The 64,668-nt window shown below is 44.3% G+C and overlaps 1 protein-coding gene across 1 annotated transcript; it reads left to right on the top strand.

Moving 5' to 3' along the window:
• Positions 1-27,037: 27,037 nt before the first annotated feature.
• LOC141219381 (uncharacterized) lies at positions 27,038-57,478 on the top strand. Its single transcript, XM_073666104.1, has 7 exons — positions 27,038-27,098; positions 51,917-52,066; positions 52,192-52,371; positions 52,455-52,578; positions 52,656-52,753; positions 52,949-53,039; positions 55,780-57,478. The coding sequence occupies exons 2-7, from the start codon at positions 51,989-51,991 to the stop codon at positions 57,396-57,398; spliced, it is 2,190 nt and encodes a 729-aa protein (XP_073522205.1). The 5' UTR covers positions 27,038-27,098; positions 51,917-51,988; the 3' UTR covers positions 57,399-57,478.
• Positions 57,479-64,668: the final 7,190 nt, after the last annotated feature.

The following is a 64,668-nucleotide window of genomic DNA, read 5'->3' as shown; positions in this document are numbered from 1 at the left end:
GACATTGCATTACACCAGGAGCTCGTCATTTAACAAATGCACGTAAACAAGCAGTACAGGCATTCACCGTCCCCATTAATGTTGCAGCCCTCAGAACTTTTCTTGGACTTGTTTCCTATTGCAGACAGTGGATTCATGCCGTCTCTGTTTTAATGCAGCCCCTCTATGACTGTCTTACTCCAACACCTTTTGTACTAACATCAGAGGCAATAGACTGTTTTTATTCTCTCAAAAAACGTATTTTGGCCGCTCCAGCTTTGGGTACCCCTAATTATGAGCTCCCATTTACTCTGTACCTTCATGAGCAAGCTGGACATGCAGCAGGAGTTTTAACTCAAACACACGGTGATAATCAGAGACCTGTTGCCTACTTTAGTGGCAGATTAGATGCGGTAGCCAGAGGTGCACCATCCTGTGTACGTGCTCTGCATGCTGTTGGACTATTACTCCATAAATCCGCAGACATTGTTCTAGATCATCCGCTCACCGTGCTAACACCTCATGATGTCTACACTATATTGAATCAAGTGCAACCCGCTCACCTCTCAGCAGCACGTCATCTCAGGTTACAATGTGCACTGTTAATGCCTCCCAATGTTTCTTTACAGAGGTGTACTACCCTGAATCCAGCAACTTTGTTACCTCTCTCGGATCTAAAGGAGGAGTCAGGTACTGTGCTTTTTAAGGAAGATCCAAGAGAGGAAGTTCCTCATGACTGTGTACAAATGATGGCACAAGAAACGGCAGGTTTACCTACTGTATTTGAACATGAATTACAAAATGCAGATTTTGAATTTTTTGTAGATGGATCCCGTCACCAGGACGATTCAGGTACTTTCCATACTGGATATGCAGTTGTCTCCCTCAATGCAGTAATCAAGGCAGAACCAATGCTCCCACACCAGTCGGCTCAAGAAGCTGAACTTAGGGCCCTAACCGAGGCCTGTAAACTAGCGGAAGGTAGTATTGTTAACATTTACACAGATTCTAGGTACGCATTCGGTATATCGCATGATTTTGGTCCAATATGGAAGTCAAGAGGTTTCCTGACGGCAGCAGGACACCCCATTAAGAATGCTGATGCGGTCCAGCAGTTAATTGATGCGCTACAACTACCCAAACAAGTAGCTGTCATAAAGGTAAGAGCACATACCAGACGCACCGACCAGGTAAGCAGAGGTAACGCAATGGCAGATGCAGCGGCAAAAACAGCAGCCTGTAAGCCGCAACAAGGGTCAACAGTACGTCAGTTAAGTGCCCCTAAAAACCCCTTTGTGTCGGAGGACATCTTATCCCAAATGCAGGCTCAGGCTCAAAAGGAGGAGGTTGATAAGTGGTTAAAGGAAGGAGCATGCCTGAATGAAGCAAATGGGGTATGGGGGAAAGGGACACGACGATGCCTTCCAAGGGCACTGTACCCAGCAGCTGCCCAGATACTACATGGGCCGACACACCAATCTAAAACGGGTGTGATGAGTGTGATGCAGAAACATTGGGTGGCACCAGGATTCTCCACCTGTATTGAAAACCTGGTACAAGGGTGCATGATATGTGCTACACATAATCAGGGTAGAGTAGTTAAAACACCACCCAAACACCCCCCCCGGCCCCTCTATCCATTCCAGAGACTGCAAATTGATTATATTCAGCTGCCAAAGTCAGGATCATGGGAATATGTGTTGGTCTGTATTGATTTGTTCTCAGGATGGCCAGAGGCTTTCCCGATTGCCAAAGCCACGGCTGCGGCAACCGCAAAGAAACTGCTTGCGGAGGTGGTCTGCAGGTATGGGGTACCAGAGGTAATTGAGAGTGACAGAGGTATACACTTCACAGGTGAAATAATGAATGAAGTCATGTCAGCTCTAGGAATTCAACAAGCATTCCACACCCCATATCACCCACAAAGTAGTGGAAAAGTGGAAAGACTGAATGGGACATTGAAATTAAAAATTCAGAAAGCCATGGCTGAGACAGGAAAACCATGGCCGGACTGTTTACCGCTTGCTCTGTTTTCAGTAAGATACACGCCTAATAAAAAGACTGGACTCTCTCCATATGAGATATTGTTTGGCAACGTACCCAGCCTAGGGTGTTTCTATCCGCAAGCATTAGAAATGAACAACCATGTGCTAAGTTCCTATGTAAGGGCTTTACACAAAAAGATTAAGCAAGTACATGATAATGTCTTCAGTTCTCTTCCAGATCCAGATCAAGACTCTAGCAGCCATACGCTGCAACCTGGAGACTGGGTGGTTATAAAAAGACACGTGAGGAAAAGCCTAGATCCACGGTTTGACGGACCCTTTCAAGTTCTGCTGACCACAAGTACAGCCGTTAAGCTAGAGGGAAAAGAGACCTGGATCCATGCGTCCCATTGCAAAAAGATACTAGGAGAACCAGCGGACAAAGAATGAAGACATTGTTTATACTTACCTGCATCCTTACAACCACAGGTGCATGGACTAGGTTGAGCGCCACAGATGGAGATGACAATAGATTCATTAGACACTATCTTGCTCTAATCGATGGACTAAAGGAGCAAAACCAGACCATTGCTAATTGTTGGATATGTACACATGCCCCTGTGACATCCACTATCATACCCTTTCTCGCTGTTCCAGTCTCATGGGAAAAGATAAACTTTTGGGTGAACTGTTCAGATACTTGGGCCAATAATTCCACACAGAGATTTTCCTTTCTAAATCCCGCAAATTGGTTTAAAGGTATCGGTGGGTGGTTGGCTGGTATAGTACAAGCTATTTTACAGGTTTTGCTAATGTGTCTTGCGGTTTATTTGGTTTTTAAGCTTTTTCTAATGTGTATTCAGCGTTGTACTAAAAGAAAACATAGAGATTCGTATTGATAACTGAAGGAACAAAAGGATGGAATGTTATAGCAGAAGATGGAGTCCCTCAAGTTTAAAGGCCCCATCTATGCTATATAAGTCTGACAGTTATTTTAGGTAAAAACAACAGCAAGCTGAAATGTTCCTTCTTGTATCAATAGCGTGTCCTTGCTAAGAAGATAAAGTGTACTCCCTGGCCAGATATTTCATCTTGTAGCAATAATGTGTTCTTGCAAGAAGATAAAATGGCCTTGCTAACCAGATAAGTCTAATTAAATATTTTAAAGCATACAGAAACTAGCTTTTTTCGCTTGTTCAGCTAAACTGTATAATCGAACCATATATGGCAAATCCATTTCCTGCCTTCAGGGTGTATATTAGCCCTGTGTTTTGTAATAAAGTTTAGAGTATGTTTAGACACAAACATCCTGTCCTGTGTCTTCTTCTCTCCGATATCGTAATCCAAAGGATAGAAGACCAAGAATGCAGTGACGACAGTGGCGAAGAGGATTCTGGATTTGTGGCTCCTTAAAAGTTATGTGTCATTCAGACACAAAGGGGGGCATGTTGGAGGCCAACAGGTACAATATATATATATCATAGGAATGACTGAACTCTGTATTGAATTTGAGTGCTGGATATTTCCAGGACTCTATCAAGAGATACTAGGTACAAGGTTGTGAACCTGCTAGGCGAGAAGGCCGGTGTTCTTTGTGTGATGTCCTTTGTTTTAGTGATAAAGTAAAGGTTGCATCTACATATGGAATGCGTATAGGCCCTCCAGCCTCTTGGATGATACAGGTACACACACCTTCTGTGGTGAACTTGAATACAGATCCTGTTTGTCACCTAGTGTAATCTACATATGTACACTGCCCCTCTGGACTTGAATTGCATACCATTGCTCCTGAGGTATACATCCTGTCTCCAGCCTATGGATATGTATATTGGTGCACAATGCTTTTGATGAACATCTTGGAGCCAGCCCAAATGGAGTTGAACCTGTCCTACACAAGGACTTTCTTCCAGAAGTACAAGAGTGCCATCTGCAGGAAGGTGTTGACCAATGCAGCCAATGACAATGCTCATACTACCCTGAAGATGATTGGATATTTGCCACAGAAGATACCGGAGAAGAAGGGCGGAGTCGGGGGTTGTATGTGGGTGTGGATGTGAAATTTTTAGTATAAATGAAGTAGAGTCAAGACTATCTCTCTCTCTCTGCCATGAAGGATCATTGCTAAGTATACTTATAATTGTATTTGTATTTTCTCTAATTAGAGGACATTGAAGAAAGGTTCTATTGTGAAATTGTTGATTGAATTGCCTTATTATTATCTTATTTTTCTTGCTATTAAACATTTGTATTATTTTCCCAAACTTGAGTTATTGATTATATAGGAAAGGTTCAGGACAGGATATAGAACGGGAAATCACAACCTACAATCCTTGTATATATTTTTACTAAACACTGCCTCCATTTTGGATTAAATATAAAATTTATTAGTTCTGTTTGTTTTGTCCTGTAATCATTCCCTTCACCGAAGCCATATATGCTACCAAAATACAGTCGTCCGGCCAGGCCTGCATTATATTTCAAACTCGGCCGGTGGTGGCAGAGAATAATAATAATTGGGCTATCGTGAAGCTGATAGTGACCGTACGGAGGGCGTAAACACGTATTCCATGTTTTGGAACCCAGAGGTGTGACGTCATGCTCACTGGTCACTCGCCAATACCCACGTAGCGAGCAGTCTGGATTGCGTGCTCGCGATTCTGGACGAAATACTGACAGCGTGACGGCAACGGCGAAATATTGCGTGATCTCCCCAGTGTCGTCGATGTGGAGTTCCTGACAAATTGGTGGCAAGCGGTGGGATATAACAGAACATCAGTGGCTGGATTGAGCAATCATTCCTGTCACTAAAAACTTGCACGATTCTTGCGAGAATTCTGTGCAAAGATTTAAGAAATCAGACTCAGTGTTTTAATATTTTTTATCTGGGACATTACTATATGTCGCATGCACATCGGACTGCGTTATACCAACTACAGTCACTCCGCAATACCGTCATAAAACCAGCTGACAAGGGAGGGAACATCGTTCTGTGGCCTCATCAAAAGTACGAGAGAGAGGCGTTGCGTCAACTCAAAGATGAAGACACTTACTCTAAATTATCCTATAATCCGACAGCCTCCTTCTCTGCTGTCCTTTAGGGAATCTTGACACGTGCCTGTGAGCGGGGTACGATAGATAAAGGGACTGTTGAGGCTTTAACCGTATGTTTTCCTAAGACAGCAACATTCTATCTGCTTCCAAAGATCCACAAGGATACCGTCAACCCACCGGGACGTCCGATCGTGTCCGGAGGAGGGGGTGTGCGCGTGCGTGGCGGTGCTCCGTTCCCTTGTGCCCGGGCCCGGCTGTCTCAATGCTGCCAGTGCGCTCCTGCGATGTGTCATTGATGCATTCGCCGACGCGCGTGCGGTGGGCATGACGGCCGGGACTCGCGCGGCGGGGGGGCGGGACTCCGGACCCACGCGCCGCTAATCCCCCAATAGGTGGTTAGTATTGTGGTCACATGCTCATGTAGGGGAGCACATTAGGAATGTCCTTGTGGCACTCTAGCACACGCGTACCTTGAAGAAGGCAGACAAAACGCACGTCTGTTCAACCACCACCTGCACACCAGGGATCCTTCTGGATCAGAGGGCTTTACATTTTGAACCATTTAGGTGAGTGGCAGCGCTGGGAGTAGTAGAATAAGGAACGGAATCTTCCATTTGCCCTGGTCCATTTGGACCTTTCCAACTTCAGGAAATTCTCCTGCCAGTGATGCTGCATCAGTAACAACCTCACTGATTTATAATTATTGCCACACATCTCTGAAACCTCAGGTTGTGTGTCCCTGGTCGGCTAGAACAGGGTTCCCCAACTCCAGTCCTCAAGGCCCACCAACAGGTCATGTTTTCAGGATTTCCTTAGTATTGCACAGGTGATGGAATTATTGCCTGTGCTGATGATGGAATTATCACCTGTGCAATACTAAGGAAATCCTGAAAACATGACCTGTTGGTGGGCCTTGAGGACTGGAGTTGGGGAACCCTGGGCTAGAAACCCTGCATTTTACACTGTGTGCCAAATTATTAGGAAAGTTGTATTTTAGAGGATTATTTTTATTATTGATCAACAACTATGTTCTCAATCAACCCAAAAGACTCATAAATATCCAAGCTTAATATTTTTGGAAGTTGGAATGTTTTTTTTTTTAGATTTGGCTATCTTAGGAGGATATCTGTTTGTGCAGGTAACTATTACTGTGCAGAATTATTAGGGAACTTAATAAATACCAAATATAATCCCATCTCACTTGTTTATTTTCACCAGGTAAACCAATATCAGTGCACAAAATTTAGAAATAAACATTTCTGACATGCAAAAACAAAAATCCAAAAAATTAGTGATCAATATAGCCATCTTTATATGATGACACTCAGCAGCCTCCATCCATAGATTCTGCCAGTTGCTTGATCTGTTTTCGATCAACATTGTGTGCAGCAGCCACCACAGCCTCCCAGACACTGTTCTGAGAGGTGTACTGTTTTCCCTCCCTGTACATCTCACATTTTATGATGGACCACAGGTTCTCTATGGGGTTCAGATCAGGTGAACAAGGGGGCCGTCATTATTTTTTCTTCTTTTAGACCTTTACTGGCCAGCCACGCCGTGGAGTAGTCGGATGCATGTGATGGAGCAATGTCCTGCATGAAAATCATGTTTTTCTTGAACGATACCGACTTCTTCCTGTACCACTGCTTGAAGAAGTTGTCTTCCAGAAACTAGCAGTAGGTCTGGGAGTTGAGCTTCACTCCATCCTCAACCCGAAAAGTTCCCACAAGTTCACCTTTGATGATACCAGCCCATACCAGTACTCCACTGGAGTGGAGCTCTCTGCCCTTTACTGATCCAGCCTCTGGCCCATCCATCTGGCCCATCAAGAGTCACTCTCATTTCATCAGTCCATAAAACCTTTGAAAGATCAGTCTTAAGATATTTCTTGGCCCATTCTTCACATTTTATCTTATGTTTCTTGTTCAAAAGTGGTCGTTTTTCAGCCTTCCTTACAGTGGCCATGTCCCTGAGTATCGCACACCTTGTGCTTTTTGATACTCCAGTAACGTTGCAGCTCTGAAATATGGCAAAACTGGTGGTGAATGGCATCTTGGCCGTTTCACGCTTGATTTTCCTCAATTCATGGGCAGTTATTTTGCGCCTTTTTCGTCCAACACGCTTCTTGCGACCCTGTTGGCTATTTGCCATGAAACGCTTGATTGTTCTGTGATCACGTTTCAAAAGTTTGGAAATTTCAAGACTGCTGCATCCCTCTGCAGACATCTCACAATTTTGGACTTTTCAGAGCCCGTCAAATCTCTCTTCTGACCCATTTTGCCAAAGGAAAGGAAGTTGCCTAATAATTAAGAACACATCATATAGGGTGTTGATGTCATTAGTCAACACCGCTCCTCATTACAGAGATGCACATCACCAGATTTACTTAATTGCTAGTTGGCTCTCAAGCCTCTGCAGCTTGGAGTAGGACAACATGTATAAAAAATATGTGATCGAAATACTAATTTGCCTAATAATTCGGCACACAGTGTATAGCTCCCATCCTATTTATATGAAGTTATTGGTATATTTTATCATGTAATTTGTATTTAATAAAATGATGCTTTTACTGCCGCAATACTCATTTGTTCTCCTCTTTTCTTCTACATTACTATATGTGTAGCTGTTGCATCCCCTTCCCTTCTCTTGTTTTTCTGTCCTATCTTTTATTTGGCAACAATGGCTACACATGGAGAGCCCTGGTATCACCAGCAGTCCAAGGACGTTTTTACTGCCCTCTGTGAGCTGAGACAGATTGACCCCACAGGCAAACCAGGCACCAAATGATTACTGAACTGTTGCAAGGTGCTGCAGAGCCTGACCAACAGCAGAGCCCTGGTGATGGGGCGGCCAGCCAAGGCCCCTGCTGCAGGAGTCCCACCTGTGACTGCCAGCCATACCCGCAGCCAGGGTAGTGTGGACCCGCACCTGCAGATGGCCCTGGAGCCGCTCGCCGCAGACAATCATAATGGACTGCTGCAGCTCATCCTGAAGTTTCCAGGAGCGAGCATATCAACAGGCAAAAACTGACCGAGAAACTGACCGACAAAACCAGCTGGAGCTAGCCCGAATCCAACTGCAGACATCCTCCACACAGACCTGTGAATCCAAGAGTGCTAACTGTTTTAAACCCCGTCCTGAGCATTTCCCTGTGATGGAAATGGATGGGGACTTGGACACATTTCTGCGAGGCTTTGAAAAGGCCTGCAGACAGTATCAGTTGCTAAAGGACCAGTGGGCAAGGTACTTAACTCCAGGGCTCAGTGAAAAGCCCTGGAGGTGTTTGCTTCTCTCCCTCGAGAACAAGATGGAGACTACGAGGCCGTCAAGCAGGCCCTGATAAAAAAAGTACCAGCTGACTCCAGAGGTTTACCAAAAAAAGTTCAGAGCCCTCCAACGTGGACAACATGATAGCTACAGTGACATGATAGACGGGCTCAGAATCAACTTTGAGTAGTGGATCCAAGGACTGTCAGTCACCACCTTCGAGGACCTGAAGGATCTGATGGTGAAAGACCAGTTTCTTCATCTTTGCCCACTGGAAATGCAATAGTTTATGTTTGACCGGGAGCCGAAGGAAGCCACCAAAGCAGCCCAGATCGCGGATGTCTATGAGGCCAACCGCACTCCAGAGGTGCGGAAGTCAGCCGCCGCCAGTGGGAAAGGGGGTAAATCTACTGTACAACTATCCCCAGTGTTCCAGCCAACCGGCCCTCAGCGGGTTCTGCCCCATCTTCCAGCACCTGGACTGCATTTAACTCCCGTAAGTGCTATACTTGTGATCAAATGGGTCACATCAGTCTTGTCTGCCTGGAGAGGCAGAAAATGGACATCACACCTGAGGCCCCAGGGTCTACTGCAGCTATTCTTTTTGTGGGTGGGGTGGTTGGCAGGGCCCGGGAGAACTTACAACCTATTACTGTGGGCAGCACCATTACTGTTGGCCTTAAGGACACTGGCGCAGAATGTATCCTCATCCGCCCTGAGTTCGTGTTACCCGAAGAATTCATTCCTGGGAAGACCCTGACTGTCACCAGGTTTGGGGGTGTTCGCCATCCCATACTGATGGCCCGAGTTTTCCTGGACTGGGGTGCGGGGAGGGGTGTAAGGGAAGTAGGGGTGTTGGAGAATCTCCCCACTAATGTGCTATTGGGAACTGATCTGGGACGGTTGGTTGCCCGATGCATTCCTGGCAACTTTCCCAGATCTGATCTGTCATGTAATGCAACTGTCAAAAATGTCAATGTGATGTATAATAAAAATGTGTGTTGTGGTAAATGGGAACTCAGCCACCCCACCCCGCGGAGTGATGCGGCTGAGGATCCCCTAAAGTGAGCCAGCATAAGTGCTATGGGCAATGGGAGCAGGCACGGACACCAGGAAGCAAGTTGTCCCGTGCAGGTGACCAGTGTCACGCCAGATAGTGGGATGGTCAATGGTAGCTGCCCCATGACTAGCACGGCTCCAGAAGTGATGATAAAGGATGGGGAGAAACACGGGAATCATAGGGAAAGTGGTTCTGTGCCACTGACCAGTGTCACGACGGACTGTGACATGGCCGGTCGTAGCTGTTCCGTAGCTAGCCTGACCTCCCAGGTAGCCATGAGGGGTGGAAGGTTAGGCCCCACAACCAGGAAAGGTAAAAGGAAGGTGTGTCCCCCATCTGTTAGGAGTATGGGAGGAAGGCACCCATAGCCTGTCAGGTGTGGGGAAAACGTATCCCAAACCTGTCAGGGTGGTCAAATCAGCTGGAAGGGTGGGCTGGGAGATGGGCTTAAGGGGTGACCTGTAAGTCAGCCCCCGCGCCACCTCAAGGAGGGGGAGATGTCAGGGAGATATTGATGTCAGGAAAATATTCTTCCATATTTCCCTGACATGGATATTGACCATTTCTCCCTTTTGTCCGTACCAAGGTGCCTCCATAAAAATCTCAGCACAAAACCCCAATTAACACAGTCATGAGTAAGGCCTTAAACCAACTGCTGTCAGCCAAGAAGTGTTAGAAGCTACTTAGAATGCGAGCCTCTTGTCCCTGGATGATGCAGGGGGTGATTAAAACGCAGGATTGCCATAATTTGCGTGTAACTGGGAAAGCTTGTTTCCCGAGCTTCAAACAGAAATCTATAAACACTTCAACTCCGAAACTAAATATGAAATATTGTAAATTTCATACGTCCGACAATAACGGGACCTATATTTTTAGTGGCAGGGACAGCCGAGGAACATATACATAGTTTTTCATTGCTGTAAGCAAGAACAGGAAGCTGTAGCGCAAAAACACCAGAATAGCAGACTGCACCTATGCGATGTATGGTCTCTAAATGCAGGTAAAATCATAACAGAAAAAATGGTGTCGTTTGCAAGCTTCTGCTATCAACGAGCAATAAGTTATTGCAGAAGTTAGCGTTTTTAATTCAAATGTGCAGGCTGGAGACCAGCCCACATGATGTCACCGCAAGGGCCGTGTGGACAGATCTTCCCTTAGGTATAAGAGAACCCATGGAAAATACAGGAACATTCATTGCCAGGGGGTATAAGGATTATAAGCAACGGGTCGCATTCGATAACGCTCAAATCAAACTGAGGAGCCCCTCCTCCACCTATAATGAATCGTCTCAGTGATCGTATATTAAGTTATCTTCTTTTATCCTGTTTATTTTATGTAACTGCTTATGTATTTTAATCTCTCCTTTGTAGCATCCTTGTATATATTTTTCCTAAACACTGCCTTCATTTTGGATTAAATATAAAATATAATAGTTCTGTTTCTTTTGTCCTGTAATCGTTCCCTTCCCCCAAGCCATATACGCTACCAAAACTCAGGCGTCCGGCCAGGCCTGCATTATATTTCAAACTCGGCCGGTGGTGGCAGAGAATAATAATAATTGGGCTATCGTGAAGCTGACAATGACCGTACCGAGGGCGTAAACACATATTCCATGCTTTGGAACCCAGAGGTGTGACGCCATACGCTCACTGGTCGCTTGCCGATATCCACATAGTGAATAATCTGGATCATGTGCTCGCGATTCTGGACGAAATACTGACAGGGTGACGGCAACGGCAAGATATTGTGTGATCTCCCTGGTGTCGTCACTGTGGAGTTCCTGACACTATTGTAATCAATAAGGGAGACAGGGTGTACTCTTGTCTTGTTCCTCTGTGCAACAAAAATTGTTTAGACTTAGAGCCATTTGCTCCTATTTTGGCCTTTGGGTCCGAATAAAGCAATTGCACCCATTTTATAAATTTGTCACCAAAATCCATCTTCCTTGCATATTAATATAAAGCCTTCTGGGATTGATCACAATAGACTTATTGAGCATAAATCCAGACTGATCGGGATGTATTATTGAGATTACTTTTGAGAGTTTGTTAGCAATAAGTTTGATGTCTAATGTTAAAAGAGAGATGGGTCTATGGGATGCCGGCAAGCTGGGTTCCTTGCCTTGTTTAGGTAATACCGTAATTATGGCTTCCAGCATGGATGTGGGCAATGATCCCCTCTCAAAACATAAATTGTATACCTCCAATAACACTGGTAGTAATACTTCCTTATATCTCTTATATAGTTCCACTGTCCATTCCTGATGCTTTATCGGTGGCCATTGAGCTCAGTGCCCATTCCCATTCTATAGCGATTCATCTAATAAATTCCGAGAGTCTTAAGGAAAGGACCGAGAGCTGAGCTTTATCTAGGAAAGTTTGTTCTTCTGAGGGTTGAACCCGAGAAGTATACAGCTTTGCATAGTATTCCTCCAACACTTTCAGTATGTCCACTGTGGACTGTACCACATTACCCTCCCTAGTCTGCATTCTAGGTATAAAGGTGTAGATCCTCTGGGCGGCTGCTATCACAGATTATACAGGTGCATCTCACTAAATTAGAATATCATCAAAAAGTTAATTTATTTCAGTTCTTCAATACAAAAAGTGAAACTCCTATATTATATAGAGGCATTACAAACAGAGTGATCTATTATATAGAGTCATTACACAGAGGGATCTATTATATAGAGTCATTACACAGAGGGATCTATTATATAGAGTCATTACAGACAGAGGGATCTATTATATACAGTCATTACACACAGAGAGATCTATTATATAGAGTCATTACACACAGAGGGATCTAGTATATAGAGTCATTACACACGGAGGGATCTATTTCAAGTGTTTATTTCTGTTAATGTTGATGATTATGGCTTACAGCCAATGAAAACACAAAAGTCAATATCTCAGTAAATTACAATAATTAACATACGTGACCTGCTTTATCCCCCTCTTCACAATATTGTACCTTATGAAACCGCTTCTTCCTTCCTGCAGCGGCAATGTTCCCTGATTCAGCAGGTCCTGAGCTGCTTTCAGCCTGTTTTGCGCAGCCGGCGTTGGATCTGTAATCATCGCATTCTCTGCATCTCCCAATTCCTGAAACACCAGTGGATCCTGCTGCTTAGTCCGGGATTCAGCTGCTGAGATTTCTGTTATATATATTCCTCTAAGGTCGGCCTTCATTGCTTCCCATACATAGAAAATAGAAGTTGTATTTTAAATAATCACAAGATATTAAATTTTCCCCTCAAAGGCTATAACTTGCATCCAAAAGGGGTTTAATTTCCCTGTGGGTCAGGGACGTGGCATGGCCGGACATGTGAGCGGACGTGCGGCAGAAGAACTCCGGGCATAAGTAGTGGATGGAGTCATCCAAGACGGTGTTGGTGCTTCTTCAGCAGGTACAAGAGCAGGAAAGTCGGTGGCTGCAGGCGCAGCACTTAGGCTCTAGCTGGCTTTGCTAGAGTTCCAGGCACAGGAGTTTGCATCGGCAGTGAGGCACATATACAAATTACTGAGGTATCTAACCACATCTCTGCGCTCTCAGAGGAATTTAATAATAATGCTGAAAATAGCTGAAATTTCCTGCGCCCTTCAGCCTCAGTCAGAACTCACTACTTTCCATAACACAAATCAGCACATAACTGAGCCTACGATAACGGATGTATTTATGGCTGTAACACAGTATGGATCTGCGCTATCTTCACTCAGCAGCCAGATGGGGGAGATCAAAGAGGAACTTTCTTATATGAGGCAAGGGCTACAAAAAGTTAATGACCGCACCACAGCAGCAGAATTTGTGATCTGGTGGATAAACGTCCTCAAATTATCTGGGACAGCCAGAGACATGATCAACAGATTTTGGCCCTATTATCTAAGACAGGTGATTTGGACAGATTCAATCGAAATTACATAAGAGTGATCAGTGTCCCTGAAAAAACTGAGAGCAATAACCCCACTGAGTATATTGAGAAATGACTGCGCTGATTGGAACTGAGTATCTGTCTCCGCTCTGCTGTGGAGACGGCGCATAGAGTGCCATCCTGGCCACTGCCACCAGGGGCTCTTCCACGTCCTGTTTTAATGAAGCTGCTGCATTATAAACACAGAGAGGCCATCGTTAAAGCTGCCCAAAATAAAGGAGACATTTCCATCAATGGGAAAAGAATTTCCTTTTCTCTGGATTATTCCATTGAAGTTTCAAAACGCAGGCCACAGTTTCTAGCTGTAAAACGCCGATTGTGTAGTTTGCACACACCATACTCCATGCTTTACCCTGCGAAACTTAGGGTGGCGACTCTGGGAGAGACCTTTTTCTTTGAACATCGGAAATATACACTCTACTGGATTAACCGAAATGAGCAGAGGATCCGTCAAAGTCAGCAACGTTGAACTTGAATAACTTAAGATTTGTGCCATCAGTAACTACCTGATTGACTGTTGGGGTCATATCCTTTATTATCTAACCCACCGCCCAGTGGACACACTTATCCTGTACTACATCCTACTACTGCAAGCCCCCCAGAAATGTTTACCTTTCTTATTTTAGGTTGTTTGCTTGCTCCCCCAGCTTACATGGATGCATTTATGTTTATTTGTTTGAGTGAGTTTTTAGGGTTTCTGTTCCTATAATAAGCCACTCGGTTCTGCAACTAACAGTAGTCATATTGATTAAGTGGAAATATTTCAAAGCTGGTTTGAAAAGGGAAGCTGAGGGCGTGATACTCTATCAATCACTGGTATTTTACATCTCCCACAGGGTTAGATATAATAAATGTGATTTTCCACACATATACAGCATCATAAAGTTACTGCTGTAACATATAGTCTCCAGTGAGACCTGCTATGGACTGTTACCACAAGGACAGATTGCTAAATATGACAAAACCAAAGAATCAACCCAAAACAACGATCAAAGAAGTCCTTAAGATGAATCTTATGTAAAAATATAATCTTCATTGAAAAATAGAAAAATGATTCAAACAGTAACATGGCAATATAAGAACGAATAGCACGAAAGCAATGTGCAACAGTAGACCAGACATGCAATCCACCCAGAACACAGCAATAAAGGTAAAGTCATATATACCAAGACACACATTTACAATATTAATCACTCCTATGATCCGAACCACTGCATAGTACTGCCTGCTAACATAGTGTATTTAGGCATTAACTGATATTCATATATTAAACAGTGTCCCCAATTATCTTCAATAAGGAAATCTTAAAGAGGTGCTGCTGACCGAGTGGGCGCACGCCTGCCCCAACGCACGTTTCGGCGAACCTTCGTCAGGGGCCAGTGCTACAATATCCACTCAGTCTATTTAAATATGTGGCCATCAATCAGCTTCCGGTCAGCAGCACCTCCTTAAGATCTCCTTATTATTATTATTATTATTAATTTATATAGCGCCATTGATTCCATGGTGCTGTACATAAGGGGTTACATACAAAATACAAATATCACTTTCAGTAAAACAATACAGTAAACACTGATAGACTGGTACAGAGGGAAGAGGACCCTGCTCTTACGGGCTTACATTCTACAGGAATGGGGAGGAGACAGAAGGTTGGGGGGGTTGCAGTAGCTCCGGTGTTGAGAAGGCAGTGTGGTCATTGCAGGTTGTAAGCTTTCTTGAAGAGATGGGTTTTCAGGTTCCGTCTGAAGGATCCAGATGTGGTGGATAATCGGACATGTTGAGGCACAGAATTCCAGAGGATGGGGGATACTCGGGAGAAATCTTGGAGGCGATTGCGTGAGGAACGGATAAGTGTGGAGGAGAGAAGGAAGTCTTGCGAGGACCAGAGGTTACGTGAGGGAATATATTGCGAGATTAGTTCAGATATGTACGGAGGAGAGAGGTTATGGATGGCTTTGTAGGTCAGTGTTAGCAGTTTGAACTGGATACGCTGGGGGAATGGGAGCCAGTGAAGGGATTTGCAAAGCGGGGTAGCAGAGGAGTAGCGAGGCGAGAGATGAACAAGTAGTGCAGCAGAGTTGAGGATGGACTGGAGGGGTGCGAGAGTGTTAGCAGGTAGGCCACAGAGGAGGATGTTGCAATAGTCGAGGCAGGAGATGATGAGGGCATGCACAAGCAGTTTAGTAGAGTTGGGGTTGAGGAAAGGACGGATTCTGGAAATATTTTTGAGCTGGAGTTCAGGAGGTGGCGAGAGCTTGGATGTGGGGTTTGAAGGACAGGGCAGAGTCAAGGGTTACTCCGAGGCAGTGGATTGTCGGTACAGCGGAAAGAGTGATGTAATTTATTGTGATAGAAAGATCAGGTGGGGAAAATACGTGAGATGGGGGAAAGATGATGAGTTCAGTTTTGTCCACATTGAGCTTGAGGAAGCTGGAGGAGAAGAAGGAGGATATGGCTGATAGACATGCTGGGATTCTAGACAGCAGAGAGGTGACGTCTGGGCCAAAGAGGTAGATCTGGGTGTCATCAGCGTACAGATGGTACTGGAAGCCATAGGATTTTACGAGCTGTCCCAGGCCAAGGGTATAGATTGAGAAGAGTAGGGGTCCTAGGACAGAGCCTTGAGGGACTCCAACAGAGAGGGGGCGGGGTGAGGAGGTAGTGTGGGAGTGAGAGATGCTAAATGTGCGGTTAGAAAGATATGAGGAGATCCAGGATAGGGCAAGGTCTTTGACGCCAAAGGAAGAGAGGATCTGTAGTAGGAGGCAATGGTCAACTGTATCAAAAGCAGAGGACAGGTCAAGAAGAAGGAGTACAGAGAATTGTCTGTTAGCCTTGGCTGTAAGTAGGTCATTTGTGATTTTGGTAAGGGCAGTTTCGGTGGAATGGTGGGGGCGGAAGCCGGATTGTCGGTTGTCGAAGAGAGAGTTAGATGAAAAGTGGGAGGAAAGTTCAGCGTGAACATGTTGCTCAAGGAGTTTGGAGGCAAATGGGAACAGCGATATGGGGCGATAGCTGGACAGGGCGGATGGGTCGAGGGATGGCTTTTTGAGGATGGGCGTGATTGTGGCATGTTTGAAGGCAGCAAGGAAAGTACCCGAGGATAGTGATAGGTTGAAGAGATGGGTTAGGGATGGGACGAGTGTGGGGGTGAGGTTGGGGAGGAGGTCGGATGGGATGGGGTCGAGTGCAGAAGTGGTGAGGTGTGATTTGGAGAGAAGGCGAGTAAGGTCTCTTTCCGTGATGTTGGGAAAGGTTGAAGGTAATTGGGGACACTGCTTAATATATAGTATGAATATCAGTTAATGCTGAAATACACTATGTTAACAGGCTGTACTATGCAGTGGTTCAGATCATAAGAGTGATTAATATTGTAAATGTGTGTCTTGGTATACAGTACAGACCAAAAGTATGGACACACCTTCTCATTTTAAGATTTTTCAGTATTTTCTTGACTATGGAAATTGTACATTCACACTGAAGGCATCAAAACTATGAATTAACCCATGTGGAATAATATACTTAGCAAAAAAGTGTGAAACAATGTCTTATATTCTAGGTTATTCAAAGTAGCCACCTTTTGCTTTGATGACTGCTTTGCACACTCTTGGCATTCTCTGGATGAGCTTCAAGAGGTAGTCACCGGAAATGGTCTTCCAACAATCTTGAAGGAGTTCCCAGAGATGCTTAGCACTTGTTGGCCCTTTTGCCTTCACTCTGCGATCCAGCTCACCCCAAACCATCTCGATTGGGTTCAGGTCTGGTGACTGTGGAGGCCAGATCATCTGGCGTAGCACCCCATCACTCTCCTTCTTGGTCTCCTCTTAACAGTTGTTGTAGAGATATGTCTGCTGCTAGAACTCTGTGTGGCATTGACCTGGTCTCTAATCTGAGCTGCTGTTAACCTGCGATTTCTGAGGCTGGTGACTCGGATAAACTTATCCTCAGAAGCAGAGGTGACTCTTGGTCTTCCTTTCCTGGGGCGGTCATCATGTGAGCCAGTTTCTTTGTAGCTCTTGATGGTTTTTGCAACTGCACTTGGGAACACTTTCAAAGTTTTCCCAATTTTTCGGACTGACTGACCTTCATTTCTTAAAGTAATGATGGCCACTCATTTTTCTTTACTTAGAATTTATATTATGACAAGAAAAAAGCATCTAACAGTCTATTCAGTAGGACTATCAGCTGTGTATCCACCAGACTTCTGCACAACACAACTGATGGTCCCAACCCCATTTATAAGGCAAGAAATCCCACTTATTAAACCTGACAGGGCACACCTGTGAAGTGAAAACCATTTCTGGTGACTACCTCTTGAAGCTCATCAAGAGAATGCCAAGAGTGTGCAAAACAGTCATCAAAGCAAAAGGTGGCTACTTTGAAGAACCTAGAATATAAGACATATTTTCTGTTGTTTCACACTTTTTTGTTAAGTATTTAATTCCACATGTGTTAATTCATAGTTTTGATGCCTTCAGTGTAAATGTACAATTTTCATAGTCATGAAAATACAGAAAAATCTTTAAATGAGAAGGTGTGTCCAAACTTTTGGTCTGTACTGTATATGACTTGAAAAAGTTTTTTTTCAGCTCACCTGTCCTTTTTGGATTATCTTGGGATGGCTGCCATGCACAATCAGTAGTAAAAAAAAAATCCAGCACCAAAAGGTTACACTCCAACGCATTCCAAAATCTTCATTAAAAGCATAGACAACCGGCAGTAGAAAAAATGGCAGAAATAGCAGAGGTCCCGCGTTTCAGGGCCAAATATGCCCCTTAGTAATAACCTAGTGTTATACCAGTGAGTCAGGGTTTTATATTGACCATGGATTCAAAAAACCCCGACCCCATCAAATGATTCAGAGTTTTCCACACCCAATCATTAAAAATCTTTTACCAGTACAAAAAATACAAATTTAAAACCAACAATATAATGCTGACATTATACACAGTTAAAAGGTAAGTGAAGAGTATCAATTAAACAAGATTACATCTGTACGCTTATTAAAACCGGTGGGATGGGCGGTCTCCATCATCAGGATCCAGTGGGTTTCTCGGCTAAGCAGTTTCCGTCGCCAGGCTCCGTGCCTTCTGGGCTTACTGACGCTTTCCATTCCAAAAAACTGAAAACCGCTCAAATCACCACCGTGCATTTGGTAAAAATTCTTTGCTATAGATGGTGACAAAAATGGGGTTTTGATTCTTTTGTTTCTTTGGTCTTTTTTTCTGGAATTTTACCATGTCTGTTCTGGGGATTTTTTCCACAGCTTTTTTTGCTTTTTCCAAAGACCAACTCTGACAACCTCTTTCCCTTAAACGTGCACAGATTTCTCCTCTCTCTTTAATATATAGGATTCATGGTCACTGCAGTTTCTTTTAGATCCATATAATTCCCCCCCTGGAATATTAACCCTCACATGTCTGAGATGTGTTACCCATAGTTTCCTTGCGGAAAGTTGTAGTACTTACCTTATTCCTGTCATCCACAGAGATCAATAAGTCCAAAAAACTGACGTTGGTTTTCTTAAAGGTGTGAGTAAAAAAAAGATTACAATTATTATTATTCAGGTAACTCATGAATTTAGAAATATCAGAAACGTCAGCAGACCAAATAATCAAATCATCCATATATCTAGCATAGCTGAGTATACTTGACTGGAATGGGTTGTTATCAGAGAAAATGTTTGCATCCTCCCAACAAGACACAAATTAGCGAAAGATGGAGAGAATTTCGCTCCCATGGACGCGCCTTTACACTGCAAAAACATTTTTTTGTTGCACAGAAAATAATTGTGTCTGAGTAGGAAGTCAAGGGCAATGCCAAGAAAAGAAATCAAATCAGGGCTGTAGGTAGAATACTTTGCCAACATTTCGGAAACAGCTAATATGCCCATACTGTGTGGGATACACGAGTAGAAATTTTTTTTTGCAGTGTAAAGGCAAAATACTCCCAATTCTGCCATTGAGCCCCTGGCAGCGATTATTAGGGAGCATCCAGGTATAATTGAGTTCTGTAGGGGAAATAGAGAAGAGAAGGGTGCTTTCTATGCCGATGACACACGATTGAAATCGAGTCTAGTGATAAATTGGAGCAAATCAGTTATACTTCTGTTAGATAGATAATATAGATGAGAATGCTTCCCATTACACTAACTCAGACCTACAGGTGGTATTAGAGTTTAAGTACTTAGGTTTTAACATAATGGCTAAAATACAGGGTGGATACACCAAAATAAAATAGGAATTGTTGGTGATATCAACTTCCTGTTTGTGGCACATTAGTATATGGGAGGGGGAAAACTTTTCCAGATGGGTGGTGAGTGACCATGGCGGCCATTTTGGATTCACCTTTTTCTTTTTCAATAGGAAGAAGGTCATGTGACACATCAAACTTATTGAGAATTTTATAAGAAAAACAATGGTGTGCTTGGTTTTAATGTAACTTTATTCTTTCATGAGTTATTTACAAGTTTCTCTTTGTTTACAGCCATTGACATGTCGCAGAGGTTAACACGTGAGGAGCGTATAGAAATTGTGTTGATGTTTGGTGAACGCAGTACCCGGGTCATTGCAGCAGATTTCAATGCAAGACACCCTATGAGACCACCCATCTCCCATGTTACAGTTAGCAAATTGCTTGCCAAATTTCGTGATACAGGTTCAGTGTTGGATTTGCCAAAATGTGGACGCAAGAAAACTGTCACTAATGAAGAAACATCAGTGGCTGTCCTAGCTTCATTCAGCAAGAGCCCACAGCGTAGCACTCGCTGCATGTCACTGGAGAATGGCATCAGTCGAACATCCCTTCAGCGGATATTAGCTACTCACAAATGACACCCTTACAAAATCCAGCTGCTGCAGCATCTCAACGAGGATGACCCAGATTGGTGCTCTGAATTTGCAGAATGGGCAAAACAAGAATTGGAACAGGACCCTCAGTTTACACAGAACATTATGTTCAGTGATGAGGCAAACTTTTTTGTGAATGGTGAAGTTAACAAACAAAACCACTGCTATTGGTCTGACACTAACCCACAGTGGATTGATCCCTCCAAGACTGTTGGAACACAAAAATTTATGGTATGGTGTGGTATATGGGGTACAAAGATAGTGGGGCCATTCTTCATCAATGGAAACCTCAATGCCACTGGATATCTGAAATTTCTACATGATGATGTGTTGCCCTCTTTATGAACTGAAGATGGCACGTTCCCTGCGTTTTTCCAACAAGATGGTGCACCACCATATCATGGGTGTCAGGTCCGAGCATTCCTACATGAACAGTTTCCTGGAAAGTGGATTGGTTGTCGTGGGCCAGTTGAATGGCCACCAAGGTCTCCTGATCTGACCCCCTTAGACTTTTATCTTTGGGGTCATCTGAAGGCAATTGTCTATGCTGTGAAGATACGAGATGTGCAGCATCTGAAACAACGGATACTGGAAGCCTGTGCTAGCATTTCTTCTGCGGTGTTGCTATCAGTGTGTCAAGAGTGGGAGAAGAGGGTTGCATTGACAGTCCAACACAATGGGCAGCACTTTGAACACATTTTATAAGTGGTCATAAACTTGTAAATAACTCATGAAAGAATAAAGTTACGTTAAAACCAAGCTCACCATTGTTTTTCTTATGAAATTCTCAATAAGTTTGATGTGTCACATGACCCTCTTCCCATTGAAAAAAATAAAGTTGGATCCAAAATGGCCGACTTCAAAATGGCCACCATGGTCACCACCCAACTGGAAACGTTTTCCCCCTCCCATATACTAATGTGCCACAAACAGGAAGTTGATATCACCAACCATTCCCATTTAATTTAGGTGTATCCCCATAAATGGCCCACCCTGTAGATGATTATGAGAAGCTGAACCTTGACCCAATATTAACAAAGTTTAAAGGTAAATTAGGGGCTTGGTCCAAGTTGCCATTATCGGTTGTGGGCCGTGAAAATCTGATCAAAATGATTTGGATGCTGCAGTTGCTGTATGTTCTACACAACTCCCCAATATGGATAAATCAGAGATATTTCTTTAAAGTTAATCAGGAGTTTAGAAAATGAATATGGGGCAAACAGACTGCGAGAATTAAACTGTAAATACTGCAAAGGAATAAAACAATGGGCGCCCTTGCAGTCCCCAATCCATGGGTTTATTATGTGGCATCTCAACAGGCCAAAAATGGATAGCAGACCACGAACCTGTGACATCAGAATTTATAGACAAAGTTAATTGGATAGTAAATATGGAAAAAGGTATATACCTAAAAAGAGACTCGATATAAGAGATCTATAAATTTGATAAGTTATGGATTGATAGCTCTGGTTTTGGGGTCTAGGGAATTGCAGAGATTCCGCATAGGTCTGTTTTGACTCCACGTTTTATGTGACACCTTAGATTTCCCTAAGAATAAACAAGTATTTTCATATTATTTTCATAAACTATAAAAAGCTCAAATGTTATTGTTAATGTGACCCAGCAAACTGCTATCTACACCTGGAAAAAAATATCCTTATTTTGCAGAACCAAGAAACATAACGATATATATGTGAAATGTTTCTTACTGTTGGGGGGTAGAGGACTGTGTTCCTCTAATCTTTATGTTGATGTTTTTTGGAAAATTTTATAAAAATCAATAAAAAACATTTGATTTTAAAAAATAAGGCTGTTGGCTTCCTAGATCCCTGATATCTTCTAGGATGAATCTACCTTCTCTCCCTTCTCTGCTGCTGAATGTTCTCATATGGTCCCTACAAGACCAGGTCCAGTCTTTCTGGCCAAACTTCACTTTTATGATCGATAACATTAAATGTGCAGTGAGGCCAAGTGTGAATTTCTGTACAATAACAACAGAGTTTCCCTTTATCCTGACTTTTCAATTTATTTTAAAACTGACTAACTTCAAACAGGATTGTAATAAACTAAACAAAAATAACATTACACCTGTGCCATGATATATCTCTAAGCTGTGCGCGGCTGATGGCTGTAATATACATTTATTCCCGCCTGCAGGAGATGTGTTGGCTCCAGCCCTGGTTTCATGGATTCACTCCACGTCATAAATTCCATTATGTTTTCAATCCTAAGGAATTCAGATTACTGCACAATCTCTCCTGAAATGGGGGCACTAATACTTTCTCTACTCTTCTGGTCAGGACTACACTATTATAAAAAGTTCTCTTTGAATGTCTAATATTTCTGATAGACAATATTGTCCCTTACAATAGTTTAGATTGCCAAGAGCCCCCGAGCCCCATACTCCAATTACCCCAGAGAGGTTTCACCACTAGTTACTCATTTTTCTCTGATGAAGACTGTTGAGTTTGATTATTTCAGTAGATGTGTTATGGTCTATAGTCACAGTTTTTCGCTACAGTAGTTGGTGCCCAAAATACTCTAATTTAACCCCTTCCCGCAGCCAGTTTTGTGTTCCTAATCAGGTCCCATTTTTCAAATCTGACGTGTGTCACATTATATGGTGATAACTTTGGAATTCTTCACAAAGGATAATAGGAAACAAATGGATCTTACAAATTATTTTCCAACTTCTCTTGAATCCGACAATACCCTGTATACAGCTGTACACTACTGTCTGGGCACATGGCAGGTTAAGAAGGGAAGGAGCGACATTTAGCTTTTTGAATGCAGATTTTGCTGGGATAGTGTGCAGACACAATGTATTGGGGGCACTGGTCATGGTCACCTGGCAGCTCAAAAGATGGCTACCACAAACAGGCTTGGGACTATCTACTTCATTTTCCAGATCCCAGGGATTGCCTTGCTCATCACCCTTTATCCCTTCTACATGGATCTGTTCTTACACAGAGACCTCTAGGCTTGGGCCACGGTGTTACTTGCTGTTTTGTGGAGTGAGATGGCAAGAATAGTCAGATTAGCACATATTAAGAAAATATTATATACGTTGTGCATCCACAGGAACCAAACAACCTATATATTAAATACACAACAAAATAATTTTCAATTTAATTTTCCCTCATCAAAGCCCAGGTGAAACGCGCGTTGGGAACTGAAATGAAAAGTAAAAGAATATGAATGAAAATAAAAAATATTCAATAGTGCATATAGTGTTTTTACAATTTGTAGGAAGAGAATAGTTTTGTGAAGCTGACTGTCAAAATGTTTATAGATAAAAGACAAGCGTGATGACATTAGTGAATAAGAGTGAGTTAGGTGGGGAGGGGGAGGGAAGTTAAAAAACAAAACAAAGGATATAAAAATGCATGATACAGTGTTGATATTACAGTCCTGTCTCAACCAAACATTATACTTCTTTTCTTTGAAGAACTCCTTCAGCCCAAAAGATGATCCCCCTAAAAAACCTTAAATGGGGTTTAAATCAGAATATAAAAAGAGGAACGAAATATGTCCAACAAAGGTTGGCACTGTCTTATCTTGAGCATAAAATCCATGAAATTAAAAACTCCCACTATCATTTAGTGCTTCCTTGATTTCCTCCAGGGTTTGTGGTTCCACCATGTAAATCATGTCAGAAAAGTGCAGTCAAGAAGCTTCAGACGTTTCTCTGCTGGAAAGGATCGGCTCTCCAAGAGACGGCCCAGTAAAAAACAAACCACGCAACTCTGGGAATCCGTCATCAGCGGAACTCAACAGCAAACCAAGATGAGTGGAAGAAAATACGTATATCTCTTAGTTACTTCAGGAAAAACCAGCCACGTTCTGTAGGTATCAGGAATAACAAAGCTTGAAAAGTAGAAGAAAAATAGATAAGTTAAATCATTTAAAAACATCTAAAATGAGACCCCTGAGTTCTTAATGCTTCCATGTGTTGTTAGAGAAATGCCCCAAACCCTAAATTTTCATTTTCATTTCGAAAAATTTTATTTGTGGTGCTAAGGTACCCCACCTATAGATCCATTTACTTTCTTATTTAGCTAGAAACTTCCCTAAGTCCCCCCTCTAAATCCCAGGGTCACAGCATCAATTCCTTTAATTTTCAATAGATGTGGTAATTTCTTAAAGGGTTTTTTATTTATTTAACTCACTTATATAGCGCCATTAATTTCACAGCGCTTTACAGATATTATCAGTAGTGTTGAGCGAATTTGTTCGGCATTTCAAATTCGTGTTCGGGATTCCGGCTTGTTCGCGCTAAAAAATTAGTTCTGCCCACGAACATCCCTGATTTGCCACGCTGTCACGCAGATCTGTGTGACAGCGTGGCAAATAAGGGATGTTTCTGGGCGGAGCCGATTTTTTGACGCGAACAAGCCGGAACCCCGAACATGAACCCGAATTTCAAATGCCAAACAAATTCACTCAACACTAATTATCAGCACTGTCCCCATTGGGGCTCACAATCTACATTCCCTATCAGTATGTCTTTGGAGTGTGGGAGGAACCCGGAGGAAACCCACGCAAACACGGAGAGAACATACAAACCCCTTGCAGATGTTGTCCTTGGTGGGATTTGAACCCAGGACCCCAGCGCTGCAAGGCGTTTTGCTTCGATTCACGGGGTAGGTAATAAAATCTGTTTTAGTATGGGATCTGTAAAGAGAATATTCCAATGCTTTTTATTATTTCTTTGAAATCGTACCTCTGATTATGAAAATTTGAGACCAATTGTACCTGATCATCTGTAGCAGGTTGTTTATGCAATGCTTTGTACTTATATAGTAGAAGATCCCTGGTTGTGTTTTTGGCTCTTTGATAGCCTTTCCGAATGCTTCTGCGGCTGTATCCTTCCTTTTCTGTAGATAAAGCATCTTCACTCTCGGCTCTTACAAACAAAATGGTGGGAAAACAAAACCCTTTTTTTTTAATCAGTTATTTTTTATTACAGTTTTTTCTAAAAAATGAAATTACAATAAAATGTCTTCAATCCCTTTTTCTCCGTCTCCCAATCCATAATGCTGGGGTAAGATAATCTCTAGAGAGACCCCTGTACAGACTCCACACACACGTCTCCGTAAACACACAGCTCCGCTCCGTACATGTGTGGCTCCGCTCCGTACAACTCGTACACGCGCAGCTCCGCAGGCCTCGTACACGCGCAGCTCTGCCCCGTACACCTCGTACACACACGGCTCCGCTCCGTACACGTCTTACACACGATGCTCCGCTCCGTACACCTCGTACACACGCGGCTCCGCTCCGTACACCTCGTACACACGCGGCTCTGCTCCGTACACCTCGTACACGTGCGGCTCTGCTCCGTACACCTCGTACACGCGCGGCTCTGCTCCGTACACCTCGTACACGCGCAGCTCTACTCCGTACGCCTCGTACACGCGCGGCTCCGCTCCGTACACCTCGTACACGCGCAGCTCTGCTCCGTACACCTCGTACACACACGGCTCCGCTCCGTACACCTCTTACACACGATGCTCCGCTCCATACACCTCGTACACACGCGGCTCTGCTCCGTACACCTCGTACACGTGCGGCTCTGCTCCGTACACCTCGTACACGCGCGGCTCTGCTCCGTACGCCTCGCACACGCGCGGCTCTGCTCCGTACGCCTCGCACACGCGCAGCTCTGCTCCGTACGCCTCGTACACGCGCGGCTCCGCACGCCTCGCACACGCGTGGCTCCGCTCCGTACGCCTCGCACACGCGCGGCTCCGCTCCGTCCGCCTCGCACACGCGCGGCTCCGCACGCCTCGCACACGCGCGGCTACACTCCGTACGCCTCGTACACGCGCGGCTCCGCTCCATACGCCTCGCACACGCGCGGCTCCGCTCCGTACGCCTCGTACACGCGCAGCTCCGCTCCGTACGCCTCGCACACACGCGGCTCCGCTCCGTACACCTCGTACACACGGCTCCGCTCCGTACGCCTCGTACACGCGCGGCTCCGCACGCCTCGTACACACGCGGCTCCGCTCCGTACACCTCGTACACACGCGGCTCCGCACGCCTCGTACACGCGCGGCTCCGCTCCGTACACATCGTACACACGCGGCTCCGCTCCGTACACCTCGTACACACACGGCTCTGCTCCGTACACCTCGTACACACACGGCTCTGCTCCGTACACCTCGTACACACACGGCTCTGCTCCGTACACCTCGTACACACGGCTCTGCTCCGTACACCTCGTACACACGGCTCCGCTCCGTACGCCTCGTACACGCGCGGCTCCGCTCCGTACGCCTCGTACACACGCGGCTCCGCTCCGTACACCTCGTACACACGCGGCTCCGCACGCCTGGTACACGCGCGGTTCCGCTCCGTACACCTCGTACACACGCGGCTCCGCTCCGTACGCCTCGTACACACGCGGCTCCGCTCCGTACGCCTCGTACACACGCGGCTCTGCTCCGTACACCTCGTACACACGCGGCTCCGCTCCGTACACCTCGTACACACACGGCTCTGCTCCGTACACCTCGTACACACACGGCTCTGCTCCGTACACCTCGTACACACGCGGCTCCGCTCCGTACACCTCGTACACACACGGCTCTGCTCCGTACACCTCGTACACACGCGGCTCTGCTCCGTACACCTCGTACATACACGGCTCCGCTCCGTACGCCTCGTACACACGCGGCTCCGCTCCGTACACCTCGTACACACGCGGCTCTGCTCCGTACACCTCGTACACGCGCGGCTCTGCTCCGTACACCTCGTACACACGCGGCTCTGCTACATCCACACTGTAAACCCCTCCTGACCCCACACATAAACTTCAGCTCATCCAGCACCATGACAACCAGCACAGCAGAGTCCTGCATCCACTGAGGCCCCTGATCATGTGACCCCTGACTCCTCCCCTCCTGTGACCTCATCACAGCTCCTGTGCGCACAGAGCAGCCATATATGTGGTGGCGGCTCTGCAGGTGGAGGTATGTGGAGACCCCATTACTGGGCGCAGGGGGCATTAACCCCTTCAGCACTATGGAGACTCTTTTGGGGTCTTGTGTTGCCCCTTTATAAGAATCATAAGGTTTTTGTTCTGTTTCCTGTAATAGATACATTCGACCCAACTATGGAGACAGGAAGGGATGAAACGTATTGTTCTCATAGTACAGGACCCCTTTACTGGCCCCACAGTGTAATGCCCCCCATTATGCCCCTTATGCAGGATGTATGATGCCCCCCCACAGTGTAATGCCCCCATTATATCCCTTATGCAGGATGTATGATGCCCCCACAGTGTAATGCCCCCATTATGCCCCTTACGCAGGATGTATGATGCCCCCACACAGTGTAATGCCCCCATTATGCCCCTTATACAGGATGTATGATGCCCCCACAGTGTAATGTCCCTTATACAGGTTGTATGATGCCCCCCACACAGTGTAATGCCCCCATTATGCCCCTTATGCAGGATGTATGATGCCCCAACACAGTGTAATGCCCCCATTATGCCCCTTATGCAGGATGTATGATGCCCCCCACAGTGTAATGCCCCCATTATGCCCCTTATGCAGGATGTATGATGCCCCACACAGTGTAATGCCCCCATTATGCCCCTTATGCAGGATGTATGATGCCCCCACACAGTGTAATGCCCCCATTATGCCCCTTATGCAGTATGAATGATGCCCCCACACAGTATAATGTTCCCACAGTACCGCCTGAGGTCCTGCAGTTGGAATAAGTCCTGAGGTTTTACAGTTGGAATAATCCTTCTGGAATTGGTTTTCCCTTTGCCTGCTCCCCTACATGTAGACCCTCGAGCATGTATACATGCATGTAGGGGAGCAGGCCTTACTAGATATCGAGGCTTTGTACAGTAATATATCGCATGAGGATGGTATCAGAGGAGTAAGACGTTTATTGAAATAGAGATCAGTAGAGTGTAGCAGACATAATGACTTCATGGAGGATCTTCTAAAATTCATTCTTACTCATAACGTCTTTCTTTTTTGACAGGGAAGTACTTCCATCAGCTCAGGGGTACTGCGATGGGGAGCCTCTGTGCCCCCTAGTATGCTAACCTATTCCTGTGCTGGTGGGAGGAATCCACAATATTCAGGGATAATCATAAGTGGTGGCATCCATATATTGGGGTATGGTATAAATATATTAATGACATTTTTATCATCTGGTCAAGGACGAGTGAACAATTTCTTGAATTTGTCAGAGAACTCAATATCCATAGAGTGGGCATGAGATTTATATCAGAGTTTAATTATTACCAGTTGCCTTTCATTGATGTACCAATCAAGAAAGTACGGGATGGGAGCCAGGGCTGTGGAGTCGGTAAGCCAAACCTTCGACTCCTACTCCTCAATTTCCATGACACCGACTCCTTAACTCAGACTCCCTCGTACACGGCTCATGTTTAAGTGATAAATTTACGGTAGGACACATTTTTCTCAGCTAAAAGTCTAGACCCTTAGATCATGAATAGGACAGACATTTATAGGACATTTCATAACTTTCCCAAATTATTATGAAAAAATATACCTCACAAACTGCATTGAACTACTGTACCCAATTTATTATATATTTTAGGAGTCGGAGTCGGTCCATTTTATACCGACTCCAACTCCGACTCCACCAAAATGGGCACAGCCTCCACGACTCAGACTCCACAGCCTTGGTTTGAACCCTAGGGACACTCATCTACCATAAACTATTAAAGTGGGATAGCCACCACCCCATCCTACTAAAAAGCAATATCCAGTTGAGAAGAAACTGCTTTAATGTCACAGATATTAATATACAGGCAATAGACATAAACACCAGATTCAAGGAAAAAGGTACCCACAGTACATTTTGGATTCCGCACGATTGTTTTCAGAAAAACAGGAGAGACAGACGCTCCTCCATACCTAACCAAGACACCAAGAAAAATATGGGATAACACAAGTAATAGGAACTTGTGACAATCAGAGTGACCATATCTTTAATACCTCAGAAAACACTAGGATGTACTTGTGCCCGACCCAGACCTGAGGGTGCTGTGGGATCTACTCCCACAATAACTTTCAGAAAGGGTTGGTCAATTAGGGACCGTTTAGTGCATAGTTTCTATAAAAACCTGCACCCAAGGGGACATGGCTAGATAGAAGAATCTGTGGTTTCTTTAGTTGTGGAGAAAGTTGTTCATGTAATTGGATGAGACCATGTAAATCTTTCTCGAGTTCCTCTACAAGTGAAACCTTTTTCCAGAGGGATTATTACAACTGTAAAACCTCAGGACTTGTATATATGGCCACATGCACCTACCTCCTAGATTATGTATGCATGACCAAGAGGCAGTCTAGGAGGAGTGTCGGGGGGCATTTGGGCGAAATACGCCATGGTCAGGTGTGTCCGAGGTGACATACAGTCGCCCTACAGTGGTTTGCTGGAGATCTCCACGTTTGGCAATGCAGACAGCTGCCTAGATAGGAGGCTGTGTTTAGGACCCAGCGACTACCTCCCTTTAGTCTGGGTGTATATATACCTGGTGTGTCTAGGTGGGCGTCGCCGGTTATACTCATTTCTACTTGGAACTTGGCTGAAGCAGCATCACGTCCTCTTTGGAGTCTTGAGGCCGTGTGCCCTGTTGGAGTTTCTTCTAAAGCTAAGTTGTAATTCCCCTGTGTTGTCTTCCCCTTTTGTCTTTAGAGTGCTAGCGGAGGTTGACTAGTGCTCATCTTCTTTCACCCCCAGCTATAGCCTTACGCCGGGGATAGTGGGGCGAGGCACGTGATCGGCGACAGCTGCAGAGACTGTATAAGGACGTTAGGGGGAGACAGGGTGATGCTAGTCCAGATTAGGAGGTCACCTCTTCCCCCTTTTCCCTAGTGTCTGGGCTCCCTTTCCCCTGTGTGTTGGACTCACACCTGGCGTGACTCTCTGTGTTGCACTCACACCTGTTGTGACATTATAAACGACCGAGCACGTTTTGGAAAAAAAAAAAAAAAACGACACAAGATTGACACTTTGTTTTTTTTTCTTTGTGTGTTTTTGGGAATGCACCTTTTTTTTCCTTACTCCCTTTAGTATGGGATCAGTTGCAGAGCAGTTCCGCTGTCTGTCTCTGGAGGTGAATGACCTCCGCTCTGAGGTTCTGCGGTTCTGCAGCGGTTACAGGCCGCCAATGTGGGGGTCTCTGCAGGTAGGCCTGTCCAGCCTAAACCCAAGGTTGCCCTCCTGGACAGGTTTTCAGGAGGTAGGGACAAGTTTTTTGTGTTTAAGGAGGCATGCAAATTGTACTTCAAACTTCGTCCCTACTCCTCCGGTAATGAGGAGCAACGGGTTGGTATTGTGATCTCTCTACTGCAGGGCGATCCTCACTCATGGGCATTTTCGTTACCGCAGGTTTTTTGGAGCTCTTACCCTCTGCTATGATGACCCTGACCGAGTCGCCTTGGCTGAGTCTAAGCTACGTCACCTTCAGTAGGGGATTCGGTCAGTGGAAACGTACAGTTCGGAATTCCGTAGATGGGCTACGGATTCCAAATGGAATGACTCAGCCCTTAAAAGTCAATTTTGTGAAAGGCTAACGGAAAGGTTGATAGATGTCTTGGCTGTATATGATACCCCTCAGTCCTTGGAGGCTGCCATGTCTTTGGCCATACGTCTGGATAAGCGCCTTCGGGATAGACGGGTGTGACCTCCTTCTCCGGGGCCTTCTTGTCTGGGTTGTGTACCTTTGCCAAGGGAGTGGTCTGGGTGTGAACCAGTACTGGGGGAGGTGGAGGAACCTATGCAGTTATGGGGTGTCACTACATCATACATCTCCCCAGAGATTCGCAAGAAAAAAGGCGTATGTTTTTTTTGTGGGAAAAAGGGACACTTTGTTGGGACCTGTCCTTCAATTCCTAAACAAAAAGAGACTTGATTAACTCTCGGTAGTCTGGAGTTGGATAAACAAGTGGTGCATTTGTGGCCAAATTGCAGTTCCCGCTTTGTCCTGACTGCAGAGGTTGTGCTAGAGAGCAAAATTTAAAAATTTCTTTGTTTGTTGACAGTGAAGCCAGGATCAGCATGGTTGATGCTGAGTTTGTGAAAACTCATGGTCTTGCTTGCTGTGCTTTAGCTGAACCTATTTCCATCTTTGCCATTGACTCTGCGCCACTATATGCAAAGAAAGCTTTTACTCAGATTATTCATAATGTAAAACTGAGGGCGGGGTCAGTTCATTGTGAAATCATTCCTTGCTTTGTTTTGGAGAATCTCCCTACTCCGATTGTTTTAGGCATCCCTTGGCTTGTTAAACATAATCCATTGGTGGATTGGTAAACCGGGGGAGATTATTGAATGGGGAGATTACTGGCATGACAGCTGTCTGAATGTTTCCATTGCTGCTGTCTCTACGGAGTTTCTGCCTGCTTTTCTGTCTGGTTTTGAGGATGTTTTTTCTGAGAAGGGGTGTCAGGATTTGCCTCCTCATCGTGCTTATGACTGTGCTATTAACCTGACCCCCGGAGCTAAACTCCCAAGTCCAAACTGTATAATTTTTCTGGCCCTGAGAGACAAGCCATGAAGGATTTCATTGCGGAAAGTCTGGAGAAGGGACATATCAGACCCTTATCTTCGCCCGTGGCGGCAGGGTTCTTCTTTGTGAAGAAAAAAGATGGCGGTCTACGTCCTTGTTTAGATTTCCGAGAATTAAATCAAATTACCTTCCGTGATCCATTCCCTCTTCCTCTGATTCCTGATTTGTTCAGCCAGGTTGTGGGAGCTAAGGTATTCTTCAAGTTGGATTTAAGGGGAGCCTACAATCTGGTTAGAATCAGAGAAGGGAACAAATGGAAGACAGCGTTCAATACCCCGGAAGGACATTTCGAGAGTCTGGTTATGCCTTTTGGCTTGACTAATGCACCTGTGGTATTCCAGCATTTCATAAATGATATTTTTCTTGTTTGGTGGGGAGGTTTGTGGTGGTCTATCTGGACAATATTTTGGTTTATTCATCTGATTTTGAGACCCATCGGGGGCATGTTTAGCAGGTTCTCCAAATATTAAGGGATAACAAACTCTATGCCAAACTAGAGAAATGTGTTTTCGCTGTTCAGGAGTTGCAATTTTGGGGGTATTTGTCATCTTCAGGTTTTCGGATGGATCCGGAGAAGATCCATGCAGTCCTTGACTGGGAACGTCCCAAGAACCTGAAGGCCCTACAACGTTTTCTGGGCTTTACTAATGTTTACAGGAAATTCATCCAAAACTATTCTGTTGTAGTGAAACCCCTTACTGACATGACTAAGAAGGGGTCTGATTTTTCCAAATGGTTGGATGCCAGGCTTTTTCTTCCTTAAAGAATCATTTCGCCACTGCACCTATACTCAGTCAACCCGATGTTTCTCAACCCTTTATTGTGGAGGTCCATGCTTCGGATGTCGGGGTTGGGGCTGTGTTGTCTCAGGGTTCGTTCCCTGGTAAATGGCGTCCATGAGCCTTCTTTTCTAAAAAATTGTCTTCAGCTGAGAGAAATTATGACGTGGGTAATAGAGAACTTTTGGTGATCAAATTGGCGTTCGAGGAATGGCGACACTGGTTGAAGGGGGCTGTCCATCCTATTACTGTTATTACTGACCATAAGAACCTGTCATATCTCCAGTCAGCTAAACGTCTCAACCCTAGGCAAGCGAGATGGTCCCTGTTTTTTACTAGGTTCAATTTTGTTGTCACTTTTTGCCCAGGGGTCAAAAACATCAATGCTAATGCTTTGTCCCAGAGCTTCCCTGGTGGTGGTGACCATGAGAACCCTGCCCCGATATTACAGAAAGGGGTAGTCATTTTGGCTCTTTTTCCTGAACTGGAGAGTGAGGTGCTGGAGGCTCAGGCGGACGCCCCTGCCTCCAGAACTTCACGAAAGTTATTTGTACCACCTGATCTGCACCGTAAAGTAATCAAGGAACATCATAACTCTGTGCTTGCTGGGCATCCAGGTGGTAAGACAACCGCGGACCTCCTCTCTCGTCGTTTTTGGTGGCCGGGGTTGCATCGGGATGTAGTTGAACACATAGCTGCTTGTATGATTTGCGCGCGTTCTAAGGTTTCGCACACCCATTCGTCTGGTACTCTTCTTCCGTTACCTATCCCTAGCAGGTCATGGACACACTTGTCCATGGATTTTATTACTGACCTACTGGTTTCTGCTGGCAAAATGGTGGTTTTGGTAGTAGCAGATAGGTTCAGTAAAATGGTTCACTTTATCGCTTTACCTGCATTTCCCAATGCTAAGACACTTGCTCAGGTGTTCATAAATGAGATTGTGAAGCTTCACGGGGTTCCCTCCGATGTGGTGTCTGATTGGGGGATCCAGTTTGTTTCCAAGTTTTGGAAGGCATTCTGTTCTCGACTGGGAGTACTGCTGTCCTTTTCCTCTGCCTTCCACCCTCAGTCGAGTGTTCAGACCGAGACTGTCAATCAAAACTTGGAAACATACCTCAGGTGTTTTGTCTCCGAAAATCGGGCATCCTACTTACCGCTGGAAGAATTTGCCATCACAGTTTTTCGGTGCATATGGTTATCATCCACAGTTTGGTACTTTCAATGGGGGAGGAGCTTCTGGACATCCTGAAGTGGAACGGTTTGCTTCGTCGCTCTCCTTGGTGTGGCAGGGTGTTCTGTGTAATTTGAAGACCATGGGTGACAGGTATAAACGTATGGCTGACAGAAAAAGCTTGCCAGGTCCGGACCTGAATGTGAATGACTTTGTGTGGTTGTCTACCTAAAATATAAGATTGAAAGTTCCTTCTTGGAAGCTGGGACCTAGGTTCATTGGTCCCTACAAAATTACCGCCATCATTAACCCAGCAGCGTTTTGTCTTGAACTTCCTCGAGCCCTTAAGGTTCACAATGTGTTCCACAGGTCCTTACTCAAAAGGTATGTAGAACCTCTTGAGCCCTCACCTCTACCACTGCCCCCAGACCACCGCCCCCAGTAATGGTTGATTGTAATTTGGAGTTCGAGATTTCGAGAATAGTAGATTCTCATCTCCAACGTCGTTCTCTACGATACTTGGTGCACTTAAAAGGCTATGGTCCAGAGGAGAGGACTTGGGTTTCAGCGTCAGAGGTGAACGCTAGGGGGGAGACAGGGTGACGCTAGTCCAGATTAGGAAGTCACCTCTTCCCCCTTTTCCCTAGTGTCATGGCTCCCTTTCTGTGTTGGACTCACACCTGGCGTGACTCTCTGTGTTGTACTCAAACCTGGCATGACATCGGGACACCCCATTAGTGAGACACATGAACAGTGCACATTGAGGTGAAACAAGAGTCATCTCCTTTTGCTTCATTGAGGTGGTTAAACCCAATGTGAGAGGAGGTGATCTCAATAGATGTATCCTCAAAAAGGAAAGTGAGTGGATTTCCAGACTGGATTCACTAGCCCCTAAGGGACTCAATGAGCAAATTTCCTATGCCTGTTTTGTATGAATACAAACCCATTCCGGATTACATTTTTTGATTTTATACTCTACCCATTTCTACTCAGTTCTCTGTGAATGAGGTTCACATATTGTTTTACTTCATCAAGATATCTGAGCTTCTATATCAGAATTATTTCTTATCAGTTATATCCCACTTATACTATTTAGTAACTAACAAGTGTGGTGTTCCTTGTGTACCTCTAATTATGCAATAATATGACCATTTAGTAGTATACTGTGGGCCACCATCCCATATCTTTTCTAGTGATAAAGTAGATCTACATGCCTATTGCATGATGGGAGGATGTGCAATACTTGTTTTTAGTCTCCCATGATACTGATCTCAGAGAGAGGATTTTTCTGTTGGTGGAATGCGATCCAATACCATATGCGCGTCGGCGTGGAGCGCAGACATCTGGGCATGCACATTTGTGGACAATGATCCTATAGGCGCTCCGGCGTGGAATGATAACTACGGGCATGCGCAGTCACAGGTACAAGTGACGCGGTGGCAATCAGTTTATCTGGTGTTTCAGCATAAAGCACGTCACTTCCGGACATGCACACTAGGTGATGGACATTATCGAACCTCTAGCTCATGAGAAGTAGCGTAGGCGCAGTATATTATTGTAGACAGACTCCATTCTGTATATCCTGTGACAATTCACGTCTAGGAATGGGAATGAGCCTCCTAGTCTGGGAGAGGTTTTGGATGAAGTGGGATATTTATACATGGACACCTACCTGGCTATTAGGCACACTATGCTGAACATCATGAATTATCATCCCTGTATCAAGCCTCCTAATGAACCTGTTGGGGAAATGTGTTGAGGCGGATTATTGAAACATTCTCTGACTACCATACCCTTTCCATTATACATTTTGTAGGGGTTTTACTCACTGGAACACAATGGGAGGAAGACAAGAGACATGTTCCTTTAAAATTTCATTTGGGTTTATTATTTCATAAACCCAGAAGCCAAACAGAAAATCAAATAGCCTTTAGATCAGGTAAACAAAGTAAATGTCCTTAGCAGGTCTCTGCTCAGCCAGGCCTGTGTGGCACACAAGCTAGGGTAGCGTCTAGTATCCTGGCTTGGTCTGAAGACAAACATACACAGGAGGCCTTCTACCTCCAAAACACACAGACCATGTGCCAAACAACAGCCTTCATTTTATAGGCTATTAACCACACCCAGAGGTGAGGTATGTGGGTAGCTGGACCCGCCCATTCTCTCCTAGCTACCCGTAATACGGCTCACAGGTGCACCAAACGATCCTCTTAGTGCTTATGTGCCCTAGAGAAACACTCCGGGTTACATCACAGAGACCAGCCATCTCTGTGACACATACCTCCCATCGACTACGCGACCATTAGCTACCTTACATACCTCCCCTCTCTGCCTAAAGCCGTGGGGCTTGGCACATTTTACTACCAGACAGGGGATTCTTTAGAGGGCATCGGCATTACCATGTAGCTTCCCTGCTCTATGTTCTAAATGGAAGTAGAAGTCCTGTAGGGCTAAAAACCAGAGGGTGGCTGTTAGAACCCTCCTGTTAGTTTTTGCTATCTTGTGTTTTGCGGTCACGTGACCAGCTGCCTATATATTCCAGCTCCCTTCTGGCTTTGCTGGACTTCAGTGTTTTTTGCCTGTCTCTCTAGCCAGGTACTTCGGTGCCTATCTATGTCTAGTTTGTTTGGTCCTCTGGGACCTCTAGTACATTTTGTCAGTTTGTCTTTTTGCTCTGCAACAACTTCTGTTAGGAGGTGTCCCATTTTTGTCCCAGTCCTTAGTTCTTTTAGGGACCCCTCCCTTTATTCTATAGGTCTCCCTTCAGACTAGCCGAGGACGAAGGCGAGTCTGTTCACAAGGAACAGGCTGCCCGCTACATCGTAGGGATTCAGCTTAGTCTTACTGTAGGGACAGCTTTTCCCATTCTTTCCTTAGTTTATATTGCAGATCATAACAGTAAGTCCAGCCCAAAAAAACGAAAAGGAAAGAAATTCGGGGATCAATATGGTTTCCGTCCAGGAGTTGTCTCAACGCCTGCAGGGATTGTCTCTGGAGGTGGCCGATCTTCAGCAACATGTGAGTAGCTGTCCTGGAGTGCATTTTGTGGAACCGAAGGTAGGACTGCCTGATATTTTTTATGGTAAACGGCAAGATTTTTTTTTCTTTAAAAATGCTTGTTTATTATATTTTCGTTTGAGACCGAGGTCCTCTGGGAATGAATCACAGCGAATTGGTTTTATTATGTCACTTTTGCGCAAAGAACCACAGGGGTGGGCCTTTTCTCTCCAACCTAATGATCCGTGTTTAAGTTCTGTTGAGGAATTTTTTTCTGCTATGGGGCTATTATATGACGATCCTGATCGAATCTCATCTGCTGAATCAGAACTTAGATGTTTGAATCAGCGGTCAGATGATGTTGAAATTTATTGCACACACGTCAGGAGATGGGCTTCAGAAGTTAAGTGGAATGATTCGGCGCTGAAAAGTTTTTCTTGCTGGTCTAGGTGAAAGCGTTAAGGATTTGCTAATTGCATTCCCTGCACCTGAGACTCTGCAGGAAGTTTTGCAGTTAGCTGTTCGTGTTGACAGGAGAATAAGGTCCAGGGTCAATGATGTAAAAACTCCTGTAACTTCAGGTCCTAGTTTCCAGAAAATCTGCTCTGACAGCGGAGAACCGATGGAGGTTGGGGCGATGTCACTCCGCTCTCAAGAAAGAGATCGGAGATTCGCCGAAGGTTTGTGTCTTTATTGTAAAGCTGATCATTTGATTAAATATTGTGAGCGTCGTTTAAGTAAAGAAAAAAAAAAAGGTCAGTTACGCCCGTATAGCCTGTTTACGCTCTGCAGGAGTGTTCCTTTCTGGGTGTACTACTCTGCAGGGACATTTGATTGAATTTCAGGTATTTGTGGATTGTGGTTCAACACTTAATGTGATTGATAAAGGGTTTTTGGAAAAACTTAAATTGAAATCCAAACCTTTGTCATCTCCTATTTCTGTGGTTGAAATTGATAACACTCCTTTGAAATGTATTACTCACAAGACTGCTGCATGTTCTCTCACTATCAATGGAGATCACAAAGAAATTTTGGACTTGGTTGTTTAAGATAATTTGCCCTCTCCAGTTGTTCTAGGATTGCCTTGGTTAAAACTGCACAATCCTTTGTTGGACTGGTTGGACTGGTCTACTAATGTGATTAAGTCTTGGAGTTCGAAGTGCTATGATAAATGTTGTAATGGTCGCATTGCGGCTGTGGTAAAAGTGGAATTACCTGTACCTATTCAAGATTTTTGGAGGGTTTTTTCGGAGGAGGAGTCGCAAGTTTTACCTCCTCATAGGGATTATGATTGCGCAATTGAGTTTGTTCCAGGTGCTACTCTTCCCAAAAGTCGCTTGTTTAATCTGACTATCCCTGAAAGAAAGGCCTTGGAAGAATACATACAGACTAGCCTGGCTGCTGGTCACATTAGACCTTCTAAGTCGCCTGTGGCAGTTGTATTTTTCTTTGTTAAAAAAAGGACGGGGGTTTACGTCCATGTCTGGATTTTCGTGAAATTAATAAGATTACCGTACGCAATTCCTACCCATTGCCGTTAATTCCTGACTTGTTTAATCAGTTAGTGGGGGCCAAGTGGTTCTCTAAAATTGATCTACGGGGGGCATACAATTTGTTACAAGTGAAGGAGGGTGATGAATGGAAAACTGCCTTTAACACTCCAGTAGGTCATTTTGAGAATCTGGTGATGCCTTTTGGTCTTACCAATGCACCTGCATTTTTTCAGAACCTTATTAATGACATCCTGAGACCTTTGATTGGTAAGAATGTGGTTGTGTATTTGGATGACATTTTGATTTATTCACCAGATCTAGAGTCCCATTAGCAGAGTGTATGTGAAGTTTTGCAGTTATTGAGTGATAATTCACTTTTTGCTAAGCTGGAGAAATGTGAGTTTTTTGGGCTATATGGTCTCCAGCGAGGGATTTGAGATGGACCCTGTGAAGGTTCAGGCTGTGCAGGAATGGCCTAGGCCTATTGGTTTGAAATCTATACAGAGATTTTTGGGTTTTGCCAATTATTACAGGAAATTCATTAAGAATTTTTCTGTAATTGTTAAACCTCTAACAGATCGCACCAGGAAAGGTGTGAATACAGCCCAGTGGACTACTGAGGCCATTGAAGCGTTTGAGTATCTCAGAGAGGTTCAATTCTGCCCCTATCCTTATGCAGCCTGATGAGACCAAGCCTTTGTTGGTCGAGGTCGATGCTTCATTGGTGGGGGTCGGAGCAGTTTTGTCTCGGGAGAACAAGGGTGGAGTACATCCTTGTGCCTTCTTTTCGAAAAAAAATTTGTAAACCGACTGAATTATGATGTTGGAAATTTGGAGTTGCTGGCTATTAAACTCGCGTTTGAACATTGGCATCATTTTTTGGAAGGCGTTAGATTTCCTATTCAGGTTTTCACAGATCATAAGAATTTGATCTATATGGATGCTGCCAAGCGCTTGAATGCCCATCAAGCTAGGTGGGCACTTTTTTTTCCCGGTTTCATTTTTTTGTTACCTATATCCCTGGTACTAAGAATGTTAAAGCCGATGCTTTACCTCGCAGCTTCTCTCCTATGGTCGGTGCAGAGGAGGAGGAGAGCATTTTACAGAAAGGAGTTTTGGTGGCGGCATTGGACTCCGTTTTGGAGAATGGGATTCTGAAAGCTCAAGATGATGCTCAATCTAACACTCCCCATGGGAGGTTGTTTGTGCCCAGAGCCTTTAGGAGAGATTTGTTTGTGGAGTGTCATGAGTCTCAGTTGGCAGGTCATCCAGGAATTTCGGAGACTAAAAGACTTGTCAGTCGCAGTTTTTGGTGGCCTGGATGACAGAAGGAAGTCATCAAGTAAGTGCGTCAATGTACTGTGTGTGCTAGGTCAAAGGCTTCACATACTCCTGCTGCGGGGTTGCTTTGCCCTCTGGAGGTTCCTAGTGCGCCTTGGAAGCATCTCACAATGGATTTTATTACTGATCTTCCGGTGTCCGAGGGTTTTACTGTCATCTGGTGGTCGTGGACCGTTTTAGTAAGATGTGTCATTTGGTTCCATTCATTAAGTTGCCCTGCGCCAAGACACTCGCTAAGGCGTTTGTTAAGGAGATTGTCAAGCTCCATGGCGTTCCCACAGATATTGTTTCTGATAGAGGACGTCAGTTTGTGGTTCGCTTTTGGTGTGCTTTTTGTGACAGGTTGGGAGTCCATTTGTCATTTTCGTCTGGTTATCATCCTGAGTCTAATGAACAGACTGAAAGAAAGAACCAGGATGTAGGACAGTTTTTGCATTGTTTTGTGGCGGACAATCAAGAGGTGTGGTCTGAGTTTCTGCCTCTCGCAGAATTGGCTCTTAACACTCATACATCCTACTCTTCTGGGTGTTCTCCTTTTTTTTGTTACTGGGAGACATCCATCTTTTGGTTCGTTCTCCCAATTGGGGTCGGCGGTGCCGGAGGAGGAGAATTTTTCCAGTGATTTGGAGAGAGTTTGGACTAATGTACGTTGCAAACTTCAAGAGGCTAACAAGAAGTCCAAGAAGTATTTTGACAGGAAACGTAAGGAGGTTTTGTTTACTGTGGGTGACATGGTTTTCTTGTCCTTGAAGAACCTGCGGTTGAGGATTCCCTCTAAAAAACTGGGTCCTAAGTTTGTGAATCCATTTAAAGTGCTTCAGGTTGTTAACCCGTCTGCTGTTAGGTTGGATGTCCCTACTTCTTGGAAGATTAATCCTGTGTTTCATGTTTCCTTGTTGAAAAAGGCTGATGTATCTGATAGGGACGCCACTGTCACAGTTCCTCCTGTGGTGGAAGACAGCGAATATGAAATTTCTTTTATCTTGAATTCTAGATGGCATAGAGGGAGATTACAGTATCTCGTCTCCTGGAAGGGTTTCAGTCCCGAAGACAAATCCTGGGTAAAGACGGATGATGTCTCTGCTCCTAGGCTTGTTAAAGCTTTCCACAAGAGGTTTCTGGATAGGCCTGGGCCTGGAGTATCCAGAGAATACTCATAAAAGAGGGGGTACTGTTAGAACCCCCCTGTTTGTTTTTTCCATCTTGTGTTTTGCGGTCACGTGACCATCTGCCTTTATATTCCAGCTCCGCCCTCCTGGCTGTGCTGGACTTCAGTGTTTGACTGTTTCTCTAGCCAGGTGCTTCTGTGCCTTTCTCTGTCAGTTCGCTTGGTCCTTCTGGGACCTCTAGTACCTTTTTGTCAGTTTGTCTTTTTGTGTTTTGCAACAACTTCTCTGTTTAGGAGTTGTCCCATTTTTGTCCCAGTCCTTAGTTCTTTTAGGGACCCCTCCCTTTATGCTATAGGTCTCCGTTCAGACTAGCCGAGGACTAAGGCGGGTCTGTTAGCTAGGAACAGGCAGCCCGCTACATCGTAGGGATTCAGCTTAGTCTTACTGTAGGGACAGCTTTCCCCTATCTTTCCTTAGTTCATGTTGCAGATCATAACAACAGGATAGCACCGGAGAGCATCAGGCTGGATTGCACGTGAGTGCAGCAGGCTTGGATTGCACGTGAGTGCAGCAGGCTTGGATTGCACGTGAGTGCAGCAGGCTTGGATTGCACGTGAGTGCAGCAGGCTTGGATTGCACGTGAGTGCAGCAGGCTTGGATTGCACGTGAGTGCAGCAGGCTTGGATTGCACGTGAGTGCAGCAGGCTTGGATTGCACGTGAGTGCATCAGGCTTGGATTGCACGTGAGTGCATCAGGCTTGGATTGCACGTGAGTGCATCAGGCTTGGATTGCACGTGAGTGCATCAGGCTTGGATTGCACGTGAGTGCATCAGGCTTGGATTGCACGTGAGTGCATCAGGCTTGGATTGCACGTGAGTGCATCAGGCTTGGATTGCACGTGAGTGCATCAGTTTTGGTTTGCACCGGAGTGCATCAGTCTTGGTTTGCACCGGAGTGCATCAGTCTTGGTTTGCACCGGAGTGCATCAGTCTTGGTTTGCACCGGAGTGCAGCAGGCTTGGTTTGCATGGAGTGCTACGCAACCTTTGCAATATAGACTGTAGAACAGGAACGTTGCTCAGGCACCTCCCCAGCAGGGAGGAAGCAGTATACACTACCGTTCAAAAGTTTAGGGTCACAAAGACAATTTTGTGTTTTCCATGAAAACTCATACTTTTATTTATCAAATGAGTTGCAAAATGATTAGAAAATATAGTCCAGACATTGACAAGGTTATGAATAATGATTTTTATAAGAAAGAATAATTTTCTCCTTCAAACTTTGCTTTCGTCAAAGAATGCTCCCTTTGCAGCAATTCCAGCATTGCAGACCTTTGGCATTCTAGCTGTTAATTTGCTGAGGTAATCTTGAGAAATTTCACCCCAAGCTTCCTGAAGCCCCTCCCACAAGTTGGATTGGCTTGATGGGCACTTTTTGCGTACCATACAGTCAAGCTGCTCCCACAACAGTTCAATGGGGTTGAGATCTGGTGACTGCGCTGGCCACTCCATTACAGATAGAATACCAGCTGCCTGCTTCTTCCCTAAATAGTTCATGCATAATTTGGAGGTGTGCTTTGGGTCATTGTCCTGTTGTCGGATGAAATTGGCTCCAATCAAGCGCTGTCCACAGGGTATGGCATGGCGTTGCAAAATGGAGTGATAGCCTTCCTTTTTCAAAATCTGATTTACCTTGTACAAATCTGCCACTTTACCAGCACCAAAGCAACCCCTGACCATCACATTACCTCCAACATGCTTGACAGATGGCATCAGGCACTCTTCCAGCATCTTTTCAGTTGTTCTGCGTCTCACAAATGTTCTTCTGTGTGATCCAAACACCTCAAACTTTGATTCGTCTGTCCATAAAACTTTTTTCCAATCTTCCTCTGTCCAATGTCTGTGTTCTTTTTCCCATATTAATCTTTTCCTTTTATTAGCCACTCTCAGATATGGCTTTTTCTTTGCCACTTTGCCCTGAAGGCCAGCATCCTGGAGTCGCCTCTTCACTGTAGACGTTGACACTGGCGTTTTGCGTGTACTATTTAATGAAGCTGCCAGTTGAGGAGCTGTGAAGCGTTGATTTCTCAAACTAGAGACTCTAATGTACTTGTATTGTTGCTCAGTTGTGCAGCGGGGCCTCACACTTCTCTTTCTACTCTGGTTAGAGCCTGTTTATGCTCTTCTCTGAAGGGAGTAGTGCACACCTTTTGTAGTAAATCTTCAGTTTCTTGGCAATTTCTAGCATAGAATAGCCTCCATTTCTAAGAACGAGAATAGACTGTCGAGTTTCACATGAAAGTTCTCTTTTTCTGGCCATTTTGAGAGTTTCATAGAACAAACAAATGTAATGCTCCAGATTCTCAACTAGCTCAAAGGAAGGTCAATTTTATAGCTTCTCAAATCTACCAAACCGTTTTCAGCTGGGCTAACATTTCTTGTGCAAAGGTTTTCTAGGGTTTTCTAAACATCCATTAGCCTTCTTACACAGTTAGCAAACACAATGTACCATTAAAATACTGGAGTGGTGGTTGTTGGAAATGGGCCTCTATACACCTATGTAGATATTGCAATAAAAACAAGACTTTTGCAGCTAGAATAGTCATTTACCACATTAACAATGTATAGAGTGTATTTCTGATTAATTTAATGATAGCTTCATTGAAAAAAAATGTGCTTTTCTTTCAAAAATAATGACATTTCTAAATGACCCCAAACTTTTGAACGGTAGTGTATATGTAATGTCCCACAGCCATTGGCTGGGAACGTAATAGCAAGTGCACACGCTGACCCTTTAAGAAGGCGGAAGGCTGTCTTCCACTCATCTCCCTGGCGAATGCGGATTAGATTGTAGGCGCCTCTTAAATCTAATTTGGTGAAGAACCTGGTACCCCTTAATTGGTCAAACAACTCAGGGATTAGTGTGATAGGGTATTTATTTTTCACCGTGATTTGGTTGAGGCCCCGATAGTCTATACAGGGTCGGAGCAGTCCATCTTTCTTTTTAACAAAGAAAAATCCAGCCCCAGCAGGAGAGGAGGACTTCCGAATGTACCCCCTGGCCAGATTCTCCTGAATGTATTCTGACGTAGCTTGAGTCTCAGCTGGAAACAGTGGATAAATTTGGCCTCTTGGGGGTGTAGATCCGGGAATCAAGTCAATAGGGCACTCATACGACCTGTGAGGCGGCAAAGTCTCTGCTTCCTACTTGTCGAATACATCAGGAAAGGACCAATAGTTGGACGGCAGACCAGGCCGCAAAGCTGGAGAAGGCAGCGCCCTAGCTGGACGTACATTGTTCAGACACTTCCCATGGCAGGAATGTCCCCAGTGGAGCACCTCTCCAGTCCTCCAGTCCAACACAGGTTCATGTTGTCATAGCCATGGTAAGCCTAAGAGAAAGGCGTGAGACATGTGGGAAAGAACATAGAAGACTATCTTCTCAGTATGAAGCACCCCGATATGAACTTCAAGTGGCTCAGTAGCCAGACGAACCGTCTCCCGAAGAGTTCTCCCATTGACAGATGTTATTGCCAGATGGTTTTGGAGCAGATGAACTGGGATTTGGATGTGATCCACTACAGCCTGGAGGATAACATTTTCTGCTGCCCCGGGATTCAAATACGCAGTCTCAATAAACTGAGATTCACTGGTTGACACGGCCACAGTAAGGGTCAGGGGTAGAGAGGTGTCTTTTCTGTCTCAGGAGGCTTCTCCTACCAACCGTAGACGCTGGAGTTTTTCTGCCTCACAAGACAGGTGCGAATGAAGTGGCCCATGTCTCCAAATGCTGGCACTGGCCTTTAGCGCGGCGATCCCTCTGTCACTGGCGAGGGCAAAGCAGTCGACCTGCATGGGTTCAGGTGAGGCCTCGACAGGGGATGACGGAGGAACAAGCGGCCCTTGGAAGGATGGAGCCAGGCAGCATGATCCTCTCTCATGTGCCACCTCTTAGGTACGCTCTCAGAGGTCCTCGATGGTAGTTGGTAGATCTCAACCGGCTAGCTCATCCTTAATATTTCCAGAAAGCCCCTCCCAGAACTTCGCCATCAAAGCTTTGTTTTTCCAGTCGAGTTCAGATGCCAGAGTGCGGAAGCGTACCGCATATTGTCCCACAGATGAGTTGGACTGACGTAAACGGAGAAGAGCGGAAGGTGAAGAGGTGGTCTGCCTGGGTTCATCGAATGTTTAGTGAAAAGCCTCCAAGAATGCCGGAAAATTGGAGATGATCAGGTCCTCTCTCTCCCATATTGGGTTCAACCACGCCAGGGCCTTGCCTCCAAGGTGCGACATAATGAATGCTACCTTTGTTCGGTCCGAAGGGTAGAGGTGAGGAAGAAGTTTAAAATGTAGCCAGCACTGATTGATGAACTCGCGGCAGAGCTTCGGATTGTTATCAAAGCGTGGTGAACCTGAACCTCGAGCTAAGCAAACAGACTGAGAAGGTTCCGAAGAAGATATGGCTCCTTGAAAATGGGGGGACTCTGGAGAGATGTTTATGGCCTACAACTTGGTAGTCAGGGACTGTAACTGCATTGACAACTTCTCCTGCACGCCTTTCTGTTGGCAGGGCTCTTGGTACATGGTCTGATCGGACGGGATCCAGGGTCCAGCGGAGTCCATGGCCTGAGCAAACTGTCACGAACGTGGTTTGTGGAACCACTGTGCCATGGACCGAGGAGTGCCTGGAGGGGCTTTGCCCCAATCTGACCCTGGATGCACGGCGGCTCTATGACTCCGTGACGTGAGGAAGGATGAGGGAGGTGGCCCGGGTGGTCAGGTAGGATGGTGCACAAGAGTGGCACACAGGATAGCATCGGAGAGCATCAGGGTGGGTAGCACCAGAGTGTGGCAAGGTTGCACCAAAGTGCAGCAAGCTTGGTTTGCACCTTAGTGCAGCAGGCTTGGTAGCATAAAATAGTACACAACCTTTACCACATAGACTGTAGAACAGGAAGGTTGCTCAGGCACCTCCCCAGCAGGGAGGAAGCAATATACGGTATACAGTTGTGTTCAAAAGTTTACATACTCCGGCAGAATTTTTGCTTTCTTGGCCTTGTTTCAGAGAATATGAATAATAACAAAAAAACTTTTTCTCCACTCATGGTTATTGGTTGAGTGAAGCCATTTATTCTCAAACTACTGTGTTGTCTCTTTTTAAATCTTAATGACAACCAAAAACATCCAAATGACCCTGATCAAAAATTCACATACTCTGGTGATTTTGGCCTGATAACATGCTCAGAATTTGACACAAATGGGTTTGAATGGCTACTAAAGGTAACATCCTCACCTGTGACCTGTTTTCTTGTAATCAGAGTGTCTGCATAAAAGCTGAGTGCGTTTCTGGGATCTAGACAGACTCTTGCATCTTTCATCCATCCACTAACGTTTCTGGATTGTGAGTCATGGGGAAAGCAAAACAATTTTCAATGGATCTAAGGGAAAAGGTAGTTGAACTGTATAACACAGGAAAGGGATACAAAAAGATATCCAATGAATTAATAATGCCAGTCAGCAGCGTTCAAACTGTGATTAACAAATGGAAAATCAGGGGCTCTGTAAAAACCAAACTACGATCAGGTAGACCAACAAGAATTTCGGCCACAACTGCCAGGAAAATTGTTTGGGATGCAAAGAAAAACTCACAAGTAACATCAGCTGAAATTCAGGATTTTCTGAAAACTAGCGGTATGGATGTTTCAAGATGCACAATAAGGAGGCACTTGAAGAAAAATGGGCTGCATGGTTGAGTCGCCAGAAGAAAGCCATTACTGCGCAAATGCCACAAAGTATCTTGCCTACAATACGCCAAACAGCACAGAGACAAGCCTCCAAACTTCTGGAACAAGGTAATTTGGAGTGACGAGACCAACATTGAACTTTTTGGCCACAACCATAAATGTTACATTTGTAGAGAGGTCAACAAGACCTATGATGAAAGCAACTCCATTCCTACTGTAAAGCACGGAGGTGGATCGCTGATGTTTTGGGGATGTGTGAGCTACAAAGGCACAGGAAACTTGGTAAAAGTTGAAGGAAAGATGAATGCAGCATGTTATCAGCAAATACTGGAGGCAAATTTGCACTCATCAGCCCGGAAGCTGCGCATGGGACATACTTGGACGTTCCAACATGACAACAATCCAAAACACAAGGCCAAGTCGACCTCTCATTGGCTACTGCAGAACAAAGTGAAGGTTCTGGATTGGCCATCTCAGTCTCCTGACCTCAATATCATTGAGCCACTCTGGGGAGATCTCAAACGCGCAGTTCATGCTAGACCGCCCAGGAATTTACAGGAACTGGAGGCTTTTTGCCAAGAAGAATGGGCAGCTTTACCATCAGAGAAAATAAAGAACCTCATCCTCAATTACCACAAAAGACTTCAAGCTGTCATTGATGTTAGAGGGGGCAATACACAGTATTTAGAACTGGGGTATGTGAACTTTTGATCAGGGTTATTTGGATGTTTTGGGTTGTCATTAATATTTAAAAAGAGAAAACACAGTAGTTTGACAATAAATGCCTTCACCCAACCAATAACCATGCGTGGAAAAAAAGTTTTTTTTATTATCGTTCATATTCTCTGAAACAAGGCCAAGAAAGGAAAATTTCTGCAGGGGTATGTAAACTTTTGAGCACAACTGTATGTAATGTCCCAAAGCCATTGGCTGGGGACGTAATGGCAAGTGCGCGCGCTTTCCCTAAGGACTTGACCAGAAGCTCTGCTGGAAAAAGGCAGAGCATGGGGGAGGAAAGCGCCAGCTGCGGAGTGGGTGAGTGACCTGACACGCCGGAGTCCCTGCCTTTTTGAGCGGGGATCCGGCATGGCGCTAACACATATAGAGATAGATACAGGAACACAGTCTCTTTAAATCTTCTGCTGGGTTTATTAAGAGTGCTGCATAAACCACGGTAATGTTAGCCAAAACAAACACGGCCTTCCCGGCCTAACAGGAAAACAAAACACAACGGGTAACAACCCGCTTCAGAAACAAACCCAATGTTTAGCTTTCCTTCACATGACAAAGCAGCTCAGAACTTTCACCTCCAGGCCCATCCCACACCAAATGCTCGAAAAGGCTGGGAATTTATCCTTTGACCTCCTCCCTCTCTATAGGTGTTTAATCACCCTAGCACTAAAGATGGCAGACTAACCCCTTATCACTTTGTGTGCTGGAACATTTTTCCTATTTTTTTATTACTGGAGCTAACAATCTCAGTGCTACATATCTCCCCTCCAGTACTTTGCCAGTGACTTTGTCACATTTACCCCCCTCTGCCCAAAGCTGTAGGTTTTGGCACCTTCAGTTATCAAACAGGGAAGTTTAAACAGGGCATCTGTGTTACTGTGCAGATTGCCAGGCCTGTTTCACATGAAAGATGAAGACCTGTATCCCTGAGCTTCAACTCAGGGAATGCCATGACTACTTCAAGAGACAATTTGGCCATTGACGACTTGTCCCCTTAAGAAGGTCGGTCAGGGGTGCGGCTATCATGGCAAAATTCGGGATACACCACTGATAGTATCCCACCATTCCCAGAAATGTCCGAACACCTGTTCCTTGGAGACTGGTTTCCGCCAATTTTGGACTGCCTCCGGCTTATTCACTTGCGGCTTTACTTTGCTTCTTCCGACAATATAGCCCAGGTATTTTGCCTCCTTTTACCCGATGGCACACTTCTTTGTTTTATGACAAACCACCCTTTCTTCATTGCATCCAGCATGGCCTGGACCTCCTGCAGATGACTTTCCCAATCCGGGCAAAATATCACAATACCGTCGAAGTAAGCTGCGGCATACTTTTTGTGAGGGGCTAAGAGCAGGTCTATGGCCCTCTGGAAGGTAGCTGGGTCTCTTTGCAGCCTGAATGGGCTTCTGCTATACTGAAAGCAACTGCCAGATCACTGTAAGAGGCTGTCTTCTACTTGCCACTTTGAGAGAAGAGAATTTTCCAGTAACCTTTCATTATGTCCAGGGAGGTGATGTATCTGGCTGGTCCTAGCTTCTCTATGAGTTTATAGTCGCGCAATATCGGATATGCGTCAAATTTAGCCCCTTATCTTTAAAATCACCTTGCAGCGGGCTTTGGGGATTCTATACAGCTTTTGGTTCACCTGCACATGTGATCCTGTCAGGATTCCATGTTCACCAACCTGCGTACGTCTTGGCAACTCTGAAAACAGGTCCTGGTTCCGCTGAAGCTGTTCTCGGCACTGTTGTTTCTGGTGAAATTGTTTCTGCCACAGTGACACTCTTAGTGTCACCTTGTGGTCTGTCCAGCCAACATAGAGTTTCAATGTTATTTCTCTGTTGCATTGCCTAGATGGATAGTGGCACAAAAGGATTTTGGAAGGGAGAGGTGGTAACGTTTAACTGGTAGGTGGGACAGGACTTGCAATTTCTTAGGATTTCACGGTGACATCTGGGCCAATAGAACCTTTGCATGACCCGTTCTTGAGTTTTGTCCACCCCCAGATGGCCACCCAAGACATGTGAATGGGCCCTGTCCAACACCCTTTGTCTATAGGGTCCTGGTACCAACAATTGCTAGTCTATCTCCTTCCTCACCTTAGTAACCCGGTACAATAAGTCCCCACTCAACATGAAATAGGGAAACCTGGTGTCAGCCCCCGACTCCTGTGATATGCCATTTATAATGGTTACCTTATTGAATGCTTCTTTTAGAGTTAGGTTCCTATATTGGGTGAACCCCAAATTTTCTCTGGCCCTTTACACAGAAGGGAAACTCGTCAGACTCTGGGGTTGGTGAGACTTTTTTAGGGCCAACCCATTTCTTACCCAAATAATCGAGGTCACCGCCCCTCCCTCACAAGTCCTAAAACAACACAAAGTCCCGAACGATAATTGGGTGCAATAAATCCTGGACCACGCCGTCCTCATGGGATTCAGTACCTCTGGCCATCTCAATGACCACTCTGGCCACCAGATAGTCTTTAGCATTCCCGTGGATGCAGCGGATGCCCACCTTCTTCCTGGCAATCAACTGGAGAATGAGTGTGGCCCTCACGAGGGTCACCAAACTCCCTGAGTCTAGTAGTCCAGTCATTTGCAGGACCAGTTTGGGGCCCGTTGCCTGGAGAACAGTCCACACTGCAAGCTGGATATGCTTAGAATGAAGACCGGCATCCCATGCTACAGTTCATTTGCTCGGTGGTCAGGGGACACTGGGCAGCTATATGACCTGGGCCGTGACCTCTCCAGCAAATTACATCCCTGATACCCTTGGCATGACCTCCACCGCTCCCTTGGACTTTGGACGCCCCATCCCCTTTTATACATACACTTTCCAGTATGAAATGGGTTGCCTTCCCACGGACCTATCAACCCCCCCCGATATCTTTCAACCAGTCCCACCAAGTTGTTCCAGGGATCTCCCTGGGCAACCCACGTCTGCATCGGGCTCAGAAGGGAGTGCACGAACCGGTCCATTACAACTCGCTCCACCATCTGTGCTGGTGTAGCGCACTCTGGCTGTAACCACTTTTGGATTAGGTAGATCAAACATTTGGGAGTAAGGGGTTTTTCCATGGTGTCATGCCTAGCGGTGAACCCGTCGTGCCCTGACAGACATTGCCACTCCCAAGTGCGCCAAAATTTCCATTTTCAATTTTTCATATTCTTTGGCATCCTGTAAGGTTAAATCATAGTAGGCCTTTTGTGACTCCCCCGCTAAGTTTGACGCCAGGACTTCCACCTACTGCTCTGGCAGGAATTTCTAACTATAGGAGACCCTTTCAAAAACGGTTAAAAAGGCATCTATGTCACCACCCGATGAAATTTGCTGCAAGGCTCTCCTAACCGCCTTCTGGACAGAGAAATCATCAGCTGACATTGGAGTCAAAGCCGTTGCCATGCCACGAACCACCTCTGTGAGTAAATCATCTGCTGCTGCTGTTGTCTACTGTTGTTGCTGGTAGTGCTGCTGGTGCTGTTAATGCACTTTACTACTGTAGTGCTGTGTATTATCACTGCCTATCAGTGTAATGCTAATGGTCCCATACATATGAGATAAGTGTTGGCTGAACGGTCATTTAACAGACGGCTATCTCTCCCGACTCCCCCATACACACAAATATTCCAGCTTTCCTGTGGTCTGTATGAGAGAGCCACCTCCAGACTCCTCTAGCAGAGAATTATCTACAGGAAGAACAAACGGATTAGCTTCTGAAATTTAGGATGCCAGATTCTTCTCTGCCCTGATATCATCTGTCGGCAAGCCCCCAAACATATTATATAGTCTACCAAACCCCCCGAAATCAGTGCTTTCATGCCACTTTAGTCTAATGGGGGCATTAAAATGAAACTTGTTGGACGCTGTCTCTAGCCCGGCCTAATAGATTTTCGTATATTGCTGGCCCAAACACCATCATTAGGCATTTAAGTATCGTAGTAACTGGGCATCCCCATGCTATTGAGTACTTGGGGAAGGAGGGGTATTGGACCAAACTCTGTCAAACCTTCTGAGATTTGCTTTTGACAGCAACAAGTGGTTAAGCTGCCAGTTTTTTTTTGTTGCAGCCGTACCTGTGCCATGCTCGAGGTGTACCTCTATGTTCTGATGCCCAAAACAGTTTTTTTTTTTAACATTTAAAAAAATAAGATGTATCTAATGCTTTTTCATGTTTTTTTATTACAAGAATTGTTGGTGCCAATTTTCTTTTGAAACATTTTAATATCTACTTATTTTCTGGTGTTTTTCTTGTAATATAGGTAAGCCTAAGGCCAGAAATAAACCCCATAAAACACTATACATGGAGACTTTGGTATCAAATAATTTCTGTCCGCAATATTTGTGCAAATAAAAAAGCTTTTATAAAAGCCTCAAACTTCTGTGTGTGAATCAGACATGAGATCTAACATGATAGAAGATTACAGTCCGGGGAAGACGGGAAACATTCATATAGACGGCTGGTGGTGATGTAGTCAGTGACGGTCTCTGGCCAAATATGTTTCTAGAGCCGTAGTAGAAGATGTTGCCTCATCATGAAGTAGTTATTTCTCATGACACGTGTAATGAATATCTCCTGCAGTATTGTTCATGTTGATTCCAGTATCGGTAAATGAAACGAGAAATAGCATTATGGAAGTTGAGTCTATGAGAAATGTATTCAGCTGAAGGCTCCGAGGAAAAAACTGCTTGTTGTCTGTGGCCTAACATATATAGGTTTTATTACTAGATGTAAAGAAAAAAATTAAATACTGTAAAATAATAAATCTACTCATGTTTTTCTCTTATTGCCAGTAATTTTATTATTACATGGGATTTTTATGATGTTACATTAGCTCATCTTCTTCTTATTCAGGTCTCTACAATATCAGATCCTCTCAGTGAAGATCTTCTATATAAGAGAATTTTCCTGATTTACCCATCAAAGATGGATATGGACACAGAAAAGATGGCAGATAAAATATTACACCTCACCCTAGAAATCGTCTTCCGGCTTACTGGAGAGGTGAGAGATTCTGATAATATTTACATCATTCTTATCTATGTGAATACCAGATGGACAAAATTAGAGAGATGAGGATTCTGGAAATGTCTGCAGTGAGATTTATTCATGTGTGTCTTCATAACCAGGATTACACAGTAGTGAAGAAGACCTCTAGTGAGCGCTACCAGGCCCCTGTGTCTGAGGGATGGGAAAGACCTCTGAGCCCAATTACGGGGTGTCCACCCCTTCCCCTGATACATGAGGACATCGATGACCACAAGATCCTAGAACTCACCTACAAGATGATTGAGCTGCTGACTGGAGAGGTGACACTGCTGGGAATACTGGGACATTATACAGTAACGTTATGAAGGGATAGGGGCGATGACGGTATCATTGTATGTGTCAGGTTCCTATAAGGTGTCAGGATGTTTCCGTCTATTTCTCCATGGAGGAGTGGGAGTATTTAGAAGGACACAAAGATCTGTACAAGGACTTCATGATGGAGGTTCCCCAGCCCCCCACATCACCAGGTAATAGACAGGACTAAATACACACAGCCTGTCTGTATGTAAATAATGAATTCAGTCCCTGTATGTGTTTCCTCCAGATCTACCCAGTAAGAGGACAACACCAGAGAGATGTCCCCGTCCTCTTCTTCCACAGGACTGTAAACAAGAAAATCCCAACTTTTCTGAGGATCATCAGGTAGATGGAGAGGTGTCATGAGATCTCCCCTATGATGTGTAGACAGCTGTGAAGGTCTTGTGTTCAGTCTTGTTTTATCCACAAGTATTATATGTTTTATACTTGTGTAATGAGAATGGTGGAGATGGCAGGATTAGAGCTGATCATAGATGGGACTTCTCTATCTGTCTGTGACTTTTACAATATTTGTTTCAGGGTGAAGATCTGACCCATACTAATACCACAGAGACATATATGAGGAGTAATGAGTGGTGTAAAGAGGAGATTCCTACATATGACTATCCAGGTGAGTAGTAACCACTAAATGCAGAGAAGTCACAGATACTTCTCAGACATCGGCTGTGGCTGCTTTATCGGTTGTGTAGTCCGGCCGTATCACAATCGTGTGATCACCATTTTGCCTCTAGACCACAACATTCTGCTCCACGAAAAACTGTTCAAATTACTTTGGGTATTGAAAGCCCTTTTCTATAGAACTTACAACCTGTAAGATCCACCTACCCCCTGGGATTGGAAGATACTGACTCTTACTTGCCCAACTCTGTAAACTACAAAGCCAAATGACAGTGTACATAGAATGTGCTGACAAGTTAGAAAATCACTTGAAGAAAAATATTATGGGTCTGTAAGAGAAAGCGGAGGGTAATGATGCTGTTGGCTTCCTAGAACCCTGATATCTTATTGGTTGAATCTACCTTCCCCCCTTCTGTGCTGCTGAATGTGTTCATATGGTCCCTACAAGACCAGGTCCAGTCTTTCTGGCCAAACTTCACTTTTATGATCGACAACATTAAATGTGCAATGAGGTCCAAGTGTGAATTTGTGTTGGCATGGCTCGAACCCTGGTTTCATGGATTCACTCCACGTCATAAATTACATTATGTTCTTAATCCTAAAATCCACTAATACTTTCTCTACTCTTCTGGTCAGGACTCCTAGTAGCTCCAATGGTCCAAAGTAAATGAGTACAACTCTGGTTTAATGTTGGAGCTCTCCCCTCATACATACGTTGTTGTTGGGGATGTAACATGTTTTTTTATTCTATGTCTTTTTTACACATTCATTCTGTATGATCGTTTCATTGTGGTGAGATCGGCTGGCCTTACTTATGTGAGTCTGTAACTCCCTTGTAGTCTTTCAAAAAAGATCTCCATTACCTCTTATGAATGCTCGTGGTCTATATTTAAGACACCTCAGCTGTGCACTATTATAAAAAGTTCTCTTTGAATGTCTAATATTTCTTCTTGAAACTCATCTGACAGAAAATATTGTCCCTTACGATAATTTAGATTGCCAAGAGCCACCGAGCCCCATACTCTAATTATCCCAGAGAGATTTCATCACTAGTTACTCATTTTATTCCTTAAGAAGACTGTTGAGTTTGATCATTTTAGTAGATGTGTTGTTGTCTATAGTCACAGTTTTGCCCATCATCCTTTAACCCCGCTACATGGATCTGGACTTACACAGAGACCCCTAGGCTTGGGCCACGGTGCTATCTGCTGTTGTGTGGTGTGAGATGGAAAGAAGAATAGTATGTTAGCCGGGTCAGGAGAGCAGAGAAAATACTAAATCAGAAGACACAAGAGTAGTCAGTAAACGGGCCGGGGTCACAACAGGAAACAAATACACAAGCCGGGAGCTGAGCACAGAGGACTGAACCAGAGGAGCACAAGGCTGTATCTGGCAGCTTCCGGCAATATGCTTCCAGCTTTAGTAGGGTGTGGTGCTCTCCAATTGGCTGAAGCAGGGAGCAGATTACTCCAGCTGGACAGCACACACACCTATACTGCTAGACTGGATGGTACTACTGATCCCAGACACCCTTATCTTAGTGGCTGGACAGAGCCTGCGCCACCCAGAGCTTCTGGTTCCGATTAGTGTTGAGCGAGTATGTTCTATTAACCCTTTCGCCGAGTACGTTCGGGCCGAGCTCCGAGTATTTATAGCTGCTCGGTGATATGGTTGAATCGCTCCCGTGTGCATGATTTGCAACTGTTTGACAGTTTTATTACATGTGAGGAAGTCTATTTCTTACACATTCCTCACATGTAATAAAGCTGTCAAACAGTTGCAAATCATGCACACGGGAGCGATTCAAGCATATCACCGAGCAGCTATAAATACTCGGAGCTTGGCCCGAGCATACTCGCTCAACCCTAGTTCCGATGTCTCCTCCATCACCAGCACCACCTGCAGAATGAATAAGGTGGCTCATGGTGACAGGAACAGATCCCAGAGGAGATGGGACACACCATTTGCAGAAGCCCCTAATATAACAAAATGGCAGAAAACTAGAGCAGTAGAAATCCCCATAAAGTTACTTCATTTTGGAAATTATAACCCTCAGTGAATTAATCTATAGGAGTAGTGACTATTTTGACTTCACATCCAATTTCCAGAAATTAGCTCGCAGTGAATGTTGGAGCGTGAAAATTGCTAATATGCCATTTCATTACCCAACACATAGTGCCCAGATTGTGCTCCAGGAGACACACGCCATAAATTAAGTGGGTTCTTCTCACTATAGTAATGCCAAATACATGGATGCTAAATGTGGCTTCAGCACCCTGCAATGCTCAGAAGTGAGGGGGAGATCTGACTTTGGGAGAGTGGATATTGCTGGACTGGTTTATTGAAGCCATGTTGCTTTTCAAGAGCCTTTGAGCCACTAATAATGTATAAACCTCTGTTTTTCCATTGACAGATCATGAACTTGAGTGGGGCCTTTTTTTTGTGAAATGAGTAGACGTTTTTATTGGTATTATTTTCACCTACATAACATTGTTTGGTGGCTTTTTATTTTATATTTTGGAGGCAGAATGAACAAACAATTGAACACTACGCTCTACTGGTTCATGCTATGAGGTTTTCTATTAGACTGTGAACTGTCATTGTCTTGGTGAATAATTTAATAGTTTTACATAATTTGCCTTTTCTACGGACAGTGTAAGTAGAAATGTTAAAAAAATATAAAACTTGAGGATATTTTATTCTAAAATAATAATTGGTTTTATTCTTGGCAGATGACTGTACCAGGAGATCAGAGGGACAGCTGACATCTTCAGTTTTTAAATTAGATGGGCTTGAGATCCCACAGGATACAAATGAAGTGAATACCATTATTCCAAATATACAATCATTCCTTCACAGCAAAGATCTGTCGTCTGATCCTATGAAACAGGTCCTGTCTTCTGATTCATTGCTGAATACTAAGGAAAATCAAAGTCACAAAATAAGCTTAAAAAAACGAATTGCTCCTAAAGCAAATAAGCCATTTTCACGTTCAGAATATGGAAACTGTTTTCCACTTGAAAAGTCTTTTCTTAAACATCAAAATATTCACACAGCGAAGACAAGGGAGAAGCCTTTTTCATGTTCAGAATGTGGAAACCGCTTTTACCAGAAATCAAATTTGGTTAGGCACCAAAGAACTCACACAGAGGAGAAGCGTTTTTCATGTTCAGAATGTGGGAAATGTTTTAACCAGAAATCAGATTTGGTTTGCCACCAGAGAACCCACACAGGGGAGAAGCCTTTTTCCTGTTCACAATGTGGCAACCGCTTTTACCAGAAATCAAGTTTGGTTAGGCACCAAAGAACTCATACAGGGGAGAAGCCTTTTTCATGTTCAGAATGTGAGAAATGTTTTAAACACAAATCAACTTTGGTTATGCATCAGAGAACTCACACAGGGGAGAAGCCTTTTTCCTGTTCAGAATGTGGGAAATGTTTTAACCAGAAATCAGCTTTGGTTGACCACCAAAGAACTCACACAGGGGAAAAGCCTTTTTCATGTTCAGAATGTGGAAACCGCTTTTACCAGAAATCAAATTTGGTTAGGCACCAAAGAACTCACACAGGGAAGAAGCCTTTTTCATGTTCAGAATGTGGGAAATGTTTTAAAGACAAATCAGCTTTGGTTATGCACCAGAGAACTCACACAGGGGAGAAGCCTTTTTCCTGTTCAGAATGTGGGAAATGTTTTAACCAGAAATCAGCTTTGGTTGACCACCAGAGAACTCACACAGGGGAAAAACCTTTTTCATGTTCAAAATGTAGGAAATGTTTTAACTATAAATCAGCTTTTGTTAAGCACCAGAGAACTCACACAGTGGAAAAGCCTTTTTCATGTTCAGAATGTGGGAAATGTTTTAAACACAAATTAACTTTCGTTAGGCACCAGAAAATTCACACAGGGGAAAAGCCTTATTTCTGTTCAGAATGTGGGAAATGCTTTATCCAGAAATCCACTTTTGTTGACCACCAGAGAACCCACACAGGGAAGAAGCCTTTTTCCTGTTCACAATGTGGAAAATGTTTTAACATTAAAGGGCATTTTGTTTGCCACCAGAGAACCCACACAGGAGAGAAGCCTTTTTCCTGTTCAGAATGTGGGAAATGTTTTAACCGGAAAGCGTATCTTGATATCCACCAGAGAACCCACACAGGGGAGAAGCCTTTTTCCTGTTCAGAATGTGGGAAATGTTTTAACCAGAGCTCACACCTTCTTATGCACCAGAGAACCCACACAAGGGAGAAGCCATTCTCATGTTCAGAATGTGGGAAATGTTTTGTGAAGAAATCTTCTTTTATTAGTCATCAAAGAATTCACACAGGGAAGAAGCTTTTTTCATGTTCTTAATGTGGGATATGTTTTACACTGAAGTCATTTCTAAATAAACAATAGAGAATTCACACGGGGAGAAGCCTTTTTCATGTTCAGAATGATGGAAATGTTTTAACTGAAAATTGTATCTTCTTAAAGGGGTTGTTCACTATTAGGGCAAACCCTTGTCATTCCTCATGTGTGGCCTCGTTAAAAGAAAAACACTCATACTCACCTTCCATGCCGGTGCTGTTCCAGGGGTGTCTGCACTCGTGTTCCCAGGACTCAAGTGAAGTTATTACATCACACAATCCCTGCGATTAATCAGCACCGGCTTCATTGTCCCTGCCTTCGTACGTATTGAACATTAACAGGAAGCCAGGGCTGCTGCTGCTTTCTTGCTTCCTCTTTTTGTTCGATGTGTCCGAATGTGGGGACAATGACGCCAGTGCTGATTGGCTGCAGGGCTCACATGACGTAACAACATCACATGAGCCTCGGAAACAGAAGTGCTTACACGACTAAAACTGCACAGGCATGGGAGGTTTGTATAATTGTTTTTATTTTAACAGGACCAAACTTGAGGAATGAGAAGGGGTTGTCCAAGTACTGGACAACCCTGTTAAACATCAAAAATTCCACACAGAAGGAATCCATTATAATACCTTAAGTGTGAAAAATGAATTACTGGAAAATCGTATTTTGTTGACCATCAAAAATAACTCAGACGGTGGAGAAACTATATATGTTATTGACAGATTGTACAAAAACATATAACAGACAGTTGTATAATCAAATGAGAAAGGGAAATTACTTTTAAACTTTTTTTTTTCAACTATAAGACACACTTTTAGCAAGAAAAAAATCTTGTTAATAAGTGAGTGCATCTTATAAACTGGATGTAGCTTTCTGTGACAGAGAACAATGAGACCTTGTCATTCCTGATTATGATAAGACAGCTTCTAATCTTAATCAGCCAGACATCTAGACTTGTTAAGCCAAGAGAAATACACTATTGTGTTTGTGTTGACTTGTGACTGTATGTGTGTTTCTTTGGTTTTTCAAGGACAGTGATTGAGGGTGAAACAATGTTTGTTACTATGCTAATTGCATATTGTACTAAAGCTAGCTAGATGTTGATTTACAAGAGATCCACTGCTATACCAACTACGTAAACTGATTAAATGCTCAAACAATGAGACATGAGCCCTGTGGAATAATACCCTCCCATAATAATTAGTCTGAGCACAGAAGAGCTCCATTAATATAAAAGCATATTTTATTAGAATATCATTAAAATATAAGGATTAAAACAGCAGAATGCTGCAAAAAAGGATGCTGAACACTAGCAATAAATAGCAATATACAAGTGGCCAGAATTTCCAGTGGTGCTGAGTCGTTACACACTCCTCCACTTTACACCATCGAGAAAGATTTAATTAGTAGAAAAAAATGTTTTCCTTTTTTCTGCTGTTTAAGGCTGCGTTCACACATTGCGTATTTCCCATCTTTTTTTTACGCTGCGTATTTTCCTGCTTTTTTTTTCTTGCGTTTTTTTACGCAGGTAAAAAAAGCACCTCCATTCACACACTGCGTAAAAAAGCGCAGCAAAAAACGCAGAGTGAAATGAAGTGTGACATGTGTAATGTATGTGTCTGTGTGTCCTGTGCGTCTATGTGTCGTGTGTGTGAGTGTCCCCCTAGCAGTGTATGTACAGACAGCTTCTGGCTGCAGTACATACACTGCTTTAAAAGAAATAAACTATGGATACTCACCTATCCGATGGATGGGAGAGGCGTCCTCTCCGGTCCCGGGGCTTCCAGCATCTGCCGTGAAACGATCAGCTGACTGTCACGTGACCGGCTTGTAAATCAGCTGACCGGAAGCCGGTTACAAGCGGTTATCTTACAGCTGATCGCTTCACCGGCAGATGCTGCAAGCGCGGGACCGGACCGGACGGTTCTCCCATCCATCGGATAGGTGAGTATCCATAGTTTCTCCTGCGCCTCCATAAAAAAGCGCTGGAATTACGCAGTGTGAGAACACCGCTGCGTAATTCCATCGCTTATAATGGGCACAATAGGAGAAAGCGCGGGACGCAGCTGCGTAAAGAATTGACATGTCAATTCTTTACACAGCTGCTCTTTCGCGCTGCGTAAAATCACACAGTGTCTGAGCGGCAAAGTGAATTTCCCATTCACTTTGCTGGCAGACACAAGGCACATTGCGTATTTTGAAAAAGCGCGCGCAAAAAAGCGTGCGAAAATACGCAATGTGTGAACGCAGCCTAAACCTTGTGTGATGACACAGCTTTTTAATTATGCCAGACATACATTTCATGGCCAGGAACCATACCCCCTTATTGTTGAGTTGACTTTTAAACCGGTATTCTTCTTTGGCTGCTCAACACTGACAATTGTTTGTATAACTCTGAATACTGATCACTTGAGGTGATATTGGTAATTGATGAATGGCTGCTATTCTCATCTTACAACGTATTGTCTGCCAGTTTTGCAATACAGGGCCTCTGAACAATGGATGTTTGCTAGATAAGTTAAATACCAGTGCAGGGTGTTTGCCAGCCAACACTATGGGGGATGAGCTGTGAATAGTCGAGCATTGTGAATTAATATCACTACCCTTGACCTGTGAATGATGGCTTGAAAAGGGCAAATGTGGACTTTTAAAAGGGGGTCTCTGTGTCTGTTCTGTGTGACATTACAAGATGACAGTCTAAGGGACCACAGCCCTGGCTGGAAAAATACAGAACTGCTCCATTGCTGAACTCTCAGAGACTATTTGAAGAATCCTGGTTTGGACACCAGGTCACCTGGCCACATATCTCACGGCTCTATATCCAGCGGGCCAGTGGAAGGGTGAGAATCTGTACTTTGCACCATCTCGTGTATTTGCTGGGACTGTTCTATATGTGATTGCTGGTGGTTAAATAAATTATTGCCACACTGTTTATCATTACCCTGTGTTGTCTGAGTAGTGTTCTGCTCACAGAAGACCCTGGATCTTCACATCTTGGATGAGTATTATGGTTAGGTGTGTATTATAGTCTGAAAAATATAGTATATTAGAATTAAAAATATATGAAGTTGCTAACATCTTTAATCCAAAAAGCAATATTCAATGTACAGTCAATATTTCACATTGTTATAAAGCGGGTGAAATAAGTATTGAACACTTCACCAATGTTCTATGTAAGTATATTTCTAAAGGTGATATTGACATGAAATTCTCACCAGAATGCCACAGAAGAAATAGCTCATGATGAGTAAAACCAGTGAGCTGTCTCAAGACTTTTTCAACCTTATTGTCGCAAAACATATTGATGGCATTGGTTACAGAAGAATTTCTGAACTACTAAAGGTTCCATTGAGTACTGTTGCGGCAATAATCCAGTATTTGAAAGAATATAATTTCACCATAAACTGGACACACCCAGGTATCAGACAGAGGAGTGAAAAGAATTATCCAAAAATTGTCAAAGAGCCAAGAATTATCTGAGGAGAGCTACAGAAAGACCTGGAATTGTTAAGGATATCAATATTATATGAAGATATTCAAAATGGCGCTGGCTTCCTGCACTCCACCTATGCTATGTGACTTTTAAGGAACTTACTGTATATTCTGCCTCTGATCATATAAGGCAATAATTGTGGCTAAATAATTATATTAAAGATGATGCACCCTTGGAAATACTCCAAGAGATTTGCTATAAATGTTATGTACCTCCTTAGTAAATTTGAAGAACTTCTGTATTTGATCTAGCTAGACTGCAAAGCAGGTCCAATTGTGTCAAAGAAAACTATAAGTAATGCACTCAACAACCATTGCTGAACAAAAACATGTCCAAGCATGTTTAAAGTTTGCTCAACAACATAGTCTGGTCAGATGAAACCAAAATTGAACTCTTTGGATGCCATAATATACACCATGTTTGGACACCAATGTTATGTTCTGCTACCAAAGCTAAGGAAAGAGAGGAGATCTGTCCCTACTATAGGACTCAGCTGAATCCCTACGATGTAACAGGGAACCTGATCCTGCGATCAGACCTGCTAAAGTCCTAATCTAGTCTGTACGGAGACCTATAGATGTGGGGAGGGAATCCCTACAAGTACTAAGGACTGGGAGGAATATGGGACACCTCCTAACAGAAATAGTAGCAGACAGACGAACAAACAAAATAGATAGAACATAGAGGTCCGTAGACCAAGCAAACTAACAGAGCTAGATACAGAGCACAGGCTAGCTAGAAAGTAGATATACAATGAAGTCCAGCAAAGCCAGAAGGGCGGAGCAGGATTAAATAGGCCAAAAAGGTCATGTGACCAGCAAAGGAAAAAAAACCTAACAGCAAGGTTCTAACAGTACCCCCCCTTCTAAGAGGATCCTCCGGATCCCCTAGGACCAGGCTTATCAGGAAATCTCCTGTGAAACGCTCTGATAAGTCTGGACGCGGAAACATCATCTGACCTCACCCAAGAGTTATCCTCGGGTCCGAAACCTTTCCAGGCCACAAGATACTGCAAACTACCTCTATACCGTCTAGAGTCAAGGATGCGAGAAATTTCATATTCCCCGTCCTCCACCACCGGAGGAACAGAGGCAGAGGCGTCACCATCCGACACAACAGCTTTTTTTAACAGAGAGACATGAAAGACCGGATTAATTCTCCAGGAGGTAGGAACCTCCAACCTAACAGCAGATTGGTTGACAACCTGAAGCACCTTAAAGGGCCCTACAAACTTGGGACCCAATTTCTTAGAAGGAATCCTCAACCGCAGATTCCTAGAGGACAACCAAACCATGTCACCAACAGCGAACAAAACCTCCTGTCGTTTCCTATCAAAGTAGTCTTTAGATTTTCTGTTGGCCTCCTGAAGATTACCACGCACATCCGTCCAAACTCTTTCCAAATCACCGGAAAAATTCTCCTCCTCAGGCACGGCAGATCCCAACTTGGAGAACGACCCAAACGACGGATGTCTCCCAGAACAACAAAAAAAAGGCGAACAACCAGCAGAAGAAGATGTATGATTGTTCAGAGCAAATTCGGCAAGTGGCAGAAACTCAGACCACCCCTCTTGATTGTCTGCCACAAAACAACGCAAGAACTGCTCAACATCCTGGTTTTTCCTTTCTGTCTGGCCATTAGATTCAGGATGATATCCGGACGAAAACGACAAATGAATTCCCAACCTGTCACAAAAGGCACGCCAAAAACGAGCCACGAACTGAGGACCCCTATCAGAAACAATGTCAGTAGGAACGCCATGAAGTCTGACAATTTCCTTGACAAAGGCCTTAGCGAGAGTTTTAGCGCAGGGCAGTTTGACGAAGGGAACCAAGTGACACATCTTGCTAAAACGGTCCACGACCACCCAGATGACAGTAAAACCCTCAGAGGGGGGAAGGTCAGTTATAAAGTCCATAGCCAAATGTGTCCAAGGAGCACTGGGGACCTCCAAAGGACAAAGTAACCCCGCAGCAGGAGTATGTGAGGACTTAGATCTAGCACATATAGTACATTGGCGCACCCACTTAATGACTTCCTTCTGCCATCCAGGCCACCAAAAACTGCGACCCACCAGTCTCTTGGTCTCAGAGATTCCGGGATGACCTGCCAACCGAGATTCGTGACACTCAACAAACAAATCTCTCCTAAAGGTCCCAGGCACAAACAACCTCCCATGAGGAGTGTTAGATGGGGCATTCTCCTGAGCTTTAAGAATCTCATCTTCCAAAACGGAGTCTAAAGCAGCTATCACAACACCTTCTTGTAAAATGTTTTCCTCTTTCTCAGCACCGACTATGGGAGAAAAACTGCGAGACAAGGCATCCGCCTTAACATTCTTAGTACCAGGGATGTAAGTAACGGAGAAATTAAACCGCGAGAAAAACAGTGCCCACCTAGCCTGACGGGCATTCAGGCGCTTGGCAGCATCAAGATATATCAGATTTTTATGATCCGTAAGAACCTGAACGGGAAATTCCGCACCTTCCAAGAAGTGGCGCCAGTGTTCAAATGCGAGTTTAATAGCCAATAATTCCCGATTACCAATATCGTAATTCAATTCAGTCTCCGAAAAATTTTTTGAAAAAAAGGCACAGGGATGTAATCCATCCCTGTTATCCTGAGACAATACTGCGCCAACCCCCACAGAGGAAGCATCAACCCCAACCAAAAACGGCCTAGTAACATCAGGCTGCATAAGGATGGGAGCAGAGGTGAACCTCTCCTTGAGATACACAAAAGCTTCAATGGCCTCAGAAGACCACTGAACCGCATCAGCACCTTTCCTGGTGAGATCAGTCAGAGGTTTGACAATACTAGAAAAATTTTTTATGAATTTTCTATAGTAATTGGCGAAACCCAAAAACCTCTGTATCGATTTCAAACCAATAGGCCTAGGCCATTCCTGCACAGCCTGAACCTTAACCGGATCCATCTCAAAACCTTTGCTGGAGATAATGTAGCCCAAAAAACTAATTCTCTGTACAGCGAACTCGCATTTCTCCAGCTTAGCAAAAAGCGAATTGTCCATTAATAACTGTAATACCTCACGCACGCTCCGCCAATGAGACTCCAGATCTGGCGAATAAATCAAAATGTCATCCAAATACACAACCACATTTTTACCGATCAAAGGTCTAAGGATGTCATTAATCAGATTCTGAAAAAATGCAGGAGCATTAGTAAGACCAAAAGGCATAACCAGATTCTCAAAATGACCCACAGGAGTGTTAAAAGCAGTCTTCCATTCATCACCCTCCTTCATGCGCAACAGATTGTATGCCCCCTTAAGGTCAATTTTAGAGAACCACTTGGCCCCCAATAACTGGTTAAACAGATCAGGAATCAATGGCAGTGGGTAAGGATTGCGTACCGTAATTTTGTTAATCTCACGAAAATCCAGACAAGGACGTAAACCGCCGTCCTTTTTTTTTACAAAAAAAAATCCAACCGCCACAGGAGACTTAGAGGGCCTAATGTGACCGGCGGCCAAACTTGTCTGTATGTATTCCTCCAAAGCCCTTCCTCTCAGGAATAGTAAGGTTAAATAAACGACTTTTAGGAAGAATCGCTCCAGGGACAAATTCAATAGAACAATCATAGTCTCTATGGGGAGGCAAAACCTGCGATTCTTTCTCAGAAAAAACTCTCCAAAAATCCTGAATAGGAACAGGCAATTCTCCCCTATCCAAAGCTGCAATACGCCCGTTACAACACTTGTCATAACATTTATGGCTCCAGGATTTAATTTCACTGGTAGACCAATCCAGTACAGGA

This window comes from Phyllobates terribilis, unplaced genomic scaffold (genome assembly GCF_046119375.1).
Source record: "Phyllobates terribilis strain yellow unplaced genomic scaffold, ASM4611937v1 Scaffold_265__1_contigs__length_2625494, whole genome shotgun sequence".
NCBI classification, from domain to species: Eukaryota; Metazoa; Chordata; class Amphibia; order Anura; family Dendrobatidae; genus Phyllobates; species Phyllobates terribilis.
This window is presented reverse-complemented; position numbering and strand designations above follow the sequence as displayed.

What these genes read in the sequence shown, in the direction of transcription:
- LOC141219381 (XM_073666104.1), top strand. Translation starts at nt 51,989, where the DNA reads ATGGATATGGACACAGAAAAGATGGCAGATAAAATATTACACCTCACC. An exon ending in CCAGCCCCCCACATCACCAG is followed by an intron (nt 52,579 to 52,655) that starts GTAATAGACAGG and finishes TGTTTCCTCCAG; the next exon opens with ATCTACCCAGTAAGAGGACA. An exon ending in TCCTACATATGACTATCCAG is followed by an intron (nt 53,040 to 55,779) that starts GTGAGTAGTAAC and finishes TATTCTTGGCAG; the next exon opens with ATGACTGTACCAGGAGATCA.